Here is a 72089-nt window from a genome sequence, read left to right as displayed (position 1 = left end):
GTATCATGGGTGACTTGAGGTCCTACAAAGACCTGTTTCAGAGTTTCCAGAAACCAAGGAACACTCCGCACCACAGGATCATTGCACTCCCACAGCGGTGTATCCCACTCCAAAGCTCTGAGAGATTATAAATCCCACCCTTGCCCGCTCTGTGGGAAAACATGCAGCCAGGAGCTCGAGATGCATACCATACTGGCTCACGAAACCCCTACAGGACTTACTGTCCCCAGAGTATTTTTCAGGCAACGGGAGGTGAGATAAGGTCGGAACAGAGGTGACAGTGGGTAAAGCTGCTGCAGCCACGCTAGCAGCCTGAACAGCTATTGCGGTAACATCCACCGCCGAGGTTACACGCTCGAGAGACGCCAACCGGCCCTTCAGCAGCTGGATGTACCCCTGCAATCGCTGTTCATCCGCTAGTATACTGTTAGGGTTGGCGGAACGCACCGAATATATTTATTAGGTATGATAGGTGCGTTCGCAACCCGGGATCCACCGTGCAGGAAAGAACCTGCTGCTTAGCAAGGCGGCGAAGCAAATTAGTACAAAAAAACTCTGTTACTTCACAGAGCCCATAATAAAGAGAACGCTGTGCCCTGTTTAGCTCACAGGGGACTGTGTCGAGCCGACAATGGTCATGCAGTCCAACCAACACGCAGCTCCTCTCCGGAGGAGCCGGAATTCACACATAAACTCCTCGCCGGAGGTGCCAGCATTCTAGGGGCTTATTTCACCAATTGCAGGTGTCGCTCCTTTATGGTGGCTCCAGGCTCTGATCTTTTGCTGTGCCTTCAGGTGTCTGATGGGCCAGGAGACCTGCAATCCCCTGCCCTCTGGATTTAGCTGCTGGGACTATTGTACCCGTCAGGCACGGATTCCGGCGTCCGGTTTCTAGAGCTGTACTCTGGGGTGAGCTTGGTCACAGCTCCACTCTTTTACTGCTCTCCTCTCTCATCTGTACACTCAGACTCTGTCTCTCTCTCTGATCCAGACACTGACTGACTGACTCCTCTCCAGGCCAGAATTTATAGAGAAGCACCCCTGAATCCGGGTTTAGCGCTCCCCCTTCTGGCCTGGAGTCAGGAAAAGGTGTTGGATGAAAGTGTTATCTAGTCAGGGAAACCCTCCTTGCTTCCAGGCATGTCATCACCCCCCTGTGAGGGAGGCAATGACACTGTTGCAACCGGACACCTGGAGTGCCACCTATGTTCACAGACAGAAAAATGAAGTATATCAAGAAATGAACACTGTCCCTACTGTGAAACATGGAGGAGGCTTATGGGAGAATGTCCTATGGACAGATGAGACAAAAATTGAACTTTTTGGCAAGGCACATCAGCTCTATGTTCACAGATGGAAAAATGAAGCATATCAAGAAAAGAACACTGTCCCTACTGTGAAACATGGAAGAGGCTCTGTTATGATCTGGGGCTGCTTAGCTGCATCTGGCACAGGGTGTCTAGAATCTGTGCAGGGTACAATGAAATCACAAGACTATCAAAGGATTCTAGAGAGAAATGTGCTGCCCAGTGTCAGAAAGCTTGGTCTCTGTCGAGGGTCATGGGTCTTGCAACAGGATAATTACTCAAAACACACAATTAAAAACACTCAAGAATGGCTAAGAGGAAAGCACTAGACTATTCTGAAGTGGCCTTCTATGCGCCCTGACCTAAATCCTTTTGAGCATCTTTGGAAAGAGCTGAAACATGCCATCTGGAAAGGGCAACCTTCAAACACGAGACAACTGGAGCAGTTTGCTCTTGAGGAGTGGGCCAAAATACCCATCGAGAGGTGCTGAAGTCTCATTAACAGTTACAGGAATTGTTTGATTGCAGTGATTGCCTCAAAAGGTTGTGCAACAAAATATTAAGTTAAGGGTACCATCATTTCTGTCCAGGCCTATTTCATGAGTTTTATTTTTTTTTTTTACATTCTGTGGAAGCATGGTTGAAAAGCAATGCCTGACTTTCATTTGTTCATATTCATAGATTTTTTTTATTTATTATTACTTTTGTCAGATTCAGGTTATTTCTGTGTCCATTGTGGTTTTTTTCTGTCATTAAACGAGGGGTACCAACAATTTTGATCACGTGTGTATGAAGGTAATTGTTTACACCAGACATTTTTAGGGGCTTCATAGCAAAAGTGGTGAATACATATGCACATAACAATTTTTTTGTTATTTAATCCCATAAATTTAATTTATGCCTATATTTTTCTCACTTCAGTTCACCAACTTAGATTATTTAGTGCTGATGCATCACACACAAATCGGATTGCAAAAAATATTTAAACACAGGTCATAATGTAACAAAATAGGTGAAAAGCAAAAGGGGTAAATACTTTTGCAAGCCACTATATGTGAATTTGTATTGATGAATTTTAGGAGGTCTATTTAGTGGTAATATATTGGAATAAATAATAGCGGCTGATTTATATACACTGCTCAAAGAAATAAAGGGAGCACTTAAACAACAGAATATAACTCCAAGTAAATCAAACTTCTGTGAAATCAAACTGTCCATTTAGGAAGCAACACTGTTTGACAATCAATTTCACTTGCTGTTGTGCAAATGGAATAGACAACAGATGGAAATTATTGGCAGTTATCAAGACACACTCAATAAAGGAGTGGTTCTGCAGGGGGGAACCACAGACCACAAATCAGTACCAATGCTTTCCGGTTGATGTTTTGGTCACTTTTGAATGTTGGTTGTGCTTTCACACTTGTGGTAGCATGAGACGGACTCTACAACTAACACAAGTGGCTCAGGTAGTGCAGCTCATCTAGGATGGCATATCAATGCGAGCTGTGGCAAGAAGGTTTGTTTTGTCTGTCAGCGTAGTGTCCAGAGGCTGGAGGTGCTACCAGGTGACAGGCCAGTACGCCAGGAGACGTGGAGGAGCCAGTAGAAGGGTAACAATCCAGCAGCAGGACCGCTACCTCAGCTTTGTGCAAGGAGGAGCACTGCCAGAGCCCTGCAAAATGACCTCCAGCAGGCCACAAATGTGCATGTGTCTGCACAAATGGTTAGAAACCGACTCCATGAGGATGGTCTGAGTGCCCGACGTCCACAAATGGGGGTTGTGCTCACAGCCCAACACCATGCAGGACACTTGGCATTTGCCACAGAACACCAGGATTGGCAAATTCGCCACTAGCGCCCTGTGCTCTTCACAGATGAAAGTAGGTTCACACTGACCACATGTGACAGACGGGATAGAGTCTGGAGATGCCGTGGAGAGCGATCTGCTGCCTGCAACATCCTTCAGCATGACCGGTTTGGCAGTAGCTCAGTAATGGTGTGGGGTGGCATTTCTTTGGAGCTCGCCAGAGGTAACCTGACTGCCATTAGGTACCAAGATGAGATCCTCAGACCCCTTGTGAGACCATATGCTGGTGCGGTTGGCCTTGGGTTTTTCCTAATGCAGGACAATGCCAGACCTCATGTGGCTGGAGTGTGTCAGCAGTTCCTGCAAGATGAAGGCATTGAATCTATGGACTGGCCTGCCTGTTCCCCAGACCTGAATCTGATTGAACACATCTGGGACATCATGTCTTGTGCCATCCACCAACGTCACATTGCACCACAGACTGTCCAGGAGTGGGCGGATGCTTTAGTCCAGGTCTGGGAGGAGATCCCTCAGGAGACCATCCACCGCCTCATCAGGAGCATGCACAGGCATTGTAGTAAGATCATAGAGGCACATGGAGGCCACACACACTACTGAGCATCATTTCCTTATTTTGAGGCATTTCCATTGAAGTTGGATCAGCCTGTAACTTAATTTTCCACTTTGATTTTGAGCATCATTCCAACTCCAGACCTTCGTGGGATATTAGTTGTGATTTACGCTGATCATTTTTAGGTTTTATTGTTTTCAACACATTCCACTATGTAATGAATAAAGATTTACAACTAAAATATGTCATTCAGTGATATCTAGGATGTGAGATTTTAGTGTTGAGGTGCTGCAGCTCCTGAAAGGAAAGAAAGGAACAAGTCGTAGAGAGCATGAAGGAGGAAAAGAAGCAAAGGAGAGTGAGGAGCTGGAGGGAAGCTGCAACTGAGCTTCCTCCACACTGAAGCGCAACGAACCGGTAGCCGGAAGACCGATATTGTGGGGGTAACTTTATGCCCCACGGCAGAAACCGGCAGACAGCTGGACTTCAAGTCACCTGTCCACACCTGAAGACACAGTAACACATAGTGCCCGGATCATGATAGAGATCCAGTAAAAAGGCTCGAATTACCTGTCATACGGGTTAGTGTCCTACCTAAAGGAGGACAGAGAGAATGTGAGAACCTTGTGAGAGGCCTAAGGCAGCAAGGGACTACACCACAGCGCTAGAAGTAAGGCTTCCAACCCCACCTGGTTAGGGGGAATTCCCAATTTGCTTCCAAGCCGGCTGAACCACATCAGCACCCGTGATCTGGTACCCTGGACTGTGGCTAACTGAATTCTATAGTAAAAAAGGTAAAGAGACTGCAACCTTGTGTCCTCTACTTCTTTCTGGCACTACACCATCTTCACCTATACACTGGGAGCTCTGGGGACCCAGCTTCACCTGTGGGAAGCCATACCATCCCTGCTGCCATAACATCACCCCAGTGGACCCCTTTAAGCAGTGTCAGTCATCCCTGACTGAATACTACAGGTGGCGTCACAAACAAACTTTATTTCCCATTTCAAATCCCCTTTTATTGGATGCCCAGGGCCATGGACCGGGTCACTGGCACCGTGACATATCCCTTTAAGAACCGGCCCGGTTCCGAGTACCCCACGGCCCTGGCATGTGTGCTCCAGATGCGCTATGACATAGAGCCAGTATATGGACGTGCGTACTCAGATGCTCCAATTAGAATCCAGAGGGGACTTTTGCTTGATATGCAGCTGAGACTCTGCGAATGCGCGGGGACCATTATCTGCTTAACCGCGATGGTCATCATGAAGATGCGTGCCTACTATTGTGCATGCTTTTGGGCCGCCATTTGATTTGCCATTCAGTGGTCATATTACTTGACATACGGCTGAGTTTTTTTCTGCATGAGCAGGACTCGGTCTGATTGGCTGTAGTCGCCATTACAATGGCAAGCACTTACTATTGACATGCACTGGGGCCGCTGTCTAACTAGCCATTGGCGGCCATTTGTTATGGGTCAACTCGTCAACTCCTGAAAGCCTCCTGATGAACCATGATTAGAAATGGTGAAACACGTTGCGGTCACTGTGGTCTGGTAGCTTTGAGGGGTCTTCTTTACTGAGTAACAATTTATGCCATGCTGTTTTGATATCCACTTGTATAGCTTACATCTTATGTGGTTGATGTGATATATCTCTAAAAGTGATATTAAGCACAAATTGCACCCTATATTATGCACAGGCACTTTATCAGATTCAATAAATCAGACTGGGGTTTTTGTTATAATAATGCTCTTCTAAGGGATATACATATGACAGCAAAATAATTATCTCTATTCGCATAGTCACTTTGTACTATTTATTTCTTTGTACAGTTATATCAACTACAATAATTGTGTATATCTGTCTCCCTGACATTAGTGTGAGGGGTTTAGTTTGCAGGACCTTTGGGTTTTAGTAGGGCAAGATGACAGTGACGAGGAGTGCCAATCTTGAATGTTTTATAAAAACAAGAAAAAAGCGACTAAAAAAGTCGCAGCCAGCTCACCAACCAGACCATCGAAAGCGGAGCACGGGAGCCCGTCCTGATCCAGACGTCCAGCAGCAGTACTTCCAACAAAGTAGACACTCCAGCTCCAGCAAGATGGATATAAAGTTGCACATTTTATTAATCCAAAGTGGCAATAAAAGCAGAAAAATTCCTTACAACAAGTGGACCATACATGGGCATGAGTAAGACCGCTATAGGTCGAAATGCGTAGCCGTATTTTTACAATCACCTGTCTGGTCCACTTGTTGTAAGGAATTTTTCTGCTTTTATTGCCACTTTGGATTAATAAAATTTGCAACTTTTTATCCATCTTGCTGGAGCTGGAGTGTCTACTTTGTTGGAAGTGCTGCTTGAATGTTTTATCTAGGGTGCCAACTTCTGCTGTCAGGCAGGGTAATTTATAGAATTTAATATCTAAGGAAAGCATTGAGATCTATTTCCTCCTCCTTATTTCTCCTGCCTTGACCCTCTTTAGTCCTCCTTTTGTATATGTGGCATTAGAGAAATCTTTAAATTGTGAATGCTACTATTGTTGTCGGGAATTTCTAGGAACCTTACCATTAAATCTCCAAAACAACAAGAAATGCAAATTCACTCACCAACTGCAGTTGAAGGTGTTTTTTTATTTAACCCCTTAGCGACCGCCGATACGCCTTTTAACGGCGGCCGCTAAGGGTACTTAAACCACAGCGCCGTTAATTAACGGCGCTGTGGAAAAAGTGTATAGCGCCCCCCAGAGGCCGAATTTCTCCGGGGTCTCGGCTGCCGGGGGTAGCCGAGACCCCAGAGAACATGATTCGGGGGTTTTTTTACACACCCAGCATTTGCGATCGCCGGTAATTAACCGTTTACCGGCGATCGCAAAAAAAAAAAAAAAACGCGATTTGCGTTGTGTTTCTCTCCCCTCTAATGTGATCGGACATTAGAGGGGAGAGAAATAGGGTCCCCTGAGCCCCCCACGGTACCTAATGTACCGGTGAAGGTGCCCCCCCGGTCCCCGACCCTCCTCCTTCCTGTGCGGGCTCCAAAATGGCGGGCGCAAGTGCAGATGCGCCCGCCAAAACCTAGCTTCCCCCGGTGTATTGGGGTCGGTTTTTACCGACCCCTGGAGCGATCGCAATCCAGGGGGTCTTTACAGACCCCCGGGATTGTGATCGCTGCAAATAGTTTGTGAAAAAAAAAAATGCTTTGCATTTCTCTCCCCTCTGATGTGATCGCACATCAGAAGGGAGAGAAATAGAGCCCCCGAGCCCCCCACCATACCGCCTGCTCCTGTCCCCGGTCCTCAGTCCGTGGTCCCCGGTCCTCAGCCCATGGCTCCTGGCCCCCCTTCTTCTTCTCTGCTGGAAGAAAATGGCGGGCGCATGCGCAGTGCGCCTGCCATGATCTGCCAGCAGAGACCCAGCAACCTATGAGAATTTTCTCATTGGCTGCTGGGTTTTGATTACTGTAATATGTCCAATTACAGTGATCAAAACCCCAAATGTTTGATAAACATGGCAGCACTTGGGCTGTACCTTTCTCTTCTCTCCTTGTAGTTGTTCTAGGAGAGAAGAGAGAGAGACTACAGTTCAAGTGCTGCCCTGTCAGTTACAAATAACATATCATCTGCCTCCGCCAGCATCCAATTTACCCACCCCTGTTCTCCGTAATCCCTGCATCATCAGCAGAGGATTATAAAAAAAAAAAGAAAAAAAAAAAAATTATAATTTTTTTTTTTTAATTTTTTTTAGGGTTAGGGTTAGGGGAGGAATTAGATAAAATGGCCCGCAGAACTTTTAGCGCGGAGCAAGCTTACAGCCTGCTTTGCTCCGGCAGCGAAACAGATTCTGCCCCTGAAGTTGAGCAGTTTTCAGACAGTGATGACGACTCTTCCTCCACGGGATCCCCCAGCCCGGTGGTAGCGGAGTCGGTCATCACTGCTGAAGCTTCAGAGGCAGGACCAAGTACCGCAGTCCCCCCACCGCTGTGGTATAATGACACCTCATTTTCCCCTCAAATTCCCCCTTTTTCTGTAGTCCCTGGAATAAAAGTAGATGTCGCCAATTTTACCCCCATTGATTTTTTTGAAATTTTCATTAGCCCCGAAGTCCTGCAATTAATCGTCCACCAAACAAATCTATATGCCCGGCAATATATTTCCCAAAAACCCACTGCCTTTCATTCCCGTTCCTGGATCCCCACAAATGTCCCTGAAATAAAAAAATTCTTAGGCCTCACCCTGAATATGGGTATAGTAAAAAAACCCACTCTCCGCTCTTACTGGGCAACAAAAGCTGTCCACTGCACCCCTGTATTTGCAGCCATCATGTCCCGAGCCCGTTACGAAGCCCTGATGAGATTCCTCCACTTCAGTGACAATTCCCAAGCTCTCCCAAGAACTGACCCCCAACTACGATCGGCTAAATAAATTAAGACCCCTAATTTCCCTCCTAAAAACTTCCTTTCTAAATTCCTATACCCCAGAGCAAAATATGGCAGTCGACGAGTCCTTGATGAGCTACAAGGGCCGTCTGTTATTCCGCCAATTTATTCCCTCCAAGAGAGCCAAATACGGCGTAAAATTATATAAAGCTTGCGAGAGCTCATCAGGGTACACGTCCACCTTCCTAATTTATGAAGGTAGGGACTGCCAAATAAACCCCCCAAACTGCCCCCAGACAATTGGTATCCCAGGCAAAATTGTCTGGGAGCTAATGACGCCCTTTCTCAATCAAGGGTACCACGTGTACACAGATAACTATTACACTAGCATCCCCCTATACAAATCCCTCCATGCTGCAAATACAGGGGCCTGTGGGACAGTGAGGAAAAACAGAGTGGGGTTTCCGTCACAGTTGGTGTCCAGACGTTTGGAGAGGGGGGCGTCATTTTCACTTGCAAGCGACCAACTTCTTGCAGTGAAGTGGTAAGACAGGAAGGACGTCTATATGCTTTCCACACTGCATACGGACACCACTGTGACGGTCAGAGAGAGGGGTGCCACCAGGGACAAAGAAAAACCAGTCTGCGTCACAGACTATAACAGACATATGGGTGGCGTAGACCTGTCAGACCAGGTTCTGCAACCATACCTGGTCAAGAGGAAGACCAGGGCGTGGTATAAAAAGGTGGGAATCTATCTAATTCAGACTGCCACCTACAACAGCTTTGTCCTATATAAAAAATCTCAAGGACCACTAACTTTCCTGCACTTTCAGGAAAAAGTAGTAGAGAGCCTCATATTTGAGTCCATGGCACCGGGGGAAGCCTTCGACTCTGAGGATTCCCGGAGACTGTCAGAACGCCATTTTCCTCACCCTGTCCCTGTCACTCCCACCCAAAGGTATCCTCAAAAAAGGTGCCGAGTTTGCAGAAAGCATGGCAGGCGGAGTGATTCCCGATTTTATTGCCCCACATGCCCATCCCAACCAGGCCTTTGTATCTCCCCCTGTTTTGAGACCTACCACACCACCTACAATTATTAGTTTGCTTTTTTTCAATAATTTTTATTTTCTGCTTAGTGGCCCCAGTAGTACAATTTGGAACAATTGATAAATAATATTTTAAATTAGTAGATCCCATTTTACAATTAATTCCAGAACTTGATCAATCCCATACCAAACTACTATCCCAACAAATTCTCGTCCACGTACCCATGTCTGTACGCTCTAGAGTGTGTGCCCCACAAATGTTCTTGCAAAGTCAGGTCATCTGAAAATTTTACGACTCGATCAATCCCATACCAAACTACTATCCCAACAAATTCTCATCCACGTACCCACATCTGTACGCTCTAGAGTGTCTGCCCCACAAATGTTCTTGCAAAGTCAGGTCATCTGAAAATTTTACGACTCGATCAATCCCATACCAAACTACTATCCCAACAAATTCTTATCCACGTACCCACGTCTGTACGCTCTAGAGTGTGGACCCCACAAATGTTCTTGCAAAGTCAGGTCATCTGAAAATTCTACGACTCGATCAATCCCATACCAAACTACTATTCCAACAAATTCTCGTCCACGTACCTATGTCAATAAGCGTTAGAATGTGGACCCCAGAAATGATCTTGAAAAGTGAAATCATCTGAAAATGAATTCTAGGACTTGATTACTCACAAACATTTTTGACCATTTATCTAACTTTGACTGCTTTATGACTCTTGCTACACAAAACTTTGGTTTCCATTTATATTACTTATATTTATGTTGATGATACGGGCATGATCATTTTATTGTAGGATTTCTAAAAAAATTAGGAAGTTCCGTACTTATACACTATGGGCTTTACTTTATGGTTCTTGCCGAACCTCTGGTACCAGACAATACTTTCTATAGAGAACTGGTTGTTTTGTGCATATAGCGGTTCTGACCTTGGCGGGTGGGAGCTTGCTATGGTGTACCACGTCTATTGGCACATTCGTCTCTCATATAGGGATTGATGGAGCTAAAAGGACGTTGTACGACCTGTCTCTGAAAGTGTCTGCCATTCTAGCCCTGATAGTGTTCTTTCATCTTTGGAACAAACTCCGCTTTGCCACATAGTTGGCTGCATTTTCCTACACATTTTGCCCTTCATTCCAGTACAGTTTATTCTTCCTGCTACAAAATACGCAAATGCGGGACAACTGTTTTGTTAGCAAGACCAATTTTATAGTCAGCCATTGTGTTTTAGGAGCATGCCTCCCTCTGTGAGTAATAATTCCTGGAAGGATTTTCTTTTTTGCTTAATGTCTCTAGAAGCTTTGAATGGGTCCTGGATCTTCAATTTCAAATAAAGCCAAATTTGTCACATTGTGCCCCTTTCTGTCCAAGCCCTGCCATTTGTCCAAACAGAACTTTTTGACTACATATGGGATATCGCTGCGCTCATAATAAAGTGGGTAACGAATTGTGGGGTCCACTTTTTGATGATATTTCTGAAAAAGTGAGACATTCAGGTCTAAAACAAGATTCTCGTGGAAAAAAATGAATTTTTTCAATATGACGATCTAATGTTATCAAACTCTGTGTCATACATGTGGGTTCAAATTGCTCAATATACCCCTGATTAAAATCTTTGAGGAGTGTAGTTTCCAAAACGGGGTCAGTTGTGGGGGGTTTCTGCTGTTAGGCACATCTACAAACCCAAAATGACGTCCGCTCTCACAATTAAGAGATTAAAAATTCAAACGGCGCTCCTTCCCTTCCAAGCTCCGCAGTGCTCCCAAACAGAGGTTTACCCCCACATACAGGGTATCGACATACTCAGGACAAATTGCACAACAACTTTTGGGGTCCAATTTGTCTTGCTACCCTTGGGAAAATAAAAAATTGGGGGTGAAAAGATCATTTTTGTGAAAACAAAATGATTTTTAATTTTTTCGGCTCTACGTTATAAACTTGTGTGAAGCACTTGGGTGTTCAAAGTGTTGACCACACACCTAGATAAGTTCCTTAGGGGGTCTAGTTTCCAAAATGGTGTCACTTGTGGGGGGTTTCCACTGTTTAGGCACATCAGTGGCTCTCCAAACGCGACATGGTGTCCGATCTCAATTCCAGAGAATTCTATGTTGAAAAAGTCAAATGGCGCTCCTTCCCTTCTGAGCTCTACTGTGCACCCAAACAGAGGTTTACCCCCACATACGGGGTATCGACATACTCAGGACAAATTGCACAACAACTTTTGGGGTCCAATTTGTCTTGCTACCCTTGGGAAAATAAAAAATTGGAGGTGAAAAGATCATTTTTGTGAAAAAAAAATGATTTTTAATTTTTTCGGCTCTACGTTATAAACTTGTGTGAAGCACTTGGGTGTTCAAAGTGTTGACCACACACCTAGATAAGTTCCTTAGGGGGTCTAGTTTCCAAAATGGTGTCACTTGTGGGGGGTTTCCACTGTTTAGGCACATCAGCGGCTCTCCAAACGCGACATGGTGTCCGATCTCAATTCCAGAGAATTCTATGTTGAAAAAGTCAAATGGCGCTCCTTCCCTTCTGAGCTCTACTGTGCACCCAAACAGAGGTTTACCCCCACATACGTGGTATCGACATACTCAGGACAAATTGCACAACAACTTTTGGGGTCCAATTTGTCTTGCTACCCTTGGGAAAATAAAAAATTGGGGGTGAAAAAATCATTTTTGTGAAAAAAAAATGGTTTTTAATTTTTTCGGCTCTACGTTATAAACTTGTGTGAAGCACTTGGGTGTTCAAAGTGTTGACCACACACATAGATAAGTTCCTTAGGGGGTCTAGTTTCCAAAATGGTGTCACTTGTGGGGGGTTTCCACTGTTTAGGCACATCAGCGGCTCTCCAAACGCGACATGGTGTCCGATCTCAATTCCAGGGAATTCTATGTTGAAAAAGCCAAATGGCGCTCCTTCCCTTCTGAGCTCTACTGTGCACCCAAACAGTGGTCTTTCCCCACATATGGGGTATCGGCATTCTCCGGACAAATTGCACAACAAATTATGTGGTTCATTTTCTTTTTTTACACTTGTGAAAATAAAAAAAATTGGTTCTGAAGTAAAATGTTTGTGAAAAAAAGTAAAATGTTCATTTTTTCCTTCCACATTGCTTCAGTTCCTGTGCAGCAACTGAAGGGTTAATAAACTTCTTGAATGTGGTTTTGCGCACCTTGAGGGGTGCAGTTTTTAGAATGGTGTCAATTTTGGGCATTTTCTGCCACATAGACCCCTCAAACTGACTTCAAATGTGAGGTGGTCCCTAAAAAAAATGGTTTTGTAAATTTTGCTGTAAAAATAAAAAATTGCTGGTCAAATTTTAACCCTTATAACTCCCTAATAAAAAAAAAATTTTATTCCAAAATTGTGCTGATGTAAAGTAGACATATGGGAAATGTTATTTATTGACCATTTTGTGTGACATATCTCTTTGATGTAAGGGAATAAAAATTCAAATTTTGAAAATTGCTAAATTTTCAAAATTTTTGCCATATTTCTGTTTTTTTAATAAATAATCGCAAGTAATATCGAAGAAATGTTACCACTAACATGAAGTACAATATGTCACGAAAAAACAATCTCAGAATCAGCGGGATCCGTTGAAGCGTTCCAGAGTTATAACCTCATAAAGTGACAGTGGTCAGAATTGCAAAAATCGGCTTGGTCATTAAGTACCAAATTGGCTCTGTCACTAAGGGGTTAAACACAAAGCGGTACATCTTCACAGCACGGGGGAGTGGAGGATAACCAGGGAGAGTGCGGCAGACGTCTGCCGCACTCTCCCTGGTTATCCTCCACTCCCCCGTGCCAAGAAGATGTACCGCTTTGTGTTTAAATAAAAAAACACCTTCACCTGCAGTTGGTGAGTGCATTTGCATTTCTTGTTGTTTTGGATTTTGAATGGACTTCCTTCACGCAAATAGCACCTCCTTTTCTCTCTCGGACTGCCATATATCTTCCATGTGCCAATATTGATTTTCTCTGTGTGGTGAGCTGTGCTGCTCCTCTTTTCTTTTGTTGTCTTACCATTAAATAGTATATACATTTGTTATACTCACCACACTATCGAATTACACCGTTAGTCCACTCTTTCTTGTCTTCTATCTGCCAGATTGTGAGGGCTCTGTGTACAGCCCTCTTCAGATTAACCCACAGCTTTTCAATTGGATTCAGGTCTAGGTTCTGTCTGGGCCTTTCCTAAACTCTGATCTTCTAGGGAAGCCATTCTTTTGTTGATTTTGATATATGCTTAGGGTTGTTGCTGTGCTGAAAGGTGATATTCCTCTTCACCTTCAGCATTTTAACAGAGGTTTTGTTGCAAAACTGACTGATATTTGAAACTATTCATAATTTCAACTTGACTAAAGCCCCACTTTACACTGCTTAAAAATAATTCCAAAGCATAATGCTGCACCCACCATGATTCACTATAGGTATGATGTTCTTTTATTGATGTGCAATGTTGGCTTTGCAGAAACAGAGCAAAGCAGACAGAGATTGTGTTGCATTTTCATTTTGCTTATTACACTGTAAGATTCACAGCAACACTCCTCAGCAAAGCTGTATTATGTTTCCATGTCTCTGCTGTTTGCTTGCACTGTCATGTGTGACGCAGAACCAGCACTTCACTATATAGATGCCCTTGAAAAAGACCTTTTCATAGGCGAAAACTATTCGGACAACCCCTTCTCAATCAACATGGTTGCCCCCATCAAAATAACCACACTAATACCTTCGGTACCAGTGCCATTTCAGCAGCACTTGCTCTTTTGGTTATGTCACTAAATGCCAATCAGCACTGGATTCACTTTCCCTTCTTTCGGACGTATCAGACATAAAGAGGAAGTTGGCAACCTACCACATTTCAGACTGCTTCTTGATGTCTGATTCATCTGAAAGCGGGGAGAGTGAAGACAGTGCTAATTAGGTGCAGGGATCGCATAAGATATCAATATGATGCAATCTCCAGAAGAGCGAGTGCCGACACCACTGGAATGGCGCTTGCATTGGAAGGGAGTATACAGTGGCAAAAGTTTGGGCAACTCTCGTCTAAAGACCCAACAGGGTTTCTATGTGGCTACAACATATCAAAATATTTTAAAACATTTTAAGAAATGTTTACTTTTGTTCTGATGCGATATAATAATTGCTTAATATTAGGCCTGATCGGTGAATGTTATCATTTGCAAAATCTATGAATGCAAAGGTTTCAAAACCAACGAATCAGAGTTAACACTGATGTAAAAATGTCACAAAAAACATAGGGGGAATCTTTTGTTAGCTCACTGTTTTAATCTGGGCAATATAGCCATTTTCAAGTAAAAAAAATAGGTCATTTGAGGAAACATGATATTGAAACTAATTTATAGTTCTCATCATAAGAGACATCAAGAGGAACTTTCTGCTCTTGTTGTCATTCTCTTGGAAAGCTAACATTTTTTTGCTACGAAAACTTTGGGATTTTCTTTGTTCTTTTTCTGTTATATACCATTCACAGTAATAAAATAAATAACTGTATTTTAGAAAATCCCTTTTTCTACAGATCTAGTTAGCTGTACGCGTCTGTTTAAATTTGGAAATTTTGCTTTTATTATTAAATTCTTCCTGCTTCCACAAGGTTCCTATGTGTGTTTCTATAATATAAGGGCTTGTTCACAAGGCAAAGTCATGTGCTCCGACCCTGTATGGTGACACAAAGAAGGAAAGAATAGACAGTTTTTTAATATCATGTGCGACATGGAGGAACGGTATGTACCCATTGCAGGCTCCATGTTATGAATCTATACAATACACAGTTATGAACTTTAACTGAAGAATAAACATATATTTTTCACATTTTCTCTGATTATGCAAAAAATTATCTGTTAGGCCCCTTTCACACATCAGTTTTTTGCCGTCAGTCACAATCCTTTGGCTCAACGGATCCGTCGCAGATTGTGAAAAACTGATGCGACGGATTAGTTTTTTCGATGGATCCGACTAGCGGATCTGGCTAATTGGAGCCTAAATAAATCAGAGCAAGCTCAGTTAGAAAAAACAGAATCTGTCGCCGGATTCCATCATTTGACGGATCCGGCGACCATAGGCTTCCTTTCAGACCGACGGCGACGGATCTGTCGCTGTCCGATTTTTCGACATACACAAAAAACGTTTCTCTGTCCTTTGTCTCCAGCCGCCGGACAAACAATTTTTGATGGATCCGGCGAACGACGGATGAAACGTGAGGCCATCCATCGCAATTCGTAGCTAATACAAGTCTATTAGAAAAAATGGATCCGGCAGCATCAGTCGCCGGATTCGTTTTTTTCAAAATTCGACGGATTGCGACTGATAGCAAAAAAAACCTGATGTGTGAAAGGGGCCTTAGCTTCTAAAATAGGGAAATTAAATTGTGAATCCTCATAGAGCAAGATTCATAACTGCTACATGAATGGTAGGTGTATAATAATCACTACAGTATAGGGTTTGTCATATACATTTTAAGTATTTACGCACACATATATACAGTAAATATTTTCTATCATGTTATGTTTTTATTCTGGTATATTTTACATTTTAATATATAATTGTATTTGTTTAAAATAAATTATTCATTTGACATTGCACAAAGCTTACAGACAATGAGTTAAAATAAGTTGCATCATGTCCAGCCCTTTTATCCCTGCTCCTCCTCTCGGCATCCTGCTCTCAAAAATCTTCTACCATCCCATCACTGAATCTGTGTACCATTCGAAATTATCTGTCGGATTCCCTCACAGTGTACGCTCTACTTTACAGCTATCAAACACCGTGCTTACGGTAAGTCCTATACCACTGCCCACTAACTAGACTTGCTGTTTGCTCTGCTTACCAAAGAACATTTCAAGAGTACGAAATGCTAATCCAGGAAGTCTGCACTTTTTTTTACTGTAGCTGTCTATGTCACGTCTGAACCAAATGGATGTATTCATAGAGTAATGCAACAGCTTCTAATAATTAAAAAGCCACTGGGGTTTATGAATTGTTTACATAGTAATAATCTCTACACTGATGAAATCAAAAACTTGACTTGAAACTTGTCTGAAATGGTCTCGTAAAAACTTAGTATTAAAATACATTTTTTTTAATATATAAACTGTACTAAAAAATATTTAAAAGAAAGGAACATTTTCAATACATTGTTCCGAACCAGTAGTTTGGTGGGATACATTTCTTGCGATAAACTAAAGTTTTTGTTAAATTAGATATAAGAACCTGTTTATAGTGAAAACGTCTTCTATAGTATTGAATGTTTATCTACAATTTTTTGGCCTATTAATTGAACAAATGGCATAAATCAGAGCAATGAAACAATAACTAGCATTATTACAATTAGAATGAGTCAATATCATGAAACTGTGACGAGTTACCAAATTGGTAGTAAGAAGTATCAAACCCGTAAGATCATTTTTGCTCAAGATTTGTTCAGCTAATGTGCGGTTAAGCTACTTGAAGACTTGGCTGTTCCCTTGGATTGTTTCAGGGCATCTCTGGATAATGTCTTCATCGTAACGGCGGTAAGATTACTGACAAGTACAAAGCCTGATATAGACATGTCGGACACCTAGCCACCAGCTTTCTATTCTCAAGGTAAGAGGAAAAGTTCAGTGCTCTAAAGTTAAGTTATGTTTTTATATAATAACGTTATACTTCCAAATCATTGAAAAAATGTCAACTAACGCCCATAAAGCATACCTGAAAATTTAAAGTATTAAAAAATGTTTACATTTCCGAACATTAAGCAGATGGCAAGATGCAGGAAGAAATGTTGACACCTACATTGACATATTCAGTGCCTTGTTCCGCGCTTAGTGTCTAGTTGTAGGTTTTTGCCGCAAGGAAACTTTCCTCCATAATGATATCATTTATATTCCTGGATTCAAGGATTTGGATTCCTGGACCACGGTGTGAATTACTGGTATGATGGACTCCTCGCCAGAGACGGACTACACCTCAACAAACCTGGGAAACACACATTCGCCAGAAGACTCGCTACACTCATCAGGAGGGCGTTAAACTAGAAGAAGAGGGGACGGGAAGAAAAACATTAGACTCGAACAAAGACGACCCAGGAAAACATACTCAGAAGGGAGGTAAGAACATTTCTAAAACAATCCACAGTGAGGAGATTGGAACAAAACAAAATCCTCTAAACTGCATGCTCGCAAATGCCAGAAGCCTGACAAACAAGATGGAAGAACTAGAAGCAGAAATATCTACAGGTAACTTTGACATAGTGGGAATAACCGAGACATGGTTAGATGAAAGCTATGACTGGGCAGTTAACTTACAGGGTTACAGTCTGTTTAGAAAGGATCGTAAAAATCGGAGAGGAGGAGGGGTTTGTCTCTATGTAAAATCTTGTCTAAAGTCCACTTTAAGGGAGGATATTAGCGAAGGGAATGAGGATGTCGAGTCCATATGGGTTGAAATTCATGGAGGGAAAAATGGTAACAAAATTCTCATTGGGGTCTGTTACAAACCCCCAAATATAACAGAAAGCATGGAAAGTCTACTTCTAAAGCAGATAGATGAAGCTGCAACCCATAATGAGGTCCTGGTTATGGGGGACTTTAACTACCCGGATATTAACTGGGAAACAGAAACCTGTGAAACCCATAAAGGCAACAGGTTTCTGCTAATAACCAAGAAAAATTATCTTTCACAATTGGTGCAGAATCCAACCAGAGGAGCAGCACTTTTAGACCTAATACTATCTAATAGACCTGACAGAATAACAAATCTGCAGGTGGTTGGGCATTTAGGAAATAGCGACCACAATATTGTGCAGTTTCACCTGTCTTTCACTAGGGGGACTTGTCAGGGAGTCACAAAAACATTGAACTTTAGGAAGGCAAAGTTTGAACAGCTTAGAGATGCCCTTAATCTGGTAGACTGGGACAATATCCTCAGAAATGAGAATACAGATAATAAATGGGAAATGTTTAAGAACATCCTAAATAGGCAGTGTAAGCGGTTTATACCTTGTGGGAATAAAAGGACTAGAAATAGGAAAAACCCAATGTGGCTAAACAAAGAAGTAAGACAGGCAATTAACAGTAAAAAGAAAGCATTTGCACTACTAAAGCAGGATGGCACCATTGAAGCTCTAAAAAACTATAGGGAGAAAAATACTTTATCTAAAAAACTAATTAAAGTTGCCAAAAAGGAAACAGAGAAGCACATTGCTAAGGAGAGTAAAACTAATCCCAAACTGTTCTTCAACTATATCAATAGTAAAAGAATAAAAACTGAAAATGTAGGCCCCTTAAAAAATAGTGAGGAAAGAATGGTTGTAGATGACGAGGAAAAAGCTAACATATTAAACACCTTCTTCTCCACGGTATTCACGGTGGAAAATGAAATGCTAGGTGAAATCCCAAGAAACAATGAAAACCCTATATTAAGGGTCACCAATCTAACCCAAGAAGAGGTGCGAAACCGGCTAAATAAGATTAAAATAGATAAATCTCCGGGTCCGGATGGCATACACCCACGAGTACTAAGAGAACTAAGTAATGTAATAGATAAACCATTATTTCTTATTTTTAGTGACTCTATAGCGACAGGGTCTGTTCCGCAGGACTGGCGCATAGCAAATGTGGTGCCAATATTCAAAAAGGGCTCTAAAAGTGAACCTGGAAATTATAGGCCAGTAAGTCTAACCTCTATTGTTGGTAAAATATTTGAAGGGTTTCTGAGGGATGTTATTCTGGATTATCTCAATGAGAATAACTGTTTAACTCCATATCAGCATGGGTTTATGAGAAATCGCTCCTGTCAAACCAATCTAATCAGTTTTTATGAAGAGGTAAGCTATAGACTGGACCACGGTGAGTCATTGGACGTGGTATATCTCGATTTTTCCAAAGCGTTTGATACCGTGCCGCACAAGAGGTTGGTACACAAAATGAGAATGCTTGGTCTGGGGGAAAATGTGTGTAAATGGGTTAGTAACTGGCTTAGTGATAGAAAGCAGAGGGTGGTTATAAATGGTATAGTCTCTAACTGGGTCGCTGTGACCAGTGGGGTACCGCAGGGGTCAGTATTGGGACCTGTTCTCTTCAACATATTCATTAATGATCTGGTAGAAGGTTTACACAGTAAAATATCGATATTTGCAGATGATACAAAACTATGTAAAGCAGTTAATACAAGAGAAGATAGTATTCTGCTACAGATGGATCTGGATAAGTTGGAAACTTGGGCTGAAAGGTGGCAGATGAGGTTTAACAATGATAAATGTAAGGTTATACACATGGGAAGAAGGAATCAATGTCACCATTACACACTGAATGGGAAACCACTGGGTAAATCTGACAGGGAGAAGGACTTGGGGATCCTAGTTAATGATAAACTTACCTGGAGCAGCCAGTGCCAGGCAGCAGCTGCCAAGGCAAACAGGATCATGGGGTGCATTAAAAGAGGTCTGGATACACATGATGAGAGCATTATACTGCCTCTGTACAAATCCCTAGTTAGACCGCACATGGAGTACTGTGTCCAGTTTTGGGCACCGGTGCTCAGGAAGGATATAATGGAACTAGAGAGAGCACAAAGGAGGGCAACAAAATTAATAAAGGGGATGGGAGAACTACAATACCCAGATAGATTAGCGAAATTAGGATTATTTAGTCTAGAAAAAAGACGACTGAGGGGCGATCTAATAACCATGTATAAGTATATAAGGGGACAATACAAATATCTCGCTGAGGATCTGTTTATACCAAGGAAGGTGACGGGCACAAGGGGGCATTATTTGCGTCTGGAGGAGAGAAGGTTTTTCCACCAACATAGAAGAGGATTCTTTACTGTTAGGGCAGTGAGAATCTGGAATTGCTTGCCTGAGGAGGTGGTGATGGCGAACTCAGTCGAGGGGTTCAAGAGAGGCCTGGATGTCTTCCTGGAGCAGAACAATATTGTATCATACAATTAGGTTCTGTAGAAGGACGTAGATCTGGGTATTTATTATGATGGAATATAGGCTGAACTGGATGGACAAATGTCTTTTTTCGGCCTTACTAACTATGTTACTATGTTACTATGTTACTATATCTTGTGTGTTAGATTAAAAAATCATAATTCCCTTAGTCTGAAACATTGGTGCAGGGTCTTCATAAATAAGGTCCTTAACCTTACTTACACCTATTTATAGAATAATTATATTAATAAAACTGCCCCAATATCATTTATTAATGGGAATATGTTTTATTTGCTTCCTTAATATGTAAGCAAAGCTTTTCTCTCTGTAAGATGCTTATCAAACAAAGGGAGGTTTTGGGTGAACAGTGAACAATTGGAAACCCCTTGAGACTACAAAAATAAAATTGGCAAATGCAGTTCTGAGCAAAACATTGTACAAAGGGTTTGTTACTTCCTTTTCTCCATACACTGATTTCAATGTGGCATTGAGCTGTGAAGAATCATTGTCCAAATTTGTTCTATATGCTATATGCCTATCTAGATGCTGATTGCGTCCAAGAATGATTACATAATAGTTATAAAGTCTATTTAAATGTTTATGTCACTAAAGTTGTTTCTCTGATTATGTATCATTGGAAATGGAAAACTAAAAAATAGGAGTCCATAATTAGCTGTTTTTGGTCACATGTCTAAGCTCCTGTAGAACTTCTTTTTTTGAAGAGGATGTATTTCACTTCAGTCATTGTAAATTTTCTTCAAAACACGGTTTTACAAGCAGTTGTATGAGTTACAGTGTCATCCGGTGTGATCCCCACATATTGCCACCATAAGGTGCCAGTTACAATTTGCCCTTCCATACATAGCCAATTGCTAACCATAATGTTCTTATTATGCTAACCATACAATTTAATGTCACAATATGCTACTACACACAATTCTAGCCATTGTGGTCTCTCCAAAGTGAGCCACAGTATGTTTGGTGACTTAGACGCTCACTGATCTGACAATCATCCACCATCTCATCAGATGAATTAGGAAAAGCCTAGAAAAAAATAGATATTTAACTTTATAAGGGCTTTTTAAGAAGAATATTAAAGGGAACCTGTCACCTCAAATTGGCGCTTGTGTGTGCCTTGTTTTACTCATGTTTATTGTACTTGTCTATATTTGCCCCATTCACATGTAAAGCGCCATGGAATAAATGGCGCTATAAAAATGAATAATAATAATAATAATATGTAAATGCCTTTTTTCCATTCCAGTGGGCGGCCTTTCGTCTTCATTGCTCTACCCCATCTGTCCCTGTTGTCCGCAATATGTTTGTGAATTAGAGCACTTGTCCTCTATAGTTCACGCTTGCGCAATGCAATCTTCGCTTGTGCACACGCAGTATGCTTTGCCCAACTGTGGGCAAAGCCGAAAAGCATTACTGTGCATGCGCCCGCGCACTATATCCCGGAAGTATGTCGCTGTGTTCTGAGACATAGTGTGCGGGCGCATGTGCAGTAATGCTTTTCAGCTTTGCCCGCAGTTGGGCAAAGCATACTGCGTGTGTGCGAGCGAAGATTACATTGCGCACACGCGAACTATGGAGGACAAGTACTCTAATTCACAAACATATTGCGGACAACAGGGATGAATGGGTGGAGAAATTTAGACGAAACGCCACCCATCAGGCCGGAAAAAAGGCATTTACATATCCCGCCAATTTGAAGTGACAGGTTCCCTTCAACGTAATTGTATGTGATCAAGCAAACTCCTCATAAATCCAAGAGGACGCAACAGGAGACAAAGTCAGTTTTCATTCTAGAGATAAAACATTGATGGCATAGTTCTGCTAATAAATCAGACATTGAAAGGAATGATACATATAAATTAGAGATCAACTTATTTCCGTTGTTTGTCTACATCATTATTAAAACTTCTTAAAAAACAACCTTGTTAGAGATCCAGCAAAGAAAACCAAGGTTAATGTCCTGCTGAACTGTTCCATTTGAGGCTAGAGAATGACTTAGAACAGGGTCCTCTCCCCTCTGTACCAGTCTGTCACTGTAAATGTGTTTACTGTTGTTAACGATATCTATAACCCTGTATGTAACCCCTTTCTCATGTACAGCACCATGGAATTAATGGTGCCATATAAATAAATAATAATAATAACTTAGTTACGGTGGCAAAGCATACTATACAATCATACTATCCTACTAATTAGGCCTGGCTCTCAGTTGCGTACGATACGAGTGCAATCCTGAAAACTCGCTTGTCAGGGGGATACATCATATAGTTCTTTCAAGACATTCGCACTAGCTCAATATTTATATTCCCTATTCTGTAGTAGTTACTGTGCAGTAACAAAGCACATGTATGGTTGTGCCATCCTCACTGCAACGGGTGTACATGGGACTGTCACCCCAAAGTGCAAAGTCAGCCACTTAAACATTTATAGAGGGAATTTAACATACATTTTAGTGATGTAGTTGCCAAAAAAATACCTCTTATTCCATATGCCAATGTGGGTGCTTTGGTCAGGGCCGGCTCCAGGTTTTTGTGGGCCCTGTGTGAAAGTCTCAGTGGGCCCTTTTAACAAATACCACGATTCGTGATGCACAGATATGGCAGAGAAATATAGGTATAGTATGATGCTAAAGATTTCACTTACTTCTTACATTACATGAGTGATATCTATTGTAAATTCTACAGCTGCTCAGAAACTGGCAAATCCTCACAGCGCACGTGCTGGGGCGATTGAAAAGTCAGTAGTCAGGGTGACTGCAGACTTATCATTTTAGACTGAACAGTATAGACCTCTATACAGTATTATGGGCACCACATAGTCCACCATACAGTATTATGGACACCACATAGTCCACCATACAGTATTATGGACACCGCAAGGAACTCCATACAATATTATGGGCACCGCATAGTCCTCCATACAGTATTATGGGCACCACATAGTCCTCCATACAAGAATATGAGCACCACATAGTCCTCCATACAATATTATGAGCACCACATAGTCCTCCATACAGTATTCTGAATGTTGGATTCTTTTTAACCTATCTGGACAACACCTTTCCCTTTTAATGGAATTAAATTAAAATAGAATTTTATTCATATTCAGCCTATGGTGAGTGCAGACATGTTCTGATATCCAGCTTCTGACACTCTCTGGTTACCGCTTGTTACACTCACAAGTGTAACAAACAAATGGCTTCAGAGAGAATCCAAAATTCAGACCACATCTGATGCTCTCCATCTCCTGTCAATATGTGCCTGTTGTTCACAACACCCAGAAGTGTAGTGAGCAGCTTCAGAGAGGAGCCAACAGCTGCACCAACACTGTGAGCACCCCACTGGGCTCCCCAAATGTCAGTGCCCACACGCAGTAAATAGGATTTGGGCTTAGCTAGCTCTTGCTTTCTCACAGCAAGCGCTACCTAAATTCAAATCCGTGTTCCTGTGTGTGCGCACTGTCAATGCTCAAGCACAGTATCAATGTGGGTGCGGGCATGCTCTTATATCCGGCTCCTGCCACACTGTGGCTGCCACTTACTGTACCCAGAAGTGTATTCAGTGGCTTCAGAGATCCAAAAGATCATAGTTTGCCCATGGCCGCTCTGACGCTGTTTGCTCCCTGCTGGGCTCCCCCAGTGTCAGTGCACACATGCAAGAACAGTGAGTTGAGTTTAGGCAGATCTCGCTTTCTTATCAAATTCGGAGACTGTGCTAAATATTCAGATAGGAGGGCATAATAGTGCACCAAGTCATTGGCCATGCAGCGGGTGCACAGAAGCACCCTCATTTGCAGATTAAAATGAACTTTTCAGTAGTTAAACCACTAAAATGTATAATACTAGAATGATATTTAAAGGGGCTATGTTCCCTATATAAATGGTTGTATAGCTAAATTTCCATTTTAAGGGTGACAGACACTTTTTCATGTACAGTACGCTACAGCTTTTGGCTTTGATTGTGGTGCTTGTTCTAAAAGCATGTAACAAAGCTTATGGTTTAGCAGAACACGATAAAAACTGAGATTTGTCTTTCCTTTCTGTGATCGCAAAGTTCTCATTCAGGAAGGATATGATGTATTTATACAGGTTTCAGAGCTGACTCGTTAAAAACAAAAGCTCCATAAATAATAGGGAGGAACTGACACTTAGCAGTACCACAAATTGTGCTTCTTTTTGCCTTTCCAAAAACATTTTTCCCAGCAGGGTTTAATAAAGGGAAATTCTTGTATATACAATTATTTATCAGATTGTGATTATTGTGCATGAACAGATGAAAAAATATACAGCTTTCAGGAGTAAGGCTATGTGCACACTTTGCAGATTCCACTGCGGATTTTTCCGCAGTGGAATTTCAAAATCCGCAGTGAAAACCCGTCGCGGTTTTTACTGCAGATTTATCGCGACTTTACTGTGGTTTCTTCTGCGGATTTTCATCTGCAGTTTCCTATTGGAGCAGGTGAAAATCCGCAGAAAAGAAGTGACATGCTGCGGAATGTAAACCGCAGCGTTTCCGCGCGGTTTTTTCCACAACATGTGCACTGCATTTTTTGCTTCCCATAGGTTTACATTGTACTGTAAACTCATGGGAAACTGCTGCGGATTTTGCTGCGGATCCGCAGCGGTCAAATCCGCTGCGGATCCGCAGCAAAATCCGCAAAGTGTGAATATAGCCTATAGCTCCAAAGAAAATGCTCACCTAGGTTCATCATATACAGCTGGGGAAATAAGTATTTGACCTCTTGCTGATTTTGTAATTTTGCCCACTGACAAATACATGAACAGTCTACAATTTTAAGGGTAAATTAATTTTGACATTGAGAGATAGAATATCAAAAATAAAATCAAGAAAATCACAGTGTATAAATTATATAAATTTATTTGCATTTTGCAGTGAGAAATAAGTATTTGATCCCCTACCAACCATTAAGAGTTCTGGCTCCTACAGTCCAGAAAGGCCGTACTGGGCCCCTGGCCCTCAAGGGGTCACGGGGGATACAAAGCCTAGGGAGGTATGGGGCAATTTGGGGTTAAATTCGATGCAGGTAGATTTGAATGTGGGGGTGAGGGCGGGATCCGGAGGAGGTTGGGAAAACCAAGGAGGTGGAGCATAGAGTGGGTGTCAGAGAAACTGCCAATTTTGCAGCAGTAACTGCCGCACTCACCTCCCCTTCTTGAGAGCGTACGAAGCTCTGCAGCATTTTCAAGCATGGAGGTCGAGGCCTTGCTGCAAAGTCTGCGGGATGCAGCGGGCACACAGGGCACTGAATGGCTGCAGCAGTCGGTGAGCAGCCTTCTCAGCGAGGCGGTGACGGGATCGGCCCAGGTTCCTGCTGAGGGATGCCAGCCGCAGAGGTCCAGGCCTCCGGCCGGCCGCTGAGGTCCAGGCCTCCGGCGCGCCTGAGCCCTGAAGTCACCGCCTGGGCTCGGTGCCGTATCAGGAGCCCCTCTAGGCACCCTCCAGCTGCTGGCACAAACAGCGGTGCCGTGGTGACCCGCGGCAGAGCTGGGAAGAATCCGGCAACACGGCAGGGCCTGCGACAGGGGGAGGTGTCGGCCTCCCCTTCTTCTGAAGGTACTCGCAGGGTGTCCGGAGCAGGAGCGGCAGGCAGCACTGTCACAGGTGAGCCTGCTCGGCATGGAGGATCAGGCGGATCCAGGAGACAGGGGCCTTATCCCCAGGCCTCTCAGCGTGTGGCATACAGCGGGCGGCGATCGGCCGGCCCAGTCAGCAACGCTCTGCCTGGGACAGGGCAGGGATAATCAGGGCCGAACTCGTCCCAGCTGCACAGGCCTGGGCATGGTTTGGCGAGTCTGTCTGGCCATGATACCTTCAATGTACGCAGTGATTCTCAGCACGGACAACATTACGTTGGCCTAGGCACTGGGACAACGGCGGCGGCGGCAGCAGGGGCCCCTGCATTCACAGATGGGACGTCACAGGACAGCAGTTGGCTGTCTGTGTTTACTGGAGACCAGCGTGGAGGAAGTACGGGAGAGGAACCAATGCGTCAGGCTTCAGGATCTTTGGCTGCCGGGTCCACAGCGCTCGGGCAGCTAGGTGAGAATGATCCATTTTTCTCCTGTACCCCTGTGTTAACTTCCTCCGTAAATAGTAGTCAGGATATATTTACGGGTGGGGGTTTAAGTCTAATCATGCACGGACTTAGAGATCTGGCTTCGCTATGGGGGTCTGGGGGGGCGCATACAGGGGCTCCAGCATCTGCCGCATGGATTGGGAATCTTGGGGAGATTCCCGGACTTGGGGGTCCACTGAGAGGGTTCAGTGGCGTAAGCTCAAGGGGCGGGTTATCAGAAAGCATGAGGAGCGATGTCGCACTATCGGGTGCTACCGCACCCTCGGTTACTGTATCGGTCTCTAGTCAAGCAGGAGAGGGAGAGAAAGAGGACTCAATGCGCCTGGATGATGCGGCACCGGGCGAGGTATCCGTGTGTTTCGAGGGCCCATTGGGGGCACACCTAAAAAGTGAAACGAGGGAAAAAATATGGAAAGAGGAGTACGTCGAAATATTTTCCTTATTACCATTGGAGCGCTTTGATTTAGATAGACTGCGAAAAGATGACTCAAAAAAGGAAGATGAGGAAAAGAGGTACAGGTTGATTCCCAGGACTTTTTCTAATTGGTTGCAGGCATTTGCCATTTTGGCCAGTGTGATTGGTGAGAGGTCCCCCGAGAATTGCTCGGGTCTGTTTTGTTATATGGATGCCATATGGGAAGCTTATCGGGTTTACAGGGGACAAGGTTGGCTCAGATACAATGAGCAATTTTGTCAACGGAAGGCGATTAGGCCTAGCATTCGGTGGGACCACAAAGATATAGCTCTTTGGATGAGGGTGATGGTCCCATCACGTCTCGGGTCTGGTAACCAGTCTTTTCAAGGAAGTGCTGGTGGTTCAGGACAGTCGGGACACTCAGCGGCAATGCAGAGAGGACTGTGTTTTGCGTTCAATGAGGGGTCATGTAAGTTTGGAGGGAAATGCAAATTCAAACACGAGTGTGCATCTTGTGGGGGTGCACATGGATCATCCAAATGTTTCAAGGGTGGCAGACAAAAAGGGGGAGACGGGGTTGAAAAAAGGAATGACACCAATTCGACTGGACGCAAAGGCGCCTTTTCTAAATAGGTACCCTGATTCGGCAGCGGCGGCTCTGCTAGAAGAGGGTTTTAGTGAAGGTTTTCGATTTCCATTCGTTGATACAGCACATAATTTTTCCACAAAAAATTTGAAATCGGCTTTGCAATTTCCTGAGGTGGTTACTCAAAAGTTGGTAAATGAAGTCAACCTTAGTAGATTGGCTGGCCCGTTCCCAGTAGCTCCCATGCACAATCTGAGGGTTTCCCCATTAGGCATAGTCCCAAAAAAGGAACCCAATAAATTCAGATTAATGCATCACTTGTCTTTTCCAAAAGGGTCATCGGTAAATGATGGTATTGATCCTCAGTTATGTTCAGTGATTTATACATCATTCGATGCGGCCATTGAATGGGTCCGTTTTTGTGGTGGAGGTGCAAGGTTGGCAAAAACAGACATCGAAGCGGCATTTAGGCTACTGCCTGTTCACCCGGATAGTATGCATCTACTGGGTTGTTATTGGGACGGGGGATTTTTCATTGACCGCTGTCTACCCATGAGTTGTTCTTTTTCTTGTGCGTATTTCAAAACTTTTAGCACATTTTTGGAATGGGTGGTCAAGGATGTGTCACGCGTGAAATCATGTATTCACTACCTAGATGATTTCTTGTTTATAGGTCCGGCCCAGAGTTCTGATTGCTCGCTGCTATTACATACAATGGAAAGAGTGGCAAGGAATTTCGGGGTTCCGTTAGCGGCGGACAAGACATTGGGTCCAGTTACCGTTCTAAGTTTTTTGGGGATCGAAATTGGCACCTTGGAGATGGTTTGTAGATTGCCTGACGAAAAGGTTAACGCTTTGCACGAAGAGGTGTCAAGGGCACATAGTGCAAAGAAATTGAGGTTGCGTGAGGTACAATCTTTGCTGGGCAAGTTGAATTTCGCTTGCTGGATCATGCCAATGGGATGGGCATTTTTTCGAAGGTTGTCATTGGTAACCACGGGAGTGAGATCTCCGGCTCATTTCATTAGATTTGGCAGTATGGGCAAATTTTTTTGAGAATTACAACGGTAAATCTATCTGGATCAATCCGGTTGTCAATGCGGATGCTTTGGGTTTCCTTATTGCTGTAGTGGATGAATGTGGTTTTGGTTTGTATTTTCAGGGCAGTTGGTTGCTGGCGGAATGGCCTGGTTTCTGCAGAGAGCAGGGATGGTTAGCGAATCTGGTCTTGATTCATTTGTTTCCTATTCTTGTTGCACTATCTTTGTGGGACAAGAAAGTACAAAATAGGAAGATCCATTTTCCATGTACGTCAGACGCGGTGGCAGTTGCGATAAATTCATTATCAGTGGCTTCCCCGGTGGTGGTAAAAATATTACAGCGTCTGGTGTTCTTGGGGCTATCGTTCAATTTGTGGATTGTGGCGGAAGTCAGGTCGATGGCTTCTAACCCTGTCATTGTTGCTCTTTCTCATCTACAGGGGGACCGTTTTCGAGAGTTGATACCTCAAGCGGAGTCAGCAGGCTTGGAATGCCCAGCGGAATTGTGGATTCTTCCTGGCGGGCAGTAGATCATTTGTTTAAAAACTCTTTATCGGTTAGGTCTTGGAGGCAGTATCAACAGGCATGGGGTATTTGGGAGGATTGGATTGTGTCTTTAGGCGAGGGATTGCAGGACAAGAGCAGATTGCTGTTGTTGATCGGGCTCTGCAGGGAAGCGGGTTGGTCCGTGTAAAAAATAATTGAATAAGGTATTAGCAGGTCTTGCATTTGGTTTTAAAGCTCGGGCCTCAGAGATGTTACAAAATCCTTTTTGGTGATCCAAACGTTAAAAGGGTGGAGAAAAGGTTGGGCAGTAATGGATAAGAGACGCCCAGTTTTCTATGAGGTATTACTAATTTTGGGTAATCAGCTATCATCTGTGTGCTTATCACAGTGGGAGGTGGATCTCTTTAAGGCGGCCTTTGCGTTAGATTTCTTTGGAGCTTTTCATTTAGGTGAATTGGTTAGTCCCTCTAAATCAACCAAAGGGAGTGTGTTTAGGGAAGATGTGGATGTTTATAGCAATAGGGTGGTAGTTTGTCTTTAATTTTCCAAAACAGATGTTCAAGGAAAAGCATGTAAAGTGGTGTTGTTCAAGGTTGGCGGTTCTGCTCTGTGTCCAGTTTTATGTGTAAAGAATTTCATGGCTCGGGGCGGAAATTTATCTAACCCCCTTTTAGTCCATGAAGATGGTTCCTTTTTATCACGTTTTCAGTTTATTGCGGTATTTACGCAGTGTTTGGTTTCAGGGGGAATATCGCCAGTGGATTACAGTGGGCACTCCTTTAGGATCAGTGTGGCAACAGAGGCAGCCAAGAGGGGCTTGGGGGAGGACGTGGTTAAGAAAATTGGGCGGTGGGAGTTGATGAGATTTAGATCTTACATCCGCCCGAATCTAGCCTGATGAGTGATTGGTTTTAGGTTGGTTGTATCTTAACGATTGTTATTTACTTCAGGCTGGTGTGGATTATGGGCCATTCTTTCATTTTTTGGGCGGCACTGAGGGCAGCGGTTCGGCCTGACAGGCGGCAGCTGAGGTTCTCAAGAGAGACAGCTATTCTGCGTTGGATCGGAAAGCGCGGGATGGTCTGTAGTCAATTTTTACCGGAGTTTCACCAGTTCGTACGTTTGGATCGAGCACCGGATGTAGTAGTAGTTCACTTGGGAGGGAATGATTTGGGCAAGAGGCCCTGTAGGGAGTTGATAACGAACATTAAGTTTGACATGTTAAGACTTTGGGCGTTGTTTCCAAAAGTGTTAGTTGTTTCGTCTGACATCCCTAGGAAGGTGTGGTGTGGGGTGCGTTCCATTGAAGAAGAAATAAATATGGCTAGAATAGAAGTCAACAGGGCGGTATCTCGGTTCATGGTGAGAAATGGAGCGTTGGTAGTGCGCAACGTGAATTTGGAATTGGGAAAGGGTGAGTTTTGGAGATCGGATGGTGTTCATTTGAATGCGATTGGTGTCGACATGTGGTGTTTGGCCTTTCAGGAAGGTATTGAAACGGGTTTAAAAGTGTGGAGGGACACAAATGTTTGAGGGGTCAGATCATTTGTGTTGGTGGCGGGAAGGGAGGTTCTCAAAGTTGGTGGAAAGGGAGAATGGCGGATTGTAGGGGGGGCTCTCTCGTGGTCCTGGACTCCCTCTGAGTGGATTGCGAGTGGATGTGCCCGTGGAAAGGTTGATTAAGTGGCTTGGCAATAGGTTGGTTGGGCCGGGTTGGTCACTATCTGCCTCCGAGCTGGTGCGTAGCGGCTGGGGGAAAGACTAAAGGCCCCGTCACACATAGCGACGCTGCAGCGATACCGACAACGATCCGGATCGCTGCAGCGTCGCTGTTTGGTCGCTGGAGAGCTGTCACACAGACAGCTCTCCAGCGACCAACGATCCCGAGGTCCCCGGTAACCAGGGTAAGCATCGGGTGACGTCACCGCTCTGCTTTCCGGCTGCCCGCCGCTCACAGCCAGACCAGAGAAGCAGAGCGCCGAGGACAGACAGCGGTAGGTAAGTATGTAGCGTTTGTTTTTTTTACTTTAGCGATGGTAACCAGGGTCAACATCGGGTTACTAAGCGCGGCCCTCCGCTTAGTTACCCGATGTTTACCCTGGTTACCAGCGAAGACATCGCTGAATCGGCGTCACACACGCCGATTCAGCGATGTCAGCGGGACCTCAACGATCAAAAAATGGCCCAGGCCATTCCGACACGACCAGCGATCTCACAGCAGGGGCCTGATCGCTGGTACGTGTCACACATAGCGAGATCGCTACTGAGATCGCTACTGCGTCACAAAACTTGTGACTCAGCAGCGATCTCGCTAGCGATCTCGCTATGTGTGACGGGGCCTTAAGCCTGGAGGCCAAGGTACTAAAATAATTTGCATATCTGCAGTGTTACTTTGAGGCTTCGAGGACCACCACTCCCTGGGGGGATATTGTGGAATTGTTGTATTTTATTTTATGTTTAATAAAAGGCTGCTGTGGCCATTTAATCCAAATTTGGTTTAATGTCATTACTTGGGGGGGATATGTCTCATTAGGGTATTTCTTTTAGGTCGAGAAAATTAATAAGTAAACTGTTGGGGGGTATTTAGGTCGGTAAAGGTGGTCATGAGTCACGTGTACTCCTTACATCAAGTCAGACGCTCCAAATCAACTTGTTACCCGCATTGAAGACACCTGTCTTACATAGTCACCTTTATAAATGACTCCTGTCCACAGACTCATTTAATCAGTCAGACTCTAACCTCTACAACATGGGCAAGACCAAAGAGCATTATAAGGATGACAGGGACAAGATCATAGACCTGTACAAAGCTGGAATGGGCTACAAAACCATAAGTAAGATGCTGGGTGACAAGGAGACAACTGTTGGTGCAATAGTAAGAAAATGGAAGAAATACAAAATGACTGTCAATCAACATCAATTTGGGGCACCATGCAAAATCTCACCTCATGGTGTATCCTTTATTATGAGGAAGGTGAGAGATCATCCTAAAACTACACGGGGTGAACTTGTTAATGATCTCAAGGTAGCTGGGGCCACAGTCACCAAGAAAACCATTGCTAACACATTACACCGTAAAGATTTAAAATCCTGCAGTGCCCGCAATGAACACCTGAATGTTTCTGTGAGTGCTTGGGAGAAGGTACTGTGGTCAGATGAGACAAAAAAATGTGGTCTTTGGCATTAACTCAACTCACCATGTTTGGAGGAAGAGAAATGCTGTCTATGACTAAAAGAACACCATCCCCACTGTCAAGAATGGAGGTGGAAACATTATGTTTTGGGGTGATTCTCTACTAAAGACACATGACTACTTCAATGGGAGAATGGATGGAGCCATGTACTGTACAATCCTGAGTTACAACCTCCTTCCCTCCGCCAGGACATTAAAAATGAGTCGAGCATCGGTCGTCCAGCAAGACAATGACCCAAAACATACAGCTAAGGTAACAAAGAAGTGGCTCAAACAGAAGTACATTAAGGTCATGGAGTGGCTTAGCCAGTTTACAGACTTTAATCCCATAGAAAACATATGGAGGAAGTTGAACCTCCGAGTTGCCAAGTGACAGCCTCAAAATCTTAAAGATTTAGAGATGATCTGCAAACAAGAGTGGACCAAAATTCCTCCTGACGTGCGCAAACCTCATCATCAACTACAAAAAATGTCTGACTGCTGTGCTTGCCAACAAGGGTTTTGCCACAAAGAATTAAGTCTTGTTTGCCAGAGGAATCAAATACTTATTTCTCACTGTGAAATGCAAATAAATGTATATAATTTATACAATGTGATTTTCGGGATTTTATTTTTGATAGTCTATCTCTCAATGATAAAATTAGCTTACCCTTAAAATTATAGACTGTTCATGTCTTTGTCAGTGGGCAAATTTACAAAATCAGCAAGGGATCAAATACTTATTTCCCCCACTGTACCATAGTTGCCATCTGTTAGAGTTCATTCCCCTAAAAAAAAATATAGGCCTTGATTCATGAAGATGTTTTTTGAAGAAGTTGGGCAAAAATGTTGCTAAGGTTAAACTTTTTATGCCAGCCTCGGATAAAATGAGAGGAGCATGAGTCCAGTCATTGAATTAATGAAAATTCGCTGTGTAACAATGCCATCACTACCTATCCAATGTAGTTGAAAAAGCAACATCTAAACTAAGCCTAAAAGTAATAAATGTTTAACAAAAATTCAATATTGTAATATTGTGAGCAATGAATTACATGAAAGGGATTGTTCATCACTGGACGACACCTGCTTAACCCCTTCATGACCATGGGATTTTTCATTTTTCTGTGTTCGTTTTTCACTCCCCTCCTTCCCAGAGCCATAACTTTTTTATTTTTCTGTCAATTTGGCCATGTGAGGGTTTATTTTTTGCGGGACGAGTTGTACTTTTGAACGACATCATTGGTTTTAGCATGTCGTGTACTAGAAAACGGGAAAAAAATTCCAAGTGCGGTGAAATTGCAAAAAAAGTGCAGTCCCACACTTGTTTTTTGTTTGGCTTTTTTGCTAGGTTCACTAAATGCTAAAACTGACCTGCCATTATAATTTTGCTAAAAAAAAAAAAAAAACTGCGCCATTTTCCGATACTCATAGCGTCTCCATTTTTCGTGATCTGGGGTCGGTTGAGGGCTTATTTTTTGTGTGCCGAGATGACGTTTTTAATGATAGCATTTCGGTGCAGATACGTTCTTTTGATCGCCCGTTATTGCATTTTAATACAATGTCGCGGCGACCAAAAAAATGTAATTCTTGTGTTTCGAACTTTTTTCCCGCTACGCTGTTTAGCGATCAGGTTAATGCTTTTTTTTAATTGATAGATCGGGCGATTCTGAGCACGGCGATACCAAATATGTGTAGATTTGATTTTTTTTTATTGATTTATTTTGATTGGGGCGAAAGGGGGGTGATTTAAACTTTTATATTTTTTTTATTTTTTTTATTTTTTTAACATTTTTTTCAACTTTTTTTTTTTACTTTTGCCATGCTTCAATAGCCTCCATGGGAGGCTAGAAGCAGGCACAGCACGATCGCCTCTGCTACATAGCAGCGATCTGCTGATCGCTGCTATGTAGCAGAAATGGAGGTGTGCTGTGAGCACCGACCACAGGGTGGCGCTCACAGCCACCGGCGATCAGTAACCATAGAGGTCTCAAGGACCTCTATGGTTACAATGGAAACGCATCGCCGACCCCCGATCATGTGACGGGGGTCGGCGATGACGTCATTTCCGGCCGCCCGGCCGGAAGCGGTAGTTAAATGCCGCTGTCTGCGTTTGACAGCGGCATTTAACTAGTTAATAGGTGCGGGCAGATCGCGATTCTGCCCGCGCCTATTACGGGCACATGTCAGCTGTTCAAAACAGCTGACATGTCCCGGCTTTGGTGCGGGCTCACCGCGGAGCCCTGCATCAAAGCAGGGGATCTGACCTTGGACGTACTATCCCGTCCAAGGTCAGATAGGGGTTAAAGCACCACAACAGCATTTTTTTATTTCAACACTGGAGTAGTGCAGCTAATTTAAGTTACCTGACCCCAGTATTATGCTCATCAGCTGCTGTCTATAGCTCTTTCCAGTGCCGCTCAGGTCCGGAGCCTCCATCTTGTAATTTAACCTTTTGATTAACCGCAAGTTAGGCTTTGTGCACATGTTGCGTTTTTTTCGCGGTTTTTCCCAATAAAAACGCTATAAAATCGCAAAAAAAGCATACAATAAGCATTCCATCATTTATAATGAATTCCACATGTTTTGTCCACATGATGAGGTTTTTTCCGTGAAAAAAACGCATCGCAGTAAAAACCGCAGCATGTTCATTAATTTTGCGGCTTTTTTGCGGATTTCCAACTACAAAATGCATTGGAAAGTGTCCGGAAAAAAACGCAGCAAAAACGCGTCAAAATCGCGGCAAAAACGCATGTGGTTTTCTTGCGGATTTCTTGCAGAAAATGTCCGGTTTTTCTCAGGAATTTTCTGCGAGAAATCCTGAACGTGTGCACATAGCCTTAGAGGTAACAGTCAAAAACTCTCAATGTAAGTCTATGAGAAATTCATTGTTGTTCTCATAGACTAAGGGGTTTTGCACACAGCCAATTTTCTCTTACGAGTGCTTTCCTTGGTTTTCATGGAGAGCAATCATGTATATAATATTCTGCGGGGCTGTGGACATGTTCTATTTTTTATTCCTTGAGCAAAGTGGTCCATGGAAAAAAATCGGAGACATGTCCGATTTTGAACTGATTGATCAAAATCGTTAATACAACTCTGAGTCCTTGAAAAAAAAATCAGACTGCCCTCAAATGACATTTGCATGTGGACCGATTTTCACAAACTGACAGAATGGAGAAGGTGGAGAAACTTTTTTTTTCTCTCTCCACATCTGAGAAAACTGTTGCCGCTCTGATCAAAGCCTCATCAGAATAATCAGGAAAGATATATATCTTGGTACCGTGGTAGCCAGTAGATAGAAAAATATTTAGAATTGAGAGTCCTCAGTGGTTGATACCTTTTAGGCTACTTTCACACTAGCGTTAACTGCAATCCGTCACAATGCGTCGTTTTGCAGAAAAAACGCATCCTGCAAAAGTGCTTGCAGGATGCGTTTTTTCCCCATAGACTTGTATTGACGATGCATTGCGACGGATTGCCACACGTCGCATCCGTCGTGCGACGGATGCATCGTGCTTTGGCGGACCGTCGACACAAAAAAACGCTACATATAACGTTTTTTGCTGCCCACGGACCGCTTTTTCCGACCGCGCATGCGCGGCCGGAACTCCTCCCCCACCTCCCCGCACCTTACAATGGGGTAGCGGATGCGATGAAAATCTGCATCCGCTGCACCCGTTGTGCGGCGCTTACAACGCTAGCGTCGGTAACCTCAGCCCGACGCACTGCGACGGGCCGAGCCCGACGCTAGTGTGAAAGAAGCCTTAATGGCTAACTGAAAAGATGGTAACAAATTGCAAGCTTTCGAGACCACACAGGTCTCTTCATCAGGCAAAGACTAAAAGAAATTCTGAAGAATCACATATTTATGTACAAGATAGCACAGAAAAAAAAAACCATGGATAAGTCAGGTGACATGAAGCAGAATTACGATGAGTAATAAATAAACAGTTATGTCCATAAATGTTGGACCAGTTCTTAGATAAGGAATGTTTTATTGTCCTCTGATTGGGGTCTGGTTCTGTTGTGATGACCCCTCATAGTCTGAGGGGAAAGTTCCTTAGTTGATGTAAAAAGACATAAATCCATGCGACACATTCATTCCTGCATTAAGACTGTCAAAAGTCGTCATCAGACTCTTCTGTCTCTCTGAGATTTGAAGCTACCTTTTAACACAAGTCATTTCATGTCCATAATGTTATGATTTGGGAGACAAAAATGTATTGCCACAGGTATATCCATTCTTTTTTCTCTTATTGTATGGCGATGGGAGTTCATTCTTGTTCTAAGCTTCTGCCCTGTCTCCCCCACATACAGACCCCCAGTTGGACATTTAGTACAAATAATTAGGTACACCACATTAGAAGTGTCACAGCTTGAAAGTTCCTGGTATCTTGTAGTCCTGATGTGAATTGGGTATCTTTATCTTGTCCGTGGTCATTATAAATGGACAGGTTTTACATTTTTTCTGGTTGCAAGAAAAGGTACCTGCAGCTGTTGGAGAGGACAGGGAGCTCTTGACAATGATGCTTCTTAGATTTGGGGGCTGTCTAAAACACAGTAGTGGGGGGGTCTGGAAAAATGGATTGTAGTCGGGCATCTTTTTGTAGTAAAGGTTGTAATTTCCGCGCAGCTCCCCTTAGCACCTCCAGATTTGGATTGTAGGTAACCACTAGAGGTACCCGGTTATTTTCTTCTTTAGCTTTGTAATGTAGCAGGTGATTCCTTGATATTCTGGTGGCTCTTGTAATCTGATTTTCAATTGTTCTTGGATGGTATCTCTGATTAAAAAGGTATAATAATACGGAATAATCAGATAATTTTTCTTAGATGTGGTACACCCCATATGTGGGGGGGGGACCACTGTTTGGGCGCATGGGAGGGCTCGGAAGGGAAGGAGCGCCATTTGGAATGCAGACTTAGATGGAATGGTCTGCAGGCGTCACATTGCATTTGCAGAGCCCCTAATGTACCAAAACAGTAGAAACCCGCCACCACAAGTGACACCATTTTGGAATGTAGACCCCCTAAGGAACTCATCTAGATGTGTTGTGAGAGCTTTGAACCCCCAAGTGTTTCACTACAGTTTATAACGCAGAGCTGTGCAAATAAAAAATATTTTTTTTTCCACCAGAATTATTTTTTAGCCCCCAGTTTTGTATTTTTCCAAGGGTAACAGTTAAAATTGGACCCCAAAAGTTGTTGTCCAATTTGTCCTGAGTACGTTGATACCCCATATGTGGGGGGGAACCACCGATTGGGCGCATGGGAGGGCTCGGAAGGGAAGGAGCGCCATTTGGAATGCAGACTTAGATGGATTGGTCTGCAGGAGTCACATTGCGTTTGCAGAGCCCTTAATGTACCTAAACAGTAGAAACCCCCCACAAGTGACCCCATATTGGAAACTAGACCCCCCAAAGAACTTATCTAGATGTGTTGTGAGAACCTTGATCCCCCAAGTGTTTCACTACAGTTTATAACGCAGAGCCGTGAAAATAGAAAAAAAAAATTTTCCCACAAAAATTATTTTTTCATCCCCCAGTTTTGTATTTTTCCAAGGGTAACAGGAGAAATTGGACCACAAAGTTGTTGTCCAATTTGTCCTGAGTACGCTGATACCCCATATGTGGGGGGAACCACCATTTGGGCGCATGGGAGGGCTTGGAAGGGAAGGAGTGCCATTTAGAATGCAGACCTAAATGGAATGGTCTACAGGTGTCACATTGCGTTTGCAGACCCCCTAATGTACCTAAACAGTAGAAACCCCCACAAGTGACCCCATATTGGAAACTAGACCCCCAAGGAACTTATCTAGATGTGTTGTGAGAACTAGGAACCCCCAAGTGTTTCACTACAGTTTATAACGCAAAGCCGTAAAAATAAAAAATCTTTTTTTTCCCACAAAAATTATATTTTAGCCCCCTGTTAGGGCTAGCGGAACGCACCGAGAAAATAGAGATGTTTATTATAAATGGTGCATTCGCAGCCCGGGGTCCACCGTGCAGGAGGAACCTGCTGCTAGCGAATGGCGGCACTGTTAGGCGGTATGGGCTAGCTCTGTTACTCCACAGAGTAGCCGTGAAAGGGAAGCACTGCACCCTGTTAGCCTCACAGGAGCACAAGCTTACTGCCAAGCTGATAGCAGTCAGTGGTTATGCAACATGCAATCTCCTCACCGGAGAAGCCGGTATTCTAGGGGCTTATTTCAGCCGGGTCCCTGAACACACTCATACATAACCACACTGGCGCAAAGCACATATATGAATTGATACTAGCGCATGGCCGTGCGGCCATGCAAGCCTTAAATAGTTGCAGCACGTTTAGGACCTTTCAAAGAAGGACCAATGGAGAGCTGCAGTACCTGAGCATGTGACCCCAGATCTCCACTGAGAGATCTTGCCCTGGGCATGCTCAGAGTGCAAAGCAGGATTTAGTCCTAGCACCTACAAGGACCTTAGCTGCAGTATCTGATCATGTGACCCTCGATCTCCACTGAGAGATCTTACTCTGGGCATGCTCAGAATGTGAAAAGCAGGACTTAGCCCCAGAAGCATCCGCTCGCCACTGCCCAGCACTGACTTCAATGGCAGAAGCAGGAAATGCAGCAGTAACTCTTAGCACAGAGTCAGACTGAGTGAAACGCTGGGATCGACATCTCCACTGAGCAGGCTCCACTGCGGCAGGAGAAGAATGGGAGACCACAGCGGAGATGGCCCGAGATTCCCCCTGTGCAGAGGCAGGAACTCGACCCCTAACACCCCCAGTTTTGAATTTTCCCAAGGGTAACAGGAGAAATCGGACCCCAAAAGTTGTTGTCCAATTTGACCTGAGTATGCTGATACCCCATATGTTGGGGTAAACCCCACGGGGGAGCTCGGAAGGGAAGGAACATTGTTTTACTTTTTCAACGCAGAATTGGTTGGAATTGAGATCGGAAGCCATGTCGCGTTTGGAGAGCCCCTAATGTGCCTAAACAGTGGAAATCCCCCCAAATATAACGGAAACCCTAATCCAAACACACCCCTAACCCTAATCCCAATGGTAACCATAACCACACCTCTAACCCTGACACACCCCTAACCCTAATCCCAACCCTATTCCCAACCTTAAATGTAGCCCCAACCCTAACTTTAGCCCCAACCCTAACCCTAACTTTAGCCCCAACCCTAACTGTAGCCTTAACCCTAGCCCCAATCCTAACCCTAACCCTAGCCCTAACCAGTTATAAAGGTGCGGCTGGCACAGCTTCAGTCACCACTGAGTACATAGTGAGCAACAGCTGTAACCATGCACTGACTGACAGCCGGTAAGTGAAGGAACAGGTTTATGATTATGCATGTGTAAGGCTCACCAGGTGAGGTGGATCCTAAAAGCCGTGGGTTTGGGTGGGCACACAGACCTCAAGCATTGATGCAGCAAAAAGGAAGGCATGTGGGCAGTGAGGGCTTTGCACAAACATAAATCTCAGGAGCAGCAGGACAGATGAAGTGGAAACTAGCAGGGATGAAGGTAAGCACAAACACAAAAAGCACTGATGGTGATACATACCAAACAAAAGACTAGAGTCTTAGTCCCAAGACACTGGTGTGTGTCTAAATAGGCTTTAAATAGGTCTAGGGAGATGATGTCATCGATCTACTCTGGACAACTTGAAAAATCACACGTGGAGCACAGCAGAAGGCAGAGGAGACAGGTGTCATGATTCCAATGGCAGGGAATCACAAAAGGACAAGCACCAACGAGCTCTAGGGTGATGGAACCTGAGCTGACCGCGACCCTAAACCTGAACACACAAATAACAATAGCCGGGGAACGTGCCTACGTTGATCCTAGACGTCTCGCACCAGCCGAAGATCTAACTTCCCCTATTAGAAGAAACACAGACCTCTCTTGCCTCCAGAGAAATACCCCACAGAAATAGCAGCCCCCCACATATAATGACGGTGAAATGAGAGGAAGGCACATACACAGTATGAAATCAGATTCAGCAAAATGAGGCCCGCTAAAACTAGATAGCAGAGGATACAAAAGTAAACTGCGCGGTCAGCAAAAAACCCTTCAAAAAACCATCCTGTAATTACTTGAACTCATGTTCCAACTCATGGAACATGAGGAGCAATTACAGCCCGCTAGAGCAACCAGCAGCAAAGAAACAATTATATGCAAGCTGGACAAGACAAAAATAAATCAAAACGTGGAACAAGAAAATCAAAAACTTAGCTTGTCCTGAAGATTACTGAAGCCAGAAGCTGAGGTAACAAAACACTCTGATAACCTTGATAGCCGGCGGGGAAATGACAAGAAAGCCCGGTTAAATAGGAAACTCCCAAATCCTAATAGAACAGGTGGACACCAGAGACAGCAGAACACAAATCACCCAGTACCATCAGTAACCACCAGAGGGAGCCCAAAAACAGAACTCACAACAGTACCCCCCCCTTGAGGAGGGGTCACCGAACCCTCACGAGAACCACCAGGGCGACCAGGATGAGCCCTATGAAAAGCGCGGACCAAATCATCAGCATGAACATCAGAGGCAACCACCCAAGAATTATCCTCCTGACCATAACCCTTCCACTTGACCAAATATTGGAGTTTCCGTCTGGATACACGAGAATCCAAGATCTTCTCCACAACATACTCCAATTCTCCCTCCACCAGCACCGGAGCAGGAGGCTCAGGCGAAGGAACAACAGGTACCTCATACCTCCGCAACAACGACCGATGGAACACATTATGAATAGCAAACGATGCCGGGAGATCCAAACGAAACGACACAGGGTTAAGAATTTCCAAGATCCTATAAGGACCGATGAACCGAGGCTTGAACTTAGGAGAAGAGACCTTCATAGGAACAAAACGAGAAGACAACCACACCAAGTCCCCAACACGAAGTCGAGGACCCACGCGGCGACGGCGATTAGCAAACTGCTGAGCCTTCTCCTGGGACAACTTCAAATTGTCCACCACATGACTCCAAATCTGATGCAACCTATCCATCACCATGTCCACTCCAGGACAATCAGAAGGCTCCACCTGACCAGAGGAAAAACGAGGATGAAACCCCGAATTACAAAAGAAAGGAGAAACCAAGGTAGCAGAACTAGCCCGATTATTAAGGGCAAACTTGGCCAGCGGCAAAAAGGTAACCCAGTCATCCTGATCAGCAGAAACAAAACACCTCAAATAAGTTTCCAAGGTCTGATTAGTTCGCTCCGTCTGGCCATTCGTCTGAGGGTGGAATGCAGACGAAAAGGACAAATCAATGCCCATCTTAGCACAGAACGTCCGCCAAAATCTAGACACAAACTGGGATCCCCTGTCAGAAACGATGTTCTCCGGAATCCCATGCAAACGAACCACGTTCTGGAAAAACAGAGGGACCAACTCAGAGGAGGAAGGCAACTTAGGCAAGGGTACAAGATGAACCATTTTAGAAAAGCGGTCACACACAACCCAGATGACGGACATTTTTTGAGATACAGGGAGATCCGAAATAAAGTCCATGGAAATGTGCGTCCAAGGCCTCTTCGGGATAGGCAAAGGTGACAACAATCCACTGGCTCGAGAACAGCAAGGCTTAGCCCGAGCACATACCTCACAAGACTGCACAAAAGAACGCACATCCCTAGACAAGGAAGGCCACCAAAAAGACCTGGCCACCAAGTCTCTAGTACCAAATATTCCAGGATGACCTGCCAATGCTAAAGAATGGACCTCAGAGATGACTCTACTGGTCCAGCTATCCGGAACAAACAGTCTCTCAGGCGGACAACGATCAGGTTTACCCGCCTGAAACTCCTGCAAAGCACGTCGCAAGTCTGGGAATACGGCCGACAAAATCACCCCATCCCTAAGGATACCAGTGGGCTCAGAATTTCCAGGGGAATCAGGCACAAAACTCCTAGAAAGAGCATCCGCCTTCACATTCTTTGAACCTGGCAGGTATGAAACCACAAAATTGAAACGAGAGAAAAACAGTGACCAACGAGCCTGTCTAGGATTCAGACGCCTGGCAGACTCAAGGTAAATCAGATTTTTGTGATCAGTCAAGACCACCACACGATGTCTAGCACCCTCCAGCCAATGACGCCACTCCTCAAATGCCCACTTCATGGCCAAAAGTTCCCGATTACCCACATCATAATTCCGCTCAGCGGGCGAAAATTTTCTAGAAAAGAACGCACATGGCTTCATCACCGAGCAATCGGAGCTTCTCTGTGACAAAACCGCCCCCGCTCCAATCTCGGAAGCATCAACCTCAACTTGGAAAGGAAGCGAAACATCAGGCTGACGCAACACAGGAGCAGAAGAAAACCGGCGTTTAAGTTCCTGAAAGGCCTCCACAGCCGCAGGAGACCAATCAGCAACATCAGCACCCTTCTTAGTCAAATCCGTCAAAGGCTTAACAACACTAGAAAAATTAGTTATAAAACGACGATAGAAATTAGCAAAGCCCAAGAACTTCTGCAAACTCTTAAGAGATGCAGGCTGCGTCCAGTCACAAATAGCCCGAACCTTGACGGGATCCATCTCAATAGTAGAAGGGGAAAAAATATACCCCAAGAAAGAAATCTTCTGGACTCCAAAGAGACACTTTGAGCCCTTTACAAACAAGGAATTAGCCCGCAGGACCTGAAACACCTTCCTGACCTGCTGAACATGAGACTCCCAGTCATCAGAAAAAAACAAAATATCATCCAAATACACAATCATAAATTTATCCAGATATTCACGGAAAATATCGTGCATAAAGGACTGGAAGACTGAAGGAGCATTAGAAAGTCCGAAAAGCATTACCAAATACTCAAAATGGCCCTCAGGCGTATTAAATGCGGTTTTCCACTCATCACCTTGCTTTATTCGTATAAGATTATACGCACCCCGGAGATCAATCTTAGTGAACCATTTAGCCCCCTTAATGCGAGCAAACAAATCAGTCAACAAAGGCAAAGGATACTGATATTTTACGGTAATCTTATTCAAAAGACAATAATCTATACAAGGTCTCAAGGACCCATCTTTCTTGGCCACGAAAAAAAAACCTGCTCCCAAAGGGGACGAAGATGGACGGATATGTCCCTTTTCCAAGGACTCCTTAACATAATCCCGCATAGCAGTATGCTCTGGCACTGACAGATTGAACAAACGACCTTTAGGAAATTTACTACCAGGAATTAAATCTATAGCACAATCGCAATCCCTGTGAGGAGGAAGCGAACTGAGCTTAGGCTCCTCAAAAACATCCCAATAATCCGACAAAAATACAGGAACCTCAGAAGGAGTAGATGAAGCGATAGAAATCGGAGGTGCATCATCATGAACCCCCTGACATCCCCAGCTTAACACAGACATTGTTTTCCAGTCAAGGACTGGATTATGAGTTTGTAACCATGGCAGACCAAGTACTAGAACATCATGTAAATTATACAACACCAGGAAGCGAATCACCTCCTGATGAACGGGAGTCATACGCATGGTCACTTGTGTCCAGTACTGAGGTTTATTCATAGCTAAAGGTGTAGAGTCAATTCCCTTCAAAGGAATAGGGACTTCCAGAGGCTCAAGACTAAACCCACATCGCTTGGCAAATGACCAATCCATAAGACTCAGGGCAGCGCCTGAATCTACATAGGCATCGACGGAAATGGATGATAATGAGCAAATCAGAGTCACAGACAGAATGAACTTAGACTGTAACGTACTAATGGCAACAGACTTATCAACCTTTTTTGTGCGTTTAGAGCATGCTGATATAACATGAGCTGAATCACCACAATAAAAGCACAACCCATTTTTCCGCCTATAGTTTTGCCGCTCACTTCTAGACTGAACTCTATCACATTGCATTGTCTCAAGTGCCTGTTCAGAAGACACCGCCAAATGGTGCACAGGTTTGCGCTCCCGTAAACGCCGATCAATCTGAATAGCCATAGTCATAGACTCATTCAGACCCGTAGGCGCAGGGAACCCCACCATAACATCTTTAATGGCCTCAGAAAGGCCATCTCTGAACTTTGCAGCCAGGGCGCACTCATTCCACTGAGTAAGCACTGACCATTTCCGAAATTTTTGACAATATATTTCTGCTTCATCTTGCCCCTGAGAGAGAGCTAATAAAGCTTTTTCAGCCTGAATCTCTTGGTTAGGTTCCTCATAGAGCAAACCCAATGCCAGAAAAAACGCATCCACATTAAGCAACGCAGGATCCCCTGGTGCCAATGCAAATGCCCAATTTTGAGGGTCACCCCGCAGGAAAGATATAATAATCTTAACCTGCTGAGCAGGGTCTCCAGAAGAGCGAGATTTCAAAGAAAGGAACAGCTTGCAATTGTTCCTAAAATTCAGAAAACTAGATCTACCTCCAGCAAAGAACTCTGGAATAGGAATTCTAGGTTCAGACATAGGAGCATGTACAACAAAATCTTGTATATTTTGAACCTTAGCAGCAAGATTATTCAAGCTGGAAGCTAAACTCTGGACGTCCATGATAAACAGCTAAGGTCAGAGCCATTCAAGGATTAAGAGGAGGAAAAAAAAAAATAATCAGCCAGGCTGCAATTAGGGCTAGGCAGCAACCTCAGAGGAGAAAAAAAAAAAAAAAAAACTTCCTCAGACTACTTTTCCTCCTACTTCAGCCCAAACATTTTGTGGCCGGCTATACTGTCATGATTCCAATGGCAGGGAATCACAAAAGGACAAGCACCAACGAGCTCTAGGGTGATGGAACCTGAGCTGACCGCGACCCTAAACCTGAACACACAAATGACAATAGCCGGGGAACGTGCCTACGTTGATCCTAGACGTCTCGCACCAGCCGAAGATCTAACTTCCCCTATTAGAAGAAACACAGACCTCTCTTGCCTCCAGAGAAATACCCCACAGAAATAGCAGCCCCCCACATATAATGACGGTGAAATGAGAGGAAGGCACATACACAGTATGAAATCAGATTCAGCAAAATGAGGCCCGCTAAAACTAGATAGCAGAGGATACAAAAGTAAACTGCGCGGTCAGCAAAAAACCCTTCAAAAAACCATCCTGTAATTACTTGAACTCATGTTCCAACTCATGGAACATGAGGAGCAATTACAGCCCGCTAGAGCAACCAGCAGCAAAGAAACAATTATATGCAAGCTGGACAAGACAAAAATAAATCAAAACGTGGAACAAGAAAATCAAAAACTTAGCTTGTCCTGAAGATTACTGAAGCCAGAAGCTGAGGTAACAAAACACTCTGATAACCTTGATAGCCAGCGGGGAAATGACAAGAAAGCCCGGTTAAATAGGAAACTCCCAAATCCTAATAGAACAGGTGGACACCAGAGACAGCAGAACACAAATCACCCAGTACCATCAGTAACCACCAGAGGGAGCCCAAAAACAGAACTCACAACAGACAGGGGAAGGAAACAGAGCCCGGAATATCCAGGACAGGTGTGTAAGAGCATGAGAATATCAATATAACCAAGACAATTTTTCATACCTTGGATACATAAAAAAATGTTCTTATTCAAGCATTCATTGAAAACATTGAACGATATTGGAAATAATGTGGTATTGAAACACTAAATTCACTAGAAAGCTGCAAAAACTATTTTACAGCAGATAAGTATTATCTACCAAAAATCTAGAAAAACATCAACTCTGAAAATGTTTTAATAAACTGCACAAGTAAACCAAACCTAATGTAAGAATCAGTAGTGTATTTTACCATAGAGCTAGACTATTCAAATGCTATTGGGCCCCTGGTGAAAAGGAGACTGGTTCTGATTTCTCCTGCTTACTAATGTATGGCCATAGTATTTTCCTATGGCCACCACTAGGGGAGCTAAATGACAGTTATATAAAGTTATAAACACTGAGCTCCCCTTGTGATGGCTGAACAAGGCAGTTATATCATGTCTGGCATGAAAGAAAGCAAAAAGTCATTTTTTTTAAATGTAGGTAAAGGCAGGAAATGGTATGTAATAATAGAGCATTACTCACCTATTCATATTTGTGCCTTTCCAGTACCATGGGTTCACTAAACTTCACTAGTCCTATAGCAATGATGTCTTATTCATCATACAGGTGAATTCTGCAGCCGAACAATGGCCTTAGTGGTAACATCATACATGCAAACACGACCATTGAAGTCAATGATTGGCTGGAGCAGTCAAGTGTTTACGATGAATGTGACATCATCACTACAGGATGACCATTGGAATGACAAAGGTTTGTACAGGTAATTATTTCATCTTGTTTTATACTGTTTACTGTCTTTATATTGAAAAATCCCAGAGTTGTATGGAACAGATTGATTGATTTACTTATACCATTTTCTGAATATATTGAAAAATCTGATGTTCAGATTAAGTATGGATTCATGAAGTACGGTAAAGTTAGGCTTCAGTGTGGTAGAGATCATTTAAAAAGATTTACTTCACTTTTTTAATTAGCAAAGCACCATTCTATGTGTCTTGAAGCACTATAAAGAGGGGTAAAAGTGCATTCAATGGGGCAGTACCATTTAATAAGATGATCACTGAGGGTATAGTTGCGCTCACCTGATGGTGTGAAGACAAAACACCCATTTAAGCATTAATATCCGATGCTGCTGCCCCACCACTGTAGGAGATATCTTCCAGATGTGTATTTACTAGATAAGGTTTTTATTAGAACCAGACTGGCACCTTTTCATTCTTCTTTAACCTTGAAGAAGGCGCCAAAACATGTTGGTACTAATAAAAACCTTATCTGAAGCTCTGAGTCTCCTCATTTCTAACATCCTATCCCGCCTAATGTGGTTCTCTCAATTCTGGACATTTCTATGTTTCTTCTCTCAACCAAATTTATCTGGCGCTCATTTCCTCTGTTTTCATTTGCAGATAGATAACCAAGCAAAATGGGTGACTGGAGTTTTCTTGAAAAGTTACTGGACCAAGTACAGGAGCACTCTACCGGAATTGGAAAAGTCTGGCTGGTGGTTTTGTTTGTGTTCCGTCTCCTGATTCTGAGTTTAGCTGGAGAATCGGTGTGGGGGGATGAGCAATCAGACTTCATCTGTAACACTAAACAGCCTGGATGTCCAAATGTTTGTTATGATCAAGCATTTCCTATTTCTCATATTCGCTACTGGGTGCTACAGTTCCTATTTGTCAGCTCTCCGACGCTATTCTATTTGGGTCATGTTCTTTACATATCAAAGAAAGAAGCAAAGATAAGGAATAAAGAAAGTGACTATAAAATTATGGAGGATAAAATTCATCAAGTCCAAGATGAAAAAAAACCTAGGAAATTCTTAGTTCAAGAGGATGGAAGGGTCAAGATTAGGGGCGCTTTGATGTGTACATACATAATTAGTATCGTCACCAAAAGTATACTTGAGGCTGGATTTCTTCTTGGTCAGTGGTATCTTTACGGCTTTGTGATGACGCCAAATTATGTTTGTGAAAGACCTCCATGTCCTCACAAGGTTGACTGCTTTGTATCTCGACCCATGGAGAAAACCATATTTATCCTTTTCATGCTTGTTGTCTCTCTTATCTCGTTATTCCTTAATCTACTAGAGCTGACCATTCTTATTATTCAGAGCATTTGTCGGAAGATAAAACGCTGTATATCAGTCAAATATACAGGTAATACACAAATAATATTCCATGAAGAGTCCTATAATTCACCAAGTGCACCAGTACTGGAGAAGTCTTGTATGTTTTTTCCTGTAGACAAGGAAAAATGTCCTGCTTACAAAATATCTGATGAGGAGAACTGGGCTAACTACAATACAGAGAAGGAACTGGGATTAAATGTTGGATTACACTCAACCTTAGACTATAATGTTTGCTGTGATGACTCTACGCATGCATCCAACAGATCGAATAGTTCTGTGTGGAAAAAGCAATATGTGTAAATATACTATCTTAACTCTACAAAAACTGCACTGTATTAGAAATAATGGATTTTTCTATGCTGCTTCCTACTTTTAATATTATATTTTTTAAGTTATTTTGCCACTGAAAAAAAATAAATAAATAAAGTTTGATATGTATTTCCAGTAAAATCTTTTTCAGTCACCTTTGGTATGTATGGAACATGCATGAAATACACATGTGGTCAAAATTGATGGTACCCCTCTAATGACAGAAAAACCCACAATGGTCACAAAAATAACTTGAACCTGACATAAGTAATAATAAATAAAAAATCTATGAAAATTAACAAATGAAAGTCAGACATTGCTTTTCAACCATGCTTCCACAGAATTTAAAAAAAAAAAAAAAAAAACCTCATGAAATAGGCCTGGACAGAAATGATGGCACTCTTAACTTACCATATTTTCCCGACTATAAGACGCACTTTTCCCCCCCAAATGAAGGGGGGAAAATGGGGGGTGCTCTTATAGTCGTAATGCAGGCTTACCAGCAGTGGTGTGGCGGCGGCAGAGGTGCGGAGCTGAGGAGGCGGTATGGTGTGAGCATGCTCCCTTCCACAGGTTAGGTGATGCAGCAGCCCGGTAAGCAGCAGAGCCGGGTTAATTACCGGTTTATCGGTGGCGGCGGCATCTTCCTGAGGCCGCGCGTGCGCAGATGGAGTGCTCTGCTTCCCGGGGCTTCAGGAAAATGGCCACGGGAGGCTGCGCGTGTGCAGATGGAGATCGCTGTGGCCATTTTCCTGAAGCCGAGTTCGCAGATTTAGATCTCGGCTTCAGGAAAATGGCCACCGCGATCTCCATCTGCGCACACGCGGCCTCCCACGGCCATTTTCCTGAAGCCCCGGGAAGCAGAGCACTTCATCTGCGCATGCGCGGCCTCAGGAAGATGGACGCCACTACCGATAAACCAGTAATTAACCCGGCTCTGCTGCTTACCTGGCTGCTGCATCACCTAACCTGTGGAAGGGAGCCTGCTCACGCCATACCGCTCATTATCCCCGCACCTCTGCCGTTGTCACACCACTGCTGCAACCCCCCCATGGACACCAGGCCGTGGCGTCGCCCACCTAAGCAGGAAGGGACCCTGCTCAGTTGCACACTGTACCGCATCACCCCACCTCTGCTGACACCATGCCTCCTGTGACCCTGCTCTGCCACCGCCAGCCCTCAGGTAAGATACTGTAAATTCGGACAATATGATGGACCCCCATCTCATAAAAAAATCTTTTTTTTTCTGCAATTTTCACCCCAAATTTGGGGTGTGTCTTATGGTCCGGTGCGTCCTATAGTCCAAAAAATACGGGTAATATTTTGTTACACAACTTTTTGAGTCAATCACTGCAATCAAATGATTCCTGTAACTGTCAGTGAGACGTCTGCATCTCTTGACAGGTATTTCGTCCCACTCCTCAAGAGCAAACTGCTCCAGTTGTCTCGTGTTTGAAGGTTGCTTTTCCAGACGGCATGTTTCAGAGCTTTCCCAAGAGGCTCAATAGGATTTAGGTCAGCGCTCATAGAAGACCACTTCAGAATAGTCCAATTTTTTCCTCTTAGCCATTCTTGGGTGTTTTTAGCTGTGTGTTTTGGGTCATTATCCTGTTGCAAGACCCATGACCTGCGACTGAGACCAAGCTTTCTGACACTAAGCAGCACATTTCCCTCTAGAAACCCTTGATAGTCTTGAGATTTCATTGTACCCTGCACAGATTCTAGACACCCTGTGCCAGATGCAGCAAAACAGTCCCAGAACATAACAAAGCCTCCTCTATGCTTCAAAGTAGGGACAGTGTTCTTTTCTTGATATGTTTCATTTTTCCATCTGTGAACATAGAGCTGGTGTGCCTTGTCACAAATCACCATTTTTATCTCATCTGTCCATAGGACATTCTCCTAGAAGTTTTGTGGTTTGTCAACATGTAGTTTAGCAAATTCCAGTCTGGCTTTTTTGTGATTTTGTTTTTTTCAACAATGGTGTCCTCCTTGGTCGTCTCCCGTGAAGTCCACTTTGGCTCATACAATGATGGATGGTGCGATCTGACAATGATGCTCCTTTAGCTTAAAGTTCACCTTTAATCGGTTTACAAGTTTTTCTGGGCTCTTTTGTTACCATTCATATTATCCGCCTCTTTGATTTGTCATCAATTTTCCTCTTGCGGCCACGTCCAGGGAGGTTGGCTACAGTCCTATGGATCTTAAATTTCTGAATAATATGTGCAACTGTAGTCACAGGAACATCAAGCTGCTTGGAGATGGTCTTATAACTTTTATCTTTAACATGTTTGAGTTTTATTTTTTTTTCCTGATCTCCTGAGACAACTTTTTCCTTTGCTTCCTCTGGTCCATGTTGAGTGTGATACACATCATGTTACCAAACAGCACAGTGAGTATTTGTAGCCCTATATACAGGCCCACTCAATGATTCCAAGATAATAATAATAATCTTTATTTTTATATAGCGCTAACATATTCCGCAGCGCTTTACATTTTGCACTTTACATTTTGCCGATGGGGCTCACAATCTAAATTCCCTATCAGTATGTCTTTGGAATGTGGGAGGAAACCGGAGTACCTGGAGGAAACCCACGCAAACACAGAGAGAACATACAAACTCTTTGCAGATGTTCTCCTGGGTGGGATTAGAACCCAGGACTCCAGCGCTGCAAGGCTGCAGTGCTAACCACTGCGCCACCGTGCCGCCCTTGATTGTAGACACCTGTGATGCTAGTGGACACACCTTGATTTAACATGTCCCTTTTGTCACATTATTTTCAGGGGTAGCATCATTTCCTTCCAGGCCTATTTCATGAGTTTTATTATTTTTTTTTTTTATTCTGTGAGCGCATGGTTGAAAAGCAATGTCTGACTTTCATTTGTTCATTTTCATAGATCTTTTATTTATTATTGCTTTTGTCAGATTTTTTTCTTTTCAATGTTCTTTTTATTGGTTTCAAAAAGTTAATACAGGCAAATATAAAAAAGCATATAGCAAACATCAGAGCGACAACAATCGGGAAGCATATGTAAGATGCTTGAATCGAATGTTAAACATATTAACAAAATTTGAGATGCTCAGAAGAAAAACTAATGTATCGTAAATTTGTAATGAAAAACAAGCGATAGCAGGTTGATATGTAGCTACAACCAACCCAAAACTTAACATTTAGTAAAATCCCATATAAGCAAGCATTATTTGCTATCAGACTATAGTTGTTGGTCGCCAAAGGGATGTTAATTAAAATTAGTAAAGTTATAGAGAAGAGCAGAGGTTAGGGGGAGGGGGGTGTAGAGAAGGGGGGGGGAGGGAATGGGGTTCAGAGAGATAAATGGGAGAAAGGCACCTTATCTTGCATCTGAGCTTTATTCAGATTAGTCCTTCAAGCAACAGAAGTTTGTCAGACCTCTAAAGAACCCATGGGCTCCAGACTTCCTTGAACGATGGAACCATATAATTTACTAAGGCTGCTAATTCAGCCATTCTGTATAATTGGTCAATTTTAAATAATAATTGGGAGTGTGTGGGAACTTTTGTTGATTTCCAATATGTCGGAACTAGAAGTTTGGCAGCCGCTATGATGTTATAAGCCAGGATAGACTTTTGTCAGATTCAAGTTATTTCTGTGACCATTGTGGGTTTTTCTGTCATTAAACGAGGGGTTCCAACAATTTTGACCATGTGTGTAAATCCCTTGATGGATCTAGTTTCCAAAATGGGGGTCAGTTGTGGGGGTTTCTGCGCCCTGTGCCCAAACAGTGGTTTTCCCCCACATATAAGGTATCAGTATGCCCACAAAAAATTGTACAGGAAATTTTGAGGTCCATTTTTTCCTGTCAGCCTTGCGAAAATAAGAAAATTGTGGTCTAAAGTAAATTTTAAAAGAAAAAGGTTTCACTTTTCTCTTAAACTTAAAAGGTTTCACTTTTCATTTTTCTTTCCACATTCCAAAAATTCCTGTGAAGCACTTGAAGGGTTAAAAAAACTTATTGAATGTGGTTTTGAACACCATGAGGGGTGCAGTATTTAGAATTGTGTCATTTTGGGGTATTTTTGGCCATATAGACCCCTCAAAGTCACTTCAAATTTTGTTATAAAAATTAGAAATCGCTGGTCAACTTTTAACCTTTATAACTTCCTGACAAAAAAAATTATGCTGATCTAAAGTAGACATGTGGGAAATGTTATTCATTAACTATTTTGCCTGATATAACTCTGGCTTAAGGCCATAAAAATAAAAATTTTTACAATTGCAAAATTTTCTACTTTTTTGCTAAATTTCCATTTTTTTTACACGCATAAATGCAAGTAATATTGAAGAAATGTTACCACTATCATTAAGTACAATATGTCACGAGAAAACATTCTCAGAATCAGCGGGATCCATTGAAGCATTCCAGAGTTATTATGACATAAAATTACACTGGTTAGAATTGTAAAATTTGGCCTATCATGAAGGTGAAGAAGCTTGGGGCTGAGGGGGTTAATGATAACATATTAATTATTATTATTATTATTTGATATGATTATTAATTCAATTACTTAATATTGAGCAGAATTAATTATGATTGCATTCCCTGATATACTGTATAAGCCATACACTGGCCTCTATATACAGTGGGGAAAAAAAAGTTTTTAGTCAGCCACCAATTGTGCAAGTTCTCCCACTTAAAAAGATGAGAGAGGCCTGTAATTGACATCATAGGTAGACCACAACTATGAGAGTCAAAATGAGTAAACAAATCCAGGAAATCACCTTGTCTCAAAATCTCACGATACATGGCCCCATTCATTCTTTCATGTACACGGATCAATTGTCCTGTCCCTTTGCAGAGAAACAGCCCCAAAGCATGATGTTGCCACCCCCATGCTTCACAGTAGGTATGGTGATATTGGATGCAACTCAGCATTCTGTCTCCTCAAACTCAGCATTCTGTCAATGAATCTTGTTTCTACCAAACATTTCTACTTTGGTTTCATCAGACCATATGACATTCTCCCAATACTCTTATGGATAATCCAAATGCTCTCTAGCAAACTTCAGACGGCCCGGACATGTACTGGCTTAAGCAGGGGGACACGTCTGGCACTGCAAGATCTGAGTCCCTGGCGGTGTAGTGTGTTACTGATGGTAGCCTTTGTTACTGTGGTCCCAGCTCTGTGTAAGTAATTCACTAGGTTCCCCCGTGTGGTTCTTGGATTTTTGCACACCGTTCTTGTGATCATTTTGACCCACCAGGTGAGATCTTGTATGGAGCCCCAGATCGAGGGAGATTATCAGTGGACTTGTATGTCTTCCATTTTCTTATTATTGCTCCCACACTTGAATTAATCACACTAAGCTGCTTGCCTATTGCAGATTCAGTCTTCCCAGCCTGGTGCTGGTCTACAATTTTGTTTCTGGTGTGCTTCAACAGCTCTTTAGTCTTCACCATAATGGAGTTTGGAGTCAGACTGTTTGAGGTTGTGGACAGGTGTTTTTTATACTGATAACAAGTTCAAACAGGTGCCATTACTACAGGTAATTCTTAAACTTCTTAAAGAAGTTACAGGTCTGTGAGAACCTGAAATCTTGCATGTTTTTAGGTGACCAAATACTTATTTTCCACCATAATTAGCTAAATAAATCTTGCCAAATTAGACAAGATGTTTTCTCATTTTGATTCTTATAGTTGTGGTCTAACTATGATGTTAATTACAGGCCTCTATCATCTTTTTAGGTGGGAGAACTTGCACAATTGGTGGCTGACTAAATACTTTTTTCCCCCACTGTATAGTATGAGTCACCACAGCCTCTATATACAGTATGGGCCCCCACATACCCCCTATATACAGCAAGAGCCATCACATAACTGCCTATATATAGTATGAGCCTCCATATAGCTCCCTATATATACTATGTGTCCTCACATAGCTCCGTAGATACAGTATGAGCCATCACAGTCTCCTATATAGAGTATGAGCCCTCGCATAGCCACCTATATACAGTATGAGCCAACCCATAGCTCCCTAGATTTTAGTATGAGCCCTCATATAGCCTCCTAGATACAGTTTGAGCACTCAAATAGCCCCATATATACATTATGAGCCCTCACATAGTCCCCTATATACAATTGTAGTACATAGAAAAAGTAGAAATCTATCTCGCCTAGTTTAAATGCAGTATGTTGACATTATTCTAGCGCGGTGCAGGGATAGAAACTGTGTCGGCAGTGGGTAGAAATGCAAATATTGGGTATATCCAGCATTATGCCCACATTATATGTTTAAATGAAAATACTTTATTATTCGAGATTGAAAACAGCCTAGAAAAAAGTGCGAAGAAAAAAATGATAGAGATGAAGCATACGCGTTTCGAACAGTTCAGTACTTAGTGATAGTACAATATCATTGTATATAAAGTCCATTTTGCATCCAAAGAAAGGGGAAGTGACTTTTGCGTGTTGGGAAAAAAAGAAAAAAGTAAATTTAAACATAATAAATATATTATGGAGTATGCTACCTCAATAAATATACATAAGATCTGTTCTTATATTCATTCCTCTTGGAGTACATGTATATAAATTCAGTGGTCTGAAGAAAAAAAATTGCAGCAAGCAGGATATGCCTCTGAAAATCGGTTGCCACTCGCACATTAATGTCTTTGGGTCCATGAAAAAAATCTGTCCACACTCGGATGATATCACATATATATTTGCATACATATAATAGAACTTTTTATTTTTGGTTGCTTGTTTTAGCAAAAAGTAAAGAGTGAAATATATCAGTATTGTCCTGAAAATTCAATACATGTGCTTTGGGGATAATTGGTTCAATAAATTGAGTGATGGAACAAGTAGCAAAGTACTTGCATTGCACAGAGTCCTGGCAACCCACAATACGCACTGTACCACCACAATGTAACCGGGCCGTGGGTACCTGTCCTAAGCCAGGTCCGGAACTGTCGGGACTGTCTCCTCTGCTGTCTGGGGGAAGGAGTAAGAGACCGGACAGACTTTTGCTCTCAGAAACAGGGGATGTGGCTAAGCGGCAACAGCCACAGCGTGCGCGGAAGCAGTCAGTCTTGGCGAGAACAGGCAGCACGCAGTACAGAGAGAAGTGCTCCATCCCTTGAGCACCAGGACTGCGCCGGCCCGCGTCCATGTACTCCCGCCGTGACCAGCGGGGATTGCAGAGAGAGAAGTGCAGATCACCCGGTAACTGGCAGAGAGCGAGGTGCTGTGCACTTCGTGACCGTAAGTACAGTGCACGTACCACACAGAGAGAACCGGGTACTGGACAGACCACCTTACCAGCATATACCTTCCCGACCATCGTGCTGTGGCCTTGTTTGCTCCGGCCGCATATGTTCATAGACTAGGGACTCAGCGGAAGGTGCCGGAGACGGACCGCTGCCACCAGAAGACTGACCACTGTTACCAACCGAATCTCCTTGGACAAACACCACACCAGCCATTGCAGGTGCTACCAACCAGCAAGTGGTACCTGCATTCTGAAGAACTCCTGAGACGATAAGTGCATGACAGAACTACTGTCACTTTGTTTATTAACCCTGCATATCCTTCGCAATTGGACTGCTATTCTCCCGTTTAACCCTTCATCTCCCTGAGAGGAGTTAACCCCTGTTAAATTAAAACTGTTAAATTTGTTAACTCTTGCTCTGCCTTCTGTCTGTCACTGCATCCTGCAACCTGCTTTCACACAGAGGAACACCACTGCTCTGTACACTGTTTAGTGGCTTCTGCCAGGCAGTGCAGATCAGCTCCAATTCTCTTCTATAGAAGCTGGTCTGTTGGACCTGCCAGAGGCCACTAAACAGTGCATATAGCTGTGGTGTTCCACTCCATACTCTAGTTGCATCTGGCCAAAGGTGATAAAAGGCTAAAAGGCGTATCGGCGGTCATTAAGGGGTTAAAAAAAAGCTGCTTTGGTTTTGATGATTCCTGGCGTTTTGCTTTTACAAAATTTTATTTTCATACTAAGGTGCGTATTACATGCTTTTTTTACCTGCAGATTTTCTGCATGTCTAATGCAAGTCTATGTGGAAAATCCATACAGAAAACTCAGCGTACCCACAAAAGAAATAGACATATTGCACACCGTGGGTCAGTTTACGCTGCATAAAATACAAACACAGTGGGCTGGAGAGTTAAATAAATCCCATCCACTTTGCTGGAACTGTAAGATGCAGCATCCAAAACGCACCAAAAGCTTGTCGTGGGCATGTAGCCTTATCCTCACTACTCTGCACTCCTTTTTTGTTCTGTATGCTGCCTTACGGGATCCTGGTACCACAATAGTGCACGCCATATCATAATGCTGCAGGGTGTCAGGATGGCGGTGCCTGGAGCAAAAGATAACTGGGGAGTGAGCAGTCACCTAGTCATCTATGTGCAGTATCTATTTATCCCATAACTATCTATCTATCTCTCTCGTATATATCTGTCTTATCTATCTGTCATTCTATCCCTTGAGAAAGGATTTGTTTTATCCAAAATGTTGCTACGCCACAGGGCATTAAAGTCCTCTTTTTTACATCTTTTTGTGCTGTTTCCTTTTTGTTTACTGTCTGAAATGCCATTGGAATGCTGGTCAGGGACGCGTTTACGCTTTAAGGTATTTTTTCTGGTGCTGTTCCTCTTTTTCTACCTATCTATCTATCTCATATCTATCTATCATTCTATCTATCTGTCTGTCTACCTATCTATCTATCTATCTTTCTATTTATCTATCTACCCCATATCTATCTCTCAATCTCATATCTATCTATCTATCTATCTATCTATCTATCTATCTATCTATCTATCTATCTTTCTATCTTTCTACGTATGTATGTATCTATCTATCCCATATCTATCTATATCATATCTATCTATCGTCTATCTATCTACATCTATCTATCTATCCCATATCTATCTATCTATCATTCTATCTATCTATCTATCCCATATATATCTATCTATCATTCTATCTATCTATCATTCTATCTATTGTCTATCTATCTAGTATGTATGTATCTATCTATCCCATATCTATCTATATCATATGTATCTATCGTCTATCTATCTATCTATCTATCCCATATATATCTATCTATCATTCTATCTATCTATCATTCTATCTATTGTCTATCTATCCCATATCTATCTATCTATCCCATATCTATCTATCTATCATTATATCTATCTAGCTATCCCATATCTATCTATCTATCTATCTATCTATCTATCTATCTATCTATCTATCTATCTATCTATCCCATATCTATCTATCATTCTATCTATCGTCTATCTATCCCATATCTATCTATCTATCTATCTATCTATCTATCTATCTATCTATCTATCTATCTATCTATCTACTGTATCTATCTATCATTCTTTCTATCTATCTATCTATCTATTTATCCCATATCTATCTATCTATCTATCTATCATTCTATCTATCTATCTATGTATCTATCTATCTATCTATCTATCTATCTATCTATCCCATATCTATCTATCTATCTATCATCTATCTATCCCATATCTATCTATCATTCTATCTATCTGTCTATCTATCTATCTATCTATCTATCTATCTATCTACAGTCATGGCCAAAAGTATTCACACCCCTGCAATTCTGTCAGATAATACTCAGTTTCTTCCTGAAAATGATTGCAAACACAAATTCTTTGGTATTATTATCTTCATTTAATTTGTCTTAAATGAAAAAAGACAAAAAGAATTGTCCTAAAGCCAAATTGGATATAATTTCACAACAAACATAAAAAAGGGGTGGACAAAAGTATTGGCACCCTTCGAAAAATCATGTGATGCTTCTCTAATTTGTGTAATTAACAGCACCTGTAACTTACCTGTGGCACCTAACAGGTGTTGGCAATAACTAAATCACACTTGCAGCCAGTTGACATGGATTAAAGTTGACTCAACCGCTGTCCTGTGTCCTTGTGTGTACCACATTGAGCATGGAGAAAAGAAAGAAGACCAAAGAACTGTCTGAGGACTTGAGAAACCAAATTGTGAGGAAGCATGAGCAATCTCAAGACTACAAGTCCATCTCCAAAGACCTGAATGTTCGGGTGTCTACCGTGCGCAGTGTCATCAAGAAGTTTACAGCCCATGGCACTGTGGCTAACCTCCCTAGATGTGGACGGAAAAGAAAAATTGACAAGAGATTTCAACGCAAGATTGTGCGGATGTTGGATAAAGAACCTCGACTAACATCCAAACAAGTTCAAGCTGCCCTGCAGTCTGAGGGTACAACAGTGTCAACCCATACTATCCGTCGGCATCTGAGTGAAAAGGGACTGTATGGTAGGAGACCCAGGAAGACCCCACTTCTTACCCCGAGACATAAAAAAGCCAGGATGGAGTTTACCAAAACTTACCTGAAAAGCCTAAAACGTTTTGGAAGAATGTTTTCTGGTCAGATGAGACAAAAGTAGAGCTTGTTGGGCAAAGGCATCAACATAGAGTTTACAGGAGAAAAAAAGAGGCATTTAAAGAAAAGAACACGGTCCCTACAGTCAAACATGGCGGAGGTTTCCTGATGTTTTGGGGTTGCTTTGCTGCCTCTGGCACTGGACTGCTTGACCGTGTGCATGGCATTATGAAGTCTGAAGACTACCAACAAATGTTTCAGCATAATGCAGGGCCCAGTGTGAGAAAGCTGGGTCTCCCTCAAAGGTCATGGGTCTTCCAGCAGGACAATGACCCAAAACACACTTCAAAAAGCACTAGAAAATGGTTTGAGAGAAAGCACTGGAGACTTCTAAGGTGGCCAGCAATGAGTCCAGACCTGAATCCCATAGAACACCTGTGGAGAGATCTAAAATTGGCAGTTTGGAGAAGGCACCCTTCAAATATCAGGGACCTGGAGCAGTCTGCCAAAGAAGAATGGTCTAAAATTCCAGCAGAGCATTGTAAGAAACTCATTGATGGTTACCGGAAGCGGTTGGTCGCAGTTATTTTGGCTAAAGGTTGTGCAACCAAGTATTAGGCTGAGGGTGCCAATACTTTTGTCTGGCCCATTTTTAGAGTTTTGTGTGAAATGATCAATGTTTTGCCTTTTGCTTCATTCTCTTTTGTGTTTTTTTCATTTAAGACAAATTAAATGAAGATAATAATACCAAAGAATTTGTGATTGCAGTTATTTTCAGAAAGAAACTGAGTATTATCTGACAGAATTGCAGGGGTGTCAATACTTTTGGCCATGTATCATTCTATCTATCTATCTATCTATCTATCTATCAAGATTCAAGATTCAAGATTCAAGATTCAAAGAAGCTTTATTGGCAGGACCAAATACACATCACTTTTGCCAAAGCAAGTGTATAGAGGCAATAGGGATAGGGACTGAGGGGATGTTGGGTAGGAGCTGTGGGGGGAGGTGGATGGGGCAGATCCAGGGTGGGGGCTATAGTCCATGGCATAGGGGAGGTGGATGGGGCAGATCCAGGTTGGGGGCTATAGTCCATGGCATAGGGGAGATGGATGGGGCAGATCCAGGGTGGGGGCTATAGTCCATGGCATAGGGGAGGTGGATGGGGCAGGTCCAGGTTGGGGGCTATAGTCCATGGCATCATAGTTCTCTTTCTCGTAGTCTATGACATTCGCTTACATACCGCGCTGCTATCTCCACCGCTCTCTCTTCTTCTCCCAGCAAGATATAGGTTTTCTCTTCCTCCTTCATGGTGATGAAGTCTGGGAAGAGATGTGAGAGTCTCCTGAAGTGAGTGTCCCTCACTGCTGAGTATTTGGAGCAGTGTAGCAGGAAGTGGGTTTCGTCCTCTATGGCCTCCTGATCACAGTGTTGGCACAGTCTTTCCTCCCTGGGTTTGTAGCTCTGCCTGTGTCGGCCACATTCGATGGCCAGACTGTGGGCACTGAGTCTATATCGGCTCAGAATCTTGCGATCTCTGGGGTCCGGAAGTTTCTCCAGATATGGGGCCAGTCTGTAGTCTCTCTGTAGGCTCCGGTACATGGTCAGTTTCTGTGAGCTGTTGATATCATTCTTCCAGTCACTGACATACCTCTCCTGGCCTTCGTCTGCCATCTTCCTAATTCCGGCTTTTGTCAGGTTGTTGTGATTGGTGTTCTGCTCCGGTTGGGTTTGGCTGGGCTGTTCCGGGGGTTCTGGTTTTTCTGTTTCACCTTCATGTATCAGGGCTTTATGGTGATGGGAGCTTGGATTGCTCCTATGCAGGTGAGCCCGGAATGACAGCGCCCTCTTTAGAACTGTTAGGTGTAGAGGGAATCTGCCCAGCTCGGCCCGACAAGCACTGTTGGAGGTGCTCCGATGGACCTGGAGAAGGTGCTTGCAGAATTCCAGGTGGAATATTTCTGTTGGACTGGAGTCCCACTTTGACCAGTCTGGGTAGGTGTGAGGACCCCAGACTTCGCTGCCATACAGGAGGATTGGGGCGATGATGGAGTCGAAGATTTTTAGCCAGACCCTCACTGGTGGCTTCAGATGGTAGAGTGTCCTTCGGATGGCATAGAAGGTTTTGCAGGCCTTGTCTTTCAGGGTCTCTATGGCTTGTTTGAAGTTCCCTGACCGGTGAATCTCTAGGCCCAGGTAGGTATATTTGTCCGTTCCTGTGAGGTCGCAGTTGTTGAGGATAAATGATGGGTGTTGGTCTGATCTTCTCTTTCTCCTCTGGAACACCATGGTGTTGGTTTTCTTTAGGTTGACCGGTAGGGCCCAGGTGGAGCTGAATTTCTCTAGGATTTTCAGGTTGTCCTGGAGGCCTTTCTCGGTTGGTGACAGCAGCAGCAGGTCATCTGCATACAGCAGGAATTTCACCTGGGCGTCGTGGAGGGTGAGACCTGGTGCTGAGGAGGATTCCAGGGCGGTAGCCAGCTCGTTGATGTAGATGTTGAAGAGCGTTGGGCTTAGGCTGCAGCCTTGTCTTACTCCGCGGCTCTGCTGGAAAAAAGCCGTTCTTTTGCCGCTCACACTCACGCTGCAGCTGTTCTCGGTGTAGGAGCTTTTGATGACATCGTAGGTCTTTCCTCCTATTCCACTCTCCAGCAGTTTCAGGAATAAGCCCGGGTGCCTATCTATCTATGTATCCCATATCTATCTCTCTATCTATGCCATATATATCTATATATCCTATATCTATCTATCTATCTATCCCACATCTATCCCACATCTATCTATCTATCCATCCATCCATCTATCCCATATCTATCTATCCATCATTCTTTCTATCTATCGATCTATACCACATCTATCTATCTATCTATCTATCTATCTATCTATCTATCTATCTATCTATCTATCGTCTATCTATCTATCTATCCCATATCTATCTATCATTCTATCTATCTATCTATCTATCTATCTATCTATATATCCCATATCTATCTATCTATCTCATATCTATCTATCATTCTATCTATCATTCTATCTATCTATCTATCTATCTATCTATCTATCTATCTATCTATCTATCATCTATCTATTTATCCCATATCTATAATTCTATCCATCTATCCCATATTTATCTATCTATCTATCTATCAATATATCCCATATCTATCTATCCCATATCTATCATTCTATCTATCTATCTATCTATCTATCTATCTATCTATCTATCTATCCCATATCTATCTATCTATCTATCTATCTATCTATTATCTCATATCTATCTATCCATCCATCCATCCATCTATCCCATATCTATCTATCTATCTATCATTCTTTCTATCAATCGATCTATACCATATCTATCTATCTATCTATCTATCTAGCTATCATTCTATCTATCTATATATCCCACATCTATCTATCTATCTATCTATCTATCTATCTATCTATCGTCTATCTATCTATCTATCTATCTATCTATCTATCTATCCCATATCTATCATTCTATCTATCTATCTTTCTATCTATCCCATATCTATCTATCTATCTATCTATCTATCTATCTATCTATTTATCTATCTATCTATCTATCTATCTATCTATCTATCTATCTATCTATCTATCCCATATCTATCTATCTATCTATCTATCTATCTATCTATCTATCTATCTATCTAATATTTTGGCCTCAGAGTCCATAAAGTTATATTTTTGCCTATAACATGTTAAAAACAACCTTCCAGTATCAAATAACAAGCTGTCATCTGAGTACACCCCTAATATCCTGTACCTCCTCTAGCCCGTCCCATAGTTTCCTCTTTTCCCTGTGGGATCTTTTCTTTTTTTCATAAACCAGGGCATGGCTTGTCTAGCTCTCTTACCACCAAGCCTCCGGTACTGCAAACCTCATATGGCTCTATCAAGAAACACTTGCACTGCTGTTGGTCACAGGGACTCTCCTTGGCATGCAGGAGCACGTGTTAAAGTCACTAGCATCTCATAGGTAGGGATCCTTTTCTGATGATAAGGTAGGTTAAACATTAATGTATAATGTATACAATATACCTATAAACAGATTCATTATATCTTGTTCCGGGCACAACATAGTAAAGAAATCTATAGGCTGTTTCACACATTCTACCTTTGTCTGTAAAACAATATGAAACACTACATACGGTACATTGCTTCTGTGGAAATGTTGGGGTCAGTGGCGGAGTTGAGATTTTTTTTGTATGCTTGGGTCATGGCTCTTTTTTTAATTACATCAATAAATTTTTATAACCCTATCAGTATAAAATATGTGAAATGAAGAACATCACATTAGTAGAGACAACATATCAGTTTACTTATTGCAAAATAAATTATCAGAGAGCGGATATAGAGATTTTTTTCTGAAAACCTCACCACATTAGGAAAAGGAAAATACACGTAATGCCCTCCTTTTTATATCATTTGTTCCATTTTCACATAAAAATGGATGCGACGTATGAAGGAGATATACCGTGCAAAGCTAACCAAGCAGTATTGTTGGGGAGATAGTCTGCCTTGTAAGTGTGTGGTGCTGTGTGCCAGGAGGGAACGCCAAAAAGCCACGCTTCCAGGGTAGCGCTCCGCTAATCAGCTCACTGCCCTCCATTAATCAGCTCACTGCACATTTCCTTTTGATGGTCCTATCTTAGAATATTTCTGTTTGACATTACTCATATATGAAAGACGGAGACAAAATGTCCCAGATAGTATTTGCGGAATCCGTTACAAAAATATGTTCGTCCACAATAGCATACTAAGTAAATCTATAAAAAAGAATTGTTGGAAAATGTTTAAAACGTGTGACAAATTAGGCCACGTTCCCTCAATGAGCTTTTGTTGTTGCAGAATTTCTGCATCATTTCCGCACATAAAATTTAAATTGGGTCACTTGCATTTTTGTGAGCGTTTTTATTAACATGCATTTTTATAGCATTTTTCACGCTGGAGATACTTTTGTTGTTGTGTCGTGCTTTAAAATATAGGTGCTTTTTTTTATACATCCTGGTGTTTGGCTTTGGAAAAAATGTTATTGATATACTTAGGTGTGGATTACATGAATTTTTGGGCATGTGCATTTTTTACCTGCGGAATTTCCGCACCTAATGCAAGTCTATGGGGAAAATCCACACGGAAAACTCAGCGTACCCGCAAGAGAAATTGACATACTGCGGATTTGAAAGGTCAGTTTATGCTGCTTTAAAAGGCAGGACAGTGGACATGAGATTTCTATAAATCCCGTCCACTTTGCTGGAACTGTAAGACATAGCATTTTTAAAGCAGCAAAAATACGGCGAGTCAAAAAACGCACCAAAAGCTCATCGTGGGAACGTAGCCTTATGGTACAAAACCTGAAGCGGAAAGCTTTTATCGCTGGCACCATTAGTTTTCATTTAAATACAAAAACACTACAATGAGGCCAGGATCACACATGCGAGAAATATGTCTGAGTCTCGCATGGTAATCCACGGCCCTTTCGCCTGCACTCAAGAGCGTGCGGCCGCATAGCAATACATGGAGCTGCCCGCTCCGCTCCTGAGCGCCCAATTTCGCTCTATATAAAAAATAGAAATGTCCTGTTTGGGACTTAACCCATGAGAATCGAATCTGGCAAAAAGTAAAGTAATTCAAATAAGCTTCAGAAGGAGTTTTCATGGATAAAAGTTTGGGTCCTCCACCATTGATACTATAGTGACCAATCCAACATTGGGTTACAGTTTTACACAAGCTGTATAATAAGATGATGAGATTGAGGTTTTCACTGATGGTACTCTCAGAGAAAGATTTATATAACTTAAACTATGTCAAGAAAAAATGGATTTTCTCATTGAAATTAGTCAACTGTGAGGAAACCTTCAAAACTTCTGAAATGTTTAAGGTACTAAATCAAAATAAGGTTTCTGGTAGTGACTTGTTTATAACAAGGCTACAAACTAGCATGAGATCAGAAGGCAAAAAATTGAACAGAGCTTACTATTTAGAAGACCCCCACCCCCCTCCAATCGATAGTATATGTATCTTTTATCTGGGAATCCTATCTTGAGCTTCCATTATTTCAGTTCATTGCCTTTCAAACCGTTTTGGGGTTGTTTTTTTTTCAGAAAAACAGCATTATTCTGTTCATAGGCTGGAAGACATTGGTATTTAACCTTCGTCAGGCTGCATAATTTTACAACGTTAACAGGCTGCAGAGGTACAATTATACCTTCATATATACCTCCACTGTGATATTTGGCCAATATATTCTGGACCAAAACTGCAGAGATGTCACGAAATTTCAGCCCCCTACGGCTTTTCGAAAATAAGTTATTGCAATTTTAAAACGGAATAGTTAGAATTGTACCTAGTCAGCCGGACAAGGGTTAAATCCAAACACAAGCATAGCACTGGTTTTCAGTAAAAAAAAAAAAGTCTTTTTTTTTCTAATGTTGTCCATGAGAATCCAAAATAGTTCATAATCCAATAATAAATGTAGTGTACCCTAAGGTCCAAAGCTGGCTCTGCTAATATTCAACTTATTTATAAAAGGGACAGTCCATTTTCACGATTCTTCTGCACTCTGGCCTAGATAGGAGTAAAAAAAAAACGAATTAAAAGAATCATTTTGAATTGGTTAAGTACATCAATATTTTTTTAGACCATTTTTTCATACACAAGATTTATTACTTGTACTCACAAATAAAAAAAATACTATTCAATCCTTTTTGTATTTTCAGGAAAGGACTCATGCACTATGGGGGACTGGGAATTTCTTGAAAAGTTGCTGGACCAGGTGCAAGAACACTCCACTGGCTTTGGAAGGGTCTGGCTAATTTTGCTGTTTATCTTCCGTATCTTGATTCTCGGTCTTGCAGGGGAATCTGTTTGGGGAGATGAACAATCCGATTTTGTCTGCAATACAGAACAACCTGGGTGTCCAAATGTTTGTTATGATAAAGCCTTTCCAATCTCCCATGTACGATTCTGGGTGCTTCAATTTCTTTTTGTTAGCACTCCCACATTATTTTATCTGGGTCATGTGGTCTATTTATCTAGAAAAGAAGAGAAACTCAAACAAAAAGAAGAGGAGCTAAGAGCTATAAGTGACAAAGATCCTCAAGTGGACCAAGCCATAGCGGTCATAGAAAAGAAACGGCTAAAAATCTGCATTCAGGAAGATGGCCGAGTCAAAATCAAGGGGGCTCTGATGTACACTTACGTCACCAGTGTCATTTTCAAAAGTATTTTTGAAGCTGGCTTCTTGCTTGGACAGTGGTACCTTTATGGTTTTGTTATGCCTGCTATATTCGTATGTGAAAGAAAACCTTGTCCTCACAAAGTGGATTGTTTTGTGTCCAGACCAATGGAGAAAACTATTTTCATCATGTTCATGCTAGTGGTGTCACTTATTTCTCTTCTACTCAACATTTTAGAACTTATACATCTAGTTTTCAAGAGTATGCTTCACACCTTGAGAAAATACTCGCCTTACAATTCCAACAAAAGGTATCCGAAAGAAGAGGATGTTTACCCTAAATGCCCTGAGCCCCCTACTGCTCCTTTTAATGACAAATCTTACATGTACCTTCCAATGAGTGAAAATATTCCCTACCCAGCGTACAAGATTCAGAACGAAGACAACTGGGCTCATTTCAATGCAGAGAAAAATATAGCATATGTTGGGAAACAAGACAATCTAGAAAAGTATTCGAGCAGTTTCGCTCCTGTGCCTGCCAGTTCCCATGCCGTAATAGAGAGGCAACCAAGCAGAGCCAGTAGTTCTGCCTCCAAGAAACAATATGTTTGAACAGATTTTAGCCTTGCTAATATTTTGGCATGTTCTAACGCCATGGTAAACCTAAATACTTGTTGGTCCAGATTGTTTGCAATTACCCCTGCTAAACTTATATGAAATAAAATGCCTATACGTTGGAAATATGTGAATTAAGTCAGGAGAGTCAACATAATTCGGGACATAATAGGCTATTTTGACTACTAGTTGCCAGGTAACCAAAAGTACCTTGTGGTTGGCTTCAGACTTTGAAGATAACATACTGTATGTATATGACCTTCACTGTGAGTTGCCGCAGACTGTGATATGTATGGTTATAAAATTGTATTGTTTTTTTACAAATTGTCTTGCCAAAATTTTTTTTTGCAATATCCTGGGAGAATGTGTGATCTTGTTATACCGGGATCAGCTGATCATTTGGGAAAAGCATAGAAAGAACATATGTTAGGTGTTCCCCAAATGCCCACAGAAAGTAAGCACTAGATCAGTGGTCCCCATCTCCGGTCCTCAAGAGCCACCAACAGGTCATGTTTTGAGGATTTCCTTAGAATTACACAGGTCAGTGAATGCTTGCCTGTGCAGTTGATGCAATTATCACCTGTGCACTACTAAGGAAATCCTGAAAACATGACCTGTTGGTGGCTCTTGAGGACCGGAGTTGGGGACCACTGCACTAGATGGTAGTTTGAGAAGCAAAAACTTTAATGCCTTGTTGCCCAGCCGACCACTGTTATACACATATTATTTGTTTCTCTTTTCAGTGTTGCTTTCAGGGTTTATGAAAGTTATTTAAAAAATCTTACAGACAATCAATGGATATTGTTTTTTTTTTACAAAGATATGAGTAACTTTGAACACATTTTATGTGTATGTTCTTTTAGTTTTATATAAAAAATAAAGTAATAAAAAAAATTGGTTAACTGTATTTATTGTGAATCTTGTTGTATAAAAAGTCAAACTGCTTCCAAGAGCATTCCTTACTTAAAGGGGAATTGGGTTGTCCACTGCTAGGACAACCCCTTCTTGACCTTAATATTTGGCCCTGATAAAAATAAAAATGCTCAGACGCACCTCAGGTGACAGCGCCATTCCAGTGGTGTCGGCACTCGCATTCCCGAGGCTTTCGTGTGGTTGTTATGACACTTGAGCCTTGCCCACAATCCGCACTGGCGTCACTGGCCCCTGGAATGGCACCGGCTCGGGAAGCAAGCATTAGCTTTTTAATTTTATAGGGCCAAGCATGGGGTATGAGAAGTGGTTGTCCAAGTAGTGGACAACTTCTTTAATGAATTTAGACTCTTTTATGTGTTTTGTCCAAAGAAACTAATTCTACTGTCCTCATTCAGATTACGGTTTTCATGTGCATACTCCATGTTTTTCAAGGATAGAACATACTATATACGCCATTATAGTCTATGATAATGTTCACACGTCTGTGCATTTTATGGGAAACAAACATGTCAGTTTTTATTCAATTCACAGAGCAAACTCACTCATACAAGTCTGAGCGTCCATGAAAATCAAAGACATGGATGCCATCTGTATTCTGCCTGTTTGATGTCGTTCTTTAATATTTTGTTTTTCCATACGAGAAATTCACTGATAAAACACTGATGGAAATCTGACCAGAACAATGAGGTTTCAGTTCATATGTGGAAAAACAGACATCTGAATGAAGAGAAACCAATGTTTCCATTTTTATTTCATAAATCTGAAGGACATATGAAAAGAAGAAACTTCGCAATCAGAGAAATCCACTCCTTTCTTCTACTGAACTGATCATTTATTTGTACAATTCTCAGGTAAAATGTGTATTCAGTGAAGACAGATTGTTACGTTACTGAGAGGAGATGTCAGGTACTACTGATAAGAGTCTGTGTAGATGTGACGGGAAGGGAGAAGGGAGAACCTCTGCCTTACATTAAATTGTGGTTGACTCGTTTTTATCACCTTAGCGTAACCTTCATTTTATTTTTATTTAAAAAATCAATAAAACACGTGAAAATAGGTTATGTTATTTGTCCTTGTGGGATGGCGCTTTCTTATCTTCCTAAACTAGTGTATAGTATTTTAGTATCTTCCTAACTAGTGATGAGCAAATATACTCGTTACTCGAGATTTCTCGAGCATGCTTGGGGGTCCTCCGAGTATTTTTTAGTTCTCAGAGTTTTCGTTTTTAGCGCCGCAGCTGAAGGATTTACATCTGCTAGCCAGCATAAGTACATGTAGGGGTTGCCTGGTTGCTAGGGAATCCCCACATGTACTTATGCTGACTAACAGGTGTAAATCATTCGGCTGCGGCGCTAAAAACTAAATTTCCGAGCACTAAAAAATACTCGGAGGACACCCGAGCGTGCTGGGGAAATCTCGAGTAACGAGTATATTCGCTCATCGCTAATCCTAACGGTTCACGATAATTGTGTAATGTGAAAAAATTCTTGTTTCATAAACAGGGTCATGTAAATGGAGATTGTTCGCTCACTTAACAATTTGACCAATAGCAGTTGGAGCACTGCAATAAGTACATATTCGCAGATTGATTAAACAATTAGCGGAATTATTCCTTTTAAAGTATCAGCAGAAATACTTGTACAATACTATATTAATTCAGCTGTACAAAATAAATATTATCACTTATGGGATTTGAACATTGAACACAAATGCTTTTCAGATTACCTGTCTGTGTTGACACATTGCACGATATTTAACAATTTTATTCATTCACCTAGCGTCCTAGGTAAACACTTATGTGATCACATCATCCATCGTTGAACTATTATCTGAGTGGGTAAACAAAGCTTTAGATGAATTCCTTACGAGGCATGTGTGAGTTGAGACCCCCAATCGTGCGGCTCATCATGGTACCCCCAATCGTGCGGCTCATCATGGTACCCCCAATCATGCGGCTCATCATGGTAGCCAAGGAATATAATCATATACATTGTCTACTACACAATATGCAAAATGACATTACTAGGCTTGTTCTTTGACCCCTTATCCCCCGGAGGTATTTTCATTTTTGTGTTTTCATTTTTTGCTCCCCTTCTTCCCAAAGCCATAACTTTTTTTTATTTTTTGATCAATATGGCCATGAGAGGGTTTGCTTTTTGCGGGACAAGTTGTACTTTTGAACGACACAATTGGTTTTAACATACTGGAAAACAGGAAAAAAATCCATGTGTGGTGAAATTGCAAAGAAAAGTGCAATCCCACTTATGATTCTCCAGATCATTACGAGTTCATAGACACCAAACATGTCTAGGTTCTTTTTTCATATAAGTGGTAAAAAAAAAAAATAAATTGCTTTTTCCGAGACCTGTAGTGTCTAGATTTTTCGTCATCTTGGGTTGGGTGAGGGCTAATGGCTAATTTTTTTGCGTGCCGAGCTGCTGTTTTTAATGATACCATTTTGGTGCAGATACGATATTTTAATCGCGCGTTATTGCATTTTAATGCAATGTTGCAGCAACCAAAAAAATGTAATTCTGGAGTTTTTACTTTTCTTCTAGCTACGACGTTTAGCAATTGGGTTCATTCTTTTCTTATATTGATAAATTGTGTGATTATGAACGTGGCGATACCAAATATGTGTATGTTTGATTTTTTTATTGTTTTATTTTGAATGGGGTGAAAGGGGGGTGATTTGAACTTTTATTTTATTTTTTTTATATATATTTTTAAAAACTTTTTTTAAATTTTTTGCATGCTTCAATAGTTTCCATGGGAGACAAGAAGCTGCCTAATCTGATCGCCTCTGCTACATAGAGTCGATGATCAGATCACCTGTATGTAGCAGAAATGCTCACTTGCTATGAGCGCCGACTACCGGGCAACGCTCATAGTAATCTGGCACTGACAACCATAAAGGTCTGCTGGAGACCTCTGGTTGTCATGCCAACCCATCGGTGACCCACAATCACATGATGGGGTCACCGATGGGCGAGATTTCCATCGGAAGCATGAGTTAAATGAAGCTGTCAGAAATTGGCAGCGACAATTAATGGGTTAACAGCGATTTCACCCGCAGCTGGCACATGTCGGCTGTTTCGATCAGCTGACATGTGCCTGGAAAGGTGCATGCTCAGCGCCGGAGCCCACACCAAACAGGGGGAGTCCAACATTGGTGCACATTTACGCCCTATGTCAGAAAGGGGTTAAAGCAGAGGTCTCAAACTGCATTCCTCAAGGGCCGCAAACAGGTCACGTTTTCAGGATTTCCTTGTATTGCACAGGTGATAATTTAATCACCTACACACATAATGATTGCAGCACCTTGTGCAATGCAAAAGAAACCTTGAAAACACTCATGGTTTGTGGCCCTCGAGGAATGCAGTTTGAGACCCCTGGGTTAAAGGGAATCTGTCAGCAAGTTTTTGCTATATAATCTGAAGACAGGAGGAAGTAGAGGCTGAAACACAAATTTCAGTCAGCAGATTATTATTGCCCGAACTACAGCTCACGCAACTATAGAACCGACATCATCCCCTCCTCTGATTAGCAGCTCACTGTCAATATACAGTGTACATGGAGAGCCTGGTGTGGGCGGGGTTTGCTTTCTCAGCTCTGCTGCATTCTACATCTAAAAACTCTGATTATGTCAGAACCGCTACACCCAGTAAACTGAGTGTTACATCCGTGGATTCAGCTTTTCTTTGATTACATCATGCTATCCTCAAATGAAGTAGCAAAACCCTGCTGACAGATTTCCTTTAAGTTTTTATTGTGTTGTGAGGACTATCATGCCTGGGTTAAGTTCATTTATCTCTAGAAATTTTACTGAATTGCTAAATGCTTAACATTATTGTTCTGTAGATTTGTTGCTGTATCCTAAAATACATGCAAAAATGATGAGATGAAAGAGCCATAATATATAATGTCAGGTTTAAGTTGTACTAAACCTTGCTGCCCTCACCTGTCCTGATTTCAGCTGAACCTTTAGGTTAAGGCATACATTTTCATTTTTGTAATTTTTAAAGTGTAAAAAATGACAATAATTTTTTTGCCTAAAATACAAAGGAAATGTGTAATCTTTAACTTTAGGCATTTTAGAGATCATTTCATCTTCAACTTGCTTAACTGTTCACAATAACAGTAATTTTGACCAGAGGTGCCCAAAACTTTTACATGCCACTGTAAGTAATGTTACTGTTTGGTTGTTAGGGGCATAGCTTAGACCTTCCCCATTAAAACCATTGTGGTAGTTAGATTGGTTAGGTGGTTTGTCTCTTCATAGCAGCTTGGCATGACTTGTTCACTACATGGAGAGCAGAGAACAGTGGAATGAATCAAAGTATTGTAAAAATACTGTTTATGTTACAGAATGGAAGACACTAAAAGGGAACCTATCGCGTGAAAAAATGCTATTAACCTGTGGATATGGGGTTAATCTGCAGGTTAATAGTGTTCTAAACTTGCCCAGCGCTGATACTGAAGCAGGGAAAGTGAGAAATGTAAAATGTTTGAAACCCGCTGCTATAACAGTGACTGAGAAGGATGTGCTGCGGACAGTAACAAGTAAAGATTTATGTTTGAAGTTAAAGCTGGACTGTGTCTTGATTTGTGAGAATTCGTGTGAACGGAGCCTGCAACAGCTGGGAAGGGTTCTGGAAGGTACAGGTAACAGAGAGGCAAGTACCCTCATAAAAGAACCCTGTTTGTATGTGAAGGGAGACCAGGGCGCACAAGAGCCACTAGCCTCAGCCACGACTACGGCCCTGGCGTTCCCTCACAATATAGCCACCGAAATATGATTCAGTGGCTACATATGCCCCTCATATATACTGAGACCATTTTTAAGGGGTCCTTATAACCAATCTGTGGCTGCTCTTTTTATTTAATAAAAGAGTGAGCAGCTCCAGATCGGTGATTTTTCTAGATATTAGTTATTAACCCCTTCCCCACCTTTGACGCACCGTATGCGTCATGAAAACCTGTGCCAATCTGATCTGTGACGCAGCATATGCATCATGGTCGGATTGCGCTCCTGCAGGCCGGGTGAAAGGGTTAACTGTAATTTCATCCAGCCTGCAGGGACAGGGGGAGTGGTACTTTAGCCCAGGGGGGGAGGCTTCGTTCCCCCCCCCCCCCCCCCCCGTGGCTACGATGG

General features: G+C 42.5%; 2 protein-coding genes across 5 annotated transcripts; both read left to right on the top strand.

Moving 5' to 3' along the window:
• The first annotated feature begins 15818 nt into the window (after nucleotides 1-15818).
• LOC138670009 (gap junction alpha-4 protein-like) lies at nucleotides 15819-47927 on the top strand. Of its 3 annotated transcripts, none has more exons than XM_069756970.1 (4): nucleotides 15819-15921; nucleotides 16625-16731; nucleotides 45970-46113; nucleotides 46767-47927. In XM_069756970.1, exon 4 carries the CDS (start codon nucleotides 46784-46786, stop codon nucleotides 47786-47788), a length of 1005 nt encoding a protein of 334 aa, XP_069613071.1. In that variant the 5' UTR covers nucleotides 15819-15921; nucleotides 16625-16731; nucleotides 45970-46113; nucleotides 46767-46783; the 3' UTR covers nucleotides 47789-47927. The 3 variants fall into 3 exon arrangements, with proteins under 3 accessions (XP_069613071.1, XP_069613070.1, XP_069613068.1); XM_069756969.1 differs by having other exon boundaries at nucleotides 45970-46123; XM_069756967.1 differs by lacking the exon at nucleotides 45970-46113.
• A 14119-nt stretch (nucleotides 47928-62046) lies between these two features.
• LOC138670008 (gap junction alpha-4 protein-like) lies at nucleotides 62047-66898 on the top strand. 2 transcript variants are annotated; one of them, XM_069756965.1, is made up of 2 exons: nucleotides 62047-62213; nucleotides 64929-66898. In XM_069756965.1, the coding sequence occupies exon 2, from the start codon at nucleotides 64946-64948 to the stop codon at nucleotides 65996-65998; it is 1053 nt and encodes a 350-aa protein (XP_069613066.1). In that variant the 5' UTR covers nucleotides 62047-62213; nucleotides 64929-64945; the 3' UTR covers nucleotides 65999-66898. The 2 variants fall into 2 exon arrangements, with proteins under 2 accessions (XP_069613066.1, XP_069613067.1); XM_069756966.1 differs by having other exon boundaries at nucleotides 62055-62188.
• Nucleotides 66899-72089: the final 5191 nt, after the last annotated feature.

This window comes from Ranitomeya imitator, chromosome 3, assembly GCF_032444005.1.
Source record: "Ranitomeya imitator isolate aRanImi1 chromosome 3, aRanImi1.pri, whole genome shotgun sequence".
NCBI lineage: Eukaryota > Metazoa > Chordata > Amphibia > Anura > Dendrobatidae > Ranitomeya > Ranitomeya imitator.
The sequence above is the reverse complement of the archived record's forward strand: the minus strand, read 5'-3'. Positions and strand labels throughout refer to the sequence as shown.

Coding starts and splice junctions, on each gene's coding strand:
- LOC138670009 (XM_069756967.1), top strand. CDS start 46,784: ATGGGTGACTGGAGTTTTCTTGAAAAGTTACTGGACCAAGTACAGGAG.
- LOC138670008 (XM_069756965.1), top strand. CDS start 64,946: ATGGGGGACTGGGAATTTCTTGAAAAGTTGCTGGACCAGGTGCAAGAA.